Source organism: Chenopodium album, chromosome 26, assembly GCF_948465745.1.
Source record: "Chenopodium album chromosome 26, dcCheAlbu1.1, whole genome shotgun sequence".
NCBI classification, from domain to species: domain Eukaryota; kingdom Viridiplantae; phylum Streptophyta; class Magnoliopsida; order Caryophyllales; family Amaranthaceae; genus Chenopodium; species Chenopodium album.
In genome coordinates, this window is record NC_137859.1 from 1,907,672 (window position 1) to 1,971,220 (window position 63,549).

At 35.2% G+C, this 63,549-nt stretch overlaps 7 protein-coding genes and 2 pseudogenes across 9 annotated transcripts; 4 read left to right on the top strand and 5 right to left on the bottom strand.

Moving 5' to 3' along the window:
- Positions 1–2,225: 2,225 nt before the first annotated feature.
- On the bottom strand, positions 2,226–6,547 carry LOC145618286 (methyl-CpG-binding domain-containing protein 7-like). Its single transcript, XM_081673060.1, has 7 exons — positions 6,070–6,547; positions 4,254–4,400; positions 4,115–4,162; positions 3,857–4,006; positions 3,215–3,334; positions 2,879–3,133; positions 2,226–2,757 (listed from the first exon to the last, which is right to left on the bottom strand). The coding sequence occupies exons 1-7, from the start codon at positions 6,262–6,264 to the stop codon at positions 2,719–2,721; spliced, it is 954 nt and encodes a 317-aa protein (XP_081529186.1). The 5' UTR covers positions 6,265–6,547; the 3' UTR covers positions 2,226–2,718.
- Positions 6,548–13,102: 6,555 nt separating this feature from the next.
- On the top strand, positions 13,103–14,195 carry LOC145618270 (uncharacterized). The gene has a single exon (XM_081673046.1). The coding sequence runs from the start codon at positions 13,190–13,192 to the stop codon at positions 13,937–13,939; it is 750 nt and encodes a 249-aa protein (XP_081529172.1). The 5' UTR covers positions 13,103–13,189; the 3' UTR covers positions 13,940–14,195.
- A 5,949-nt stretch (positions 14,196–20,144) lies between these two features.
- Positions 20,145–22,853, top strand: LOC145616138 (uncharacterized). The gene is made up of 4 exons (XM_081670837.1): positions 20,145–20,211; positions 20,299–21,180; positions 21,296–22,684; positions 22,816–22,853. The coding sequence occupies exons 1-4, from the start codon at positions 20,145–20,147 to the stop codon at positions 22,851–22,853; spliced, it is 2,376 nt and encodes a 791-aa protein (XP_081526963.1).
- Positions 21,895–25,591, top strand: LOC145618113 (uncharacterized). The gene is made up of 10 exons (XM_081672903.1): positions 21,895–23,024; positions 23,128–23,280; positions 23,664–23,925; positions 24,011–24,110; positions 24,211–24,338; positions 24,413–24,491; positions 24,569–24,680; positions 24,762–24,940; positions 25,012–25,132; positions 25,240–25,591. The coding sequence occupies exons 1-8, from the start codon at positions 22,962–22,964 to the stop codon at positions 24,912–24,914; spliced, it is 1,050 nt and encodes a 349-aa protein (XP_081529029.1). The 5' UTR covers positions 21,895–22,961; the 3' UTR covers positions 24,915–24,940; positions 25,012–25,132; positions 25,240–25,591.
- A 1,162-nt stretch (positions 25,592–26,753) lies between these two features.
- LOC145617862 (pentatricopeptide repeat-containing protein At5g66520 pseudogene) lies at positions 26,754–29,547 on the bottom strand (annotated as a pseudogene).
- A 1,622-nt stretch (positions 29,548–31,169) lies between these two features.
- Positions 31,170–34,695, bottom strand: LOC145618226 (ras-related protein RAB1BV). Its single transcript, XM_081672998.1, has 9 exons — positions 34,541–34,695; positions 34,215–34,333; positions 33,070–33,142; positions 32,867–32,967; positions 32,232–32,297; positions 31,907–32,004; positions 31,716–31,778; positions 31,534–31,626; positions 31,170–31,443 (listed from the first exon to the last, which is right to left on the bottom strand). The coding sequence occupies exons 2-9, from the start codon at positions 34,285–34,287 to the stop codon at positions 31,363–31,365; spliced, it is 648 nt and encodes a 215-aa protein (XP_081529124.1). The 5' UTR covers positions 34,288–34,333; positions 34,541–34,695; the 3' UTR covers positions 31,170–31,362.
- Positions 34,696–38,257: 3,562 nt separating this feature from the next.
- On the bottom strand, positions 38,258–42,248 carry LOC145618225 (U11/U12 small nuclear ribonucleoprotein 31 kDa protein pseudogene; annotated as a pseudogene). Its single transcript, XR_014107876.1, has 5 exons — positions 41,987–42,248; positions 41,768–41,893; positions 39,218–40,013; positions 38,990–39,128; positions 38,258–38,848 (listed from the first exon to the last, which is right to left on the bottom strand). The product of XR_014107876.1 is annotated as a U11/U12 small nuclear ribonucleoprotein 31 kDa protein pseudogene (transcript).
- Positions 42,249–45,746: 3,498 nt separating this feature from the next.
- Positions 45,747–47,796, bottom strand: LOC145617715 (small ribosomal subunit protein uS8z/uS8w-like). 2 transcript variants are annotated; one of them, XM_081672458.1, is made up of 5 exons: positions 47,653–47,796; positions 46,678–46,828; positions 46,377–46,537; positions 45,947–46,094; positions 45,747–45,891 (listed from the first exon to the last, which is right to left on the bottom strand). In XM_081672458.1, exons 2-4 carry the CDS (start codon positions 46,808–46,810, stop codon positions 45,996–45,998), a joined length of 393 nt encoding a protein of 130 aa, XP_081528584.1. In that variant the 5' UTR covers positions 46,811–46,828; positions 47,653–47,796; the 3' UTR covers positions 45,747–45,891; positions 45,947–45,995. The 2 variants fall into 2 exon arrangements, with proteins under 2 accessions (XP_081528584.1, XP_081528583.1); XM_081672457.1 differs by having other exon boundaries at positions 45,747–46,094.
- Positions 47,797–51,894: 4,098 nt separating this feature from the next.
- On the top strand, positions 51,895–55,763 carry LOC145617876 (putative histone H2B.1). The gene is made up of 2 exons (XM_081672632.1): positions 51,895–52,407; positions 55,094–55,763. Exons 1-2 carry the CDS (start codon positions 51,969–51,971, stop codon positions 55,525–55,527), a joined length of 873 nt encoding a protein of 290 aa, XP_081528758.1. The 5' UTR covers positions 51,895–51,968; the 3' UTR covers positions 55,528–55,763.
- Positions 55,764–63,549: the final 7,786 nt, after the last annotated feature.

A 63,549-nucleotide genomic window follows, 5' to 3' on the forward strand; every position in this document is an offset into this window, starting at 1 on the left:
TCATGAAAAGAATTCAGTTGGATTGCTCTTATTTTCCTTGGAGTATGTTACTCTTCTTCTTACCTTTGTTGAGCATAAGTTGAGGTATGGCCTACTGAGTCTTGGTTAAAAGTGTGACAGGAGCTGAATTTTCTTTTGATAGATTTTCACTTTGGTAAGATTAAATAGAAAATTGATTGCAGTGAATGCCAGCATGTGGAATTTGCTGAAAATGTACGACATTATTGTGCATATATACTGATGAGGAAATATGAGCTGATCATTCAGAAAAAATACAGGAAAATTTTCCGACAGAAAATTTTGATAGCAATTGAGAAGATATGTAACTACTGACTGTTCATAGGTGTGAAGACTTTTAGGTTTCTAGCTTGCATTGAGCTGTCTGAAATATGTCATAATTGTCCTTGTGCAGATGCAAGATGACACTTGAGTCCTTAGTTAAGGTATTAACAAAGTTATGCAGCATAATATTTTTTTCATATCAATCACCTGTCCTCTTCTGTTTAGTATAGCTGATTGTTTTAATCGTTTGCCATGCACAGCTGACTGTGAGGATCCTATATTAATTATTATATATGTTCTGAGTATGATCTCCACTCCTATACAGGTCTTCTTCCTCCTTCACAGGGATTGGATAAGTTCGAGTTAGTTTTCAAGATATCAAGGAAGACATTCAACTATATATGCTCACTTGTAAAAGAAGATATGTCTGCTAAACCAGGCCATTTTTCCTTCTCAAATGGCAAGCCTTTATCTCTAAATGACCAAGTAGCAGTTGCTCTCAGAAGACTTAGCTCAGGAGAATCCCTGATATCAGTCGGAGATCTATTTGGTTTGCACCACTCAACAGTCTCCCAAGTTACCTGGCGTTTTGTGGAGTCTATGGAGAAGAGAGGACTTCACCACCTTCAGTGGCCTGCCTCTGATGAAGAAATGACAAATATAAAGGCAAAGTTTGAGAAAATCCGAGGATTCCCAAACTGTTGTGGGGCGATTGATACTACCCATATCACAATGTGTTTGCCTTTGGCAGACCCTGCTAATAAAGTATGGTTTGATCGCGAGAAAAACCATAGCATGCTGCTGCAGGCAATCGTAGATCCTGATATGAGGCTGCGAGACATAGTCACTGGGTGGCCTGGAAAATTGAGTGATTCTATTGTGCTTAAAAGCTCAAATTTCTTCAAACTATGTGAGCAGGGAAAACGGTTAAATGGAAAATCAATACTTATTTCTGAAGAATCAGAAATAAGGGAATACATAGTAGGAGACTCAGGATTTCCCTTGTTACCATGGCTAGTCACCCCTTACAAAGGCAAAGGTCTTTCAGAGACTCAAACAGACTTTAATAAGCGGCATTTCGCAACAAGAATGGTGGCAAGGAGAGCATTGGCTAGATTGAAGGAGATGTGGAAGATTATACATGGAGCTATGTGGAGACCTGACAAGCATAGGTTACCAAGGATCATACTTGTTTGCTGCCTCCTTCACAACATTGTAATTGACTTAGAAGATGAAGTACAGGACGAGATCTCATTGTCACATTGCCATGATGAGAATTATCGACAACAAACATGTGAATCTGCCGACTTGACTGCTTCCGACATGAGAGATAAACTCTCCCTCTACTTGTCTGGAAGCTCGCCGTAGTAACTAAATTTCACCGGAGTTCAATGCTTTGCTCAACAGTACATTGCCAGTTTAGTTACTGAGGGATCATTTTATACTTTTTCTTTCTTCTAACATTCGATTTGAGCTTGTAAATACAAGTAAGATTTTTTGGATACTATATTGTTGCACACTGGCAACTGGACCATTGTATGCCATAACAGAAAAAATCCCAGATGAGATATTTTCGTATTGGCTAATTAATTTTAGCCTTTTCAGACATTTTTTTATGCTCAATTTGATAGGTTTGCCTGAGTCATGTAGTTTTTGCTTCTAATGTCACTTGATTTGCTCGCTCAAAAGAGCAATATGTTTCAGCGTTACTTCGCATTTTTACTACATTATGGCAGTAAGCTGCCCCTTGTTAATCTAGATAAATATCAGCATTACTGTAAATTTTTTCCCTGTTTTAATTCTTTTTGGCTTGTTAATTTCTTATAACGCAATTTAATCTTTCATGTTTACAAGTAAAATCACTACTAATCTATATTCTTCGCTTAACATCAGTATCACATTTAAAAAACACTGAGGAAATTGTTTTGGTACCATTGAAAAAACAAGGCTTTATAAATAGTTTCACAAATCCATAATGCAACAGAAACACTAGCACCCTATGTTACTCGGACTCTTTATTTCACCTCACGTACCCGTGTCGGACCCTCGACACTCGGACATGGGTGGGACACTTGGACACTTCATTTTAGTTCAAAATCATTGAATTTTTTCAAGAAATAGCCGGGTCGGACACTTGGACACGTATCCGTGTCGGACATGGGTACCCGAGTCCAAGTAACATAGCTAGCACCCTTATTTCCGGTACCTATTGGGTAGGGAAAGCTTCCTCGCACACAATCATAAAGCTGCCGTATAGGCAACTACATGAAAGGGAGGTAAACCCAATATTTCTTCAACATTGGCACCTAAGCCGCTAAGGTAAAACATGTCAACAGAGATTTAACTCCTCAACAATTCTAATACTGTACACATCAGTTCAGTTTGAGATGGATCAACGACGGGATAAAATTTACAGCAAGAGAACGGATCTCCACTCTATGCATTTGTTGCCTGAATGCTCCCACCCATCGTCAGCTGCATAATTCAGAAATTTATCCAGTAATTAATAAATGATACTATACACATTTTTGGAATTGGTAATATGACAGACTATTAATGAATTAAAGTCAATAACTAATGACGGAGATAAAAATACCTGTGGGACTCGATGCTTCCATCCATTCATACCAAGCAGGAAAGTTTCTTCCCATTGTTCTTTTATATAATCTGGAAGCATGCATTCTTCTACAAGTGGGCTCCAATTATCACTCCCATCACCGCTATATACCCAATTAATCTTTTCTGGGGGATTTGTAAGATCAATAATTGACGTCCTGAATGTCCTGAACATTGACGTCTTGAACGTCTTAAGTGAAGTGTTCTTCTTCCTTGGAGCTGGACTTCGCGGACCCTGTAAAGATGGTATTGTATCAATAATCAAAATACTGGTAGACACAACAGCAAATAGATAAGAGTCAATTGTACTACTTACAGTTGAATGATTTTTCATAGTTAATGCCTTGCTTTTAGAGCTGTATTTATGTGATGCCAGATATTTCTGAACTTCTGGTACTGATCGAAATCTCAGACCATTTCTTGGCTCAATAAAATACTGCAATATAAAGATGTCAAATCTCCAGTTCACGATTAAAGCTATCATTTCTAATCATCCAAATGAACCAGAATCACAAAATACAGCAGGGCAAGACACATCATGGGAAGATTTTTAAAAGAAACTAAAATGCAAGACTGCAAGTATAAAGGTCAGGCAAGACTCATCAGAAATGAACAGTGCCCCACAATTTCAACAAATAAAAAGCAATACCAATCAAAATCATGTATAATTCCCACCAAAAGACCAAAAAAATGTTTACTATTCTTCAGTCATTCCAATTGTCACCATGAATTGTGGTCTACATTCCCTCTCCCCAATTATAATAAGCCTTACCTTCTGCTTCCATGTTAACACTGCAGAGATAAATTTTGCGTTGCAATCAGCTGTAAATGTTGTAACTTGTCTCTTATCTATCCCTAACTCCCAATAAAAGTAAGTGTGCTTGAAATGCATATAACTAGTATGCATGAGTTATAATTATTTTTACAATATCGTGTCAAAGATGGTTAAAGAAAGTACCCTGTCGCATCTAGTACCACATTTTCGTGGAATTTCCTCCACTATCCAGCCATCAGGAAGAATGGAACATGATTTAGGTTGATAAGTTTCCGGAACAATGTCATCCAATTTTGCCTGCCGTGCCTCCTCTAATTCATCTGGCCTCAAGACCTGGAGCCATTTGCAAAATAATTGAGAATGATAAGACAGCTTTGTTTTGAAAATCGAGAATTATCCTTCTGTTTACTATTGACCAGAAAATGCAAATTCATTATTTACCTTCCCGCCATAGACAATTCTCCTGACGGTAACAGAATGTTGATAAGGCTGAAAAAATATATACAACAGCAACCATAGTTAGCAAGCATAAGAAGTGAAGTACAAATAAACCAATCAATATTTCTCTAGAGTAACTCACCACCAGACTATTGGATGGCTGGTTATTGGATGGCCGGTTATTGGATGGCCTACTCCTGGGAACAACAACATCTTCCTCTCCAGATAAGTACCGCTGGACAGATATCAGAGAACGGAACTTACGTCCAGTTCCAGGCTCATAATAATACTGAAAAAAAGGTAATCATAAATATCCCATTTTGATTAATATAAGAACAGGAACAATAGATAGAATATCTAGTAACAAGCTGAAGGCTGAAGTGGAAATAGAATATACTTCTGAAGATTAGCATAGCAAGAAAGAAAACTTTGTATTATTAATAAAAATAATGCAGTAGACTAGTGAAGAAATCATACGCAGTATACTTTGCCAGCATCTCCAAATGTTATTTCAATTCACCAAGTTTTGAGATACAATTAAATAACCAATTTATCACTCAGTTTGTTCATATCTTCCGTATAGAAATTTTTTATGGTAGCATTATTCAAAAACCATACAATTCCTTGTCGATGCTGGTGACTGGTGAGTGATCATGGAATCTGTAGACAAGTTTGTCTCCAGAAATATGGAATGATTAGTTTAGCAGAAATAAGAAACTGCTCAGAGACCACAAGGAATAGATACAGGCTTGGTTAAGCATGGAATGAAAGTACTATGTAGTTAAAGTCAATTATCAAATAAGAAGATCCTGGGAATAGATATTTGCTACCATGTTTTATGTAAAGATACAAGGAGATTACTTGTTTCAAGAATGAAAGAGCCAAACGTTTCTCTTAGGAAATAGTACTAATCTCAAGTTGTTTGCAATAGGGGCTATTGAGCACAATGTCTGGTGTAAGAGTACACTATACTGATTACTTAATGATCATAGAGACTAATACAACGGATATGCAAAATATTGGTATCAGAACATCAAACTGAATCACATAGGTAATGCACAAAAGCCTGAACTGCCTTTAGCTTAAATACCTCTTGTATTAAATGTAGTTGACAGCTAGTGAGTCCATGTCTTCATATTCATTCCATAGCATGTTAAGAAGTATGTAAAGCAAGGTAAAATGTATTATACAAAGTATGTATTTAACATTTGCTTTACAATAATCAATCAATAATTTCCAAGTCATTTCGCAGAATTGTGATTGAATGGTACTTTGTACATATAGATGCAAGCAAAGAGTAACAAGTCGGTCGGAGCAATGTAGAGATGTGACGTGATTACAACGTGATTGGACCATGTATCACATATTCACATGTACTTAACACAATTAATAATACTTATAAATTGACTGCGTGCGATACATGGTCCAATCACGTTGTAATCACGACTCTACATTGCTTCGACTGACTTGTTACTAAGTGATTGGAACGTGCTATCCACGCAGTCGTATTGATAAAAACCACATACGCGCCTTGCGAGTGGGGCGGGCGCATAAATCCTACGCGCCCGTATTTCACGTGACACAAAAACACCTAAATTGGGTCCAAACCAACAACAACAAATCCTTTAAAAACAGAGGAAATTCTCAATAGACTCTAGAAAGTATTAATTCAACACCATCTTTACCTAAACAATACTATCAAACTCCGCTAAACGCAGATCAAATTAAAAAAAAAAAATCACAAAAAATCAACTTAAAAACAATACTTTACTGCACTTTAATTCTAACAATTAAACAGTACAAAAACCCTAAAACACTACAATTAACCACAAAACTCAATCAAAAAATCAATCATCACTTCTACAACACAATTCAACAAACCAATAACAACAAATTATAGTAGTATAAATAATGAATAAAATTGAGCAAAAATAGTAAAAATAAAGAAGAAAATAGACCTTGTCAGACATCTTAATAGAGGAAGTGGGACCACGAGGGCGGACTTCAACAACCCAGCCATCAGGAAGCTCGAATTCTGGAATGTTCGGGAGAATCGGAACCAATCGCATTTCCGGCCGCTTCCCGGCGCGAACCACCTCTAACGGCTCCGGTTGCGCCGACATTGTCGCCGGAGATTTGGGGGGTGACCTCATATTTCTTCGATCGGCGGCCGTTTGAACTCAGTAGAGAGAGAAAGGGGTGAGGAGAGGAGAGGAGAGGAGAGAGAAAGAGAGGGTTTTACTGTAGTTTAGTAGTACACTGACTCCATCAGAGTAACCATAGTTAATTGGTTTGACCTGAGATCGATAAAGAGCATTTTAGTTAACATACAATAATGTAGTCATCATAATTATCTCATTCTCAAGGCGAAGTTCTGAACTATATGATCTACGAAGTACTTCATTTTTGGGCTTTTTGGTTATTTTAGTTCCGGAATTTGATCTAGTATTGTGAATTTATGATGATTATTAATCATACAAGTTTGTACGGTGTACTTGTTTGGAGTCCACTTCTTTTATCAACCCGTGAGGCCGTGTTGGTGACTTGGAGCCATGGACCATGGTATATTGGTATGGTACTATCGATGTTGAGAACCGAGGTCGTTGGAATTAAACGGAGTAATGTAAAACGGAGATTGTTACTCTCGCGCTTGATCTAGTATGACTATGAGTTATAGGACTTATAGCTTGCTCCTACAACCCAAGGTTGTATGTCGCGTGCGCAAGATCGTGTGTGACTTTCAAGTTTGCGCACGACTTCAAGTGTTGCACGCCCAATGGCAGATCAATTGAGCTTTTACTTGTTTTCTTGTTTCCTCTCCTTCATTATATTTTCTCCCAAATCTTAGAGATCTATGTGGGTATAGAGTTGAAAGGTAGTTGTGTTACCGTTGGGCAACATTCTAGACCAATTGTAAAATACACCTTTACCTACTATCTCCGTTACATATTATTTGCAACAATTAGATATTTTTCCTCTCTACTTTATGTCAAATCGTTGCAAATAATATGTAACGAAGGTAGTATATGATATCTACAATTGAGTATTGTGTTTTGGTACTTAATAACAATTGTTAGTATGATAAATTTAGCTACTTAATAACTCTTATATTTAAATATGCAACATTTCTACTATTCATGTATAATTATATATATATAACCCATTTGGTCTCCGATTGTGTGGGGCTAAATTGATTTTGGCTCGGATTCGGGTTACGGAATCAGCACAAAATTTTACTTTCTCACAAAATTGTGAAGCGACAACGAATCCACTCAAAAAGTTGTATGAGACAACGAATCGATAATGTGCCGAATTGTAATATTTATGTATTTGGATTCTTCGCCCTTCCCCGATTAATTCTTGTTTGATTTTGTTAAATTCGTTTTCATTATCGTTATTTGTCAATTGTAAATGTCGTATGATTTAAATTAATGAAATTTAGTGTCCTTTAGGATTTCTTCAAAATAAATAAATAAATGTATTTCAAACATATGTGTTCGGCAAAAATAAAGTTTTAGTTACCTTTCATATTGCTTGTTATTGATAATTAGCTTATAATGTAAACTACGAGTAGCTTATAGTACTTGATTGTTAGTGGCAATGTGGTATACACAAACTATGAAACTAAACACCAGTGGAACATTCTTTGGCATTTCCCTATGTACTAACTCATGCCTTCCTCTTTACTATTCTAATCAACTTCTAGCAAAATTTGAAATTTAAAAGGAAGATATACTATGTCCTTAATCTAGAAGGTCTAATCATAATGCACGTGTTGGACATGCATTCCATCTTAGATATATTGCTTAGTCTACATTCTACAACTACTGCATACGACGTACAAAGTATACACAGTAGAATAATACGAAGTATAAAACTCTAAAAATCATAAATGAAAATCCAACTAATTCAACTAAATAGAAATGATCTTGTCGGATCGATAACACAAATTTGTCACCAACTCTACCGTCCCAAGTATGCCGTACCGGCCATCAACCACGCACATTGATTTGGCTTTCTAAGGGCCATGCCTACTTAACTATATCCACACTTTTCGTCTTTTTCGGCGAAATCTTATAGTAATTCCTAAGTATATAAAATTATTATCATAAGTTCGTAACAGACACGTGATTCTATAGTGATGCCTTAGATTGTTAGCTACATTCATGAATGGGTATATTCTAACATTATCAAACAATAATGCAATATACTCTGTATTGCCTTAAATCAACTAACACACCAATTAACTAATTAACAAATAAAACTTGTTTTGATAAGAACCCACATAGATGTACTGAACTGCTGACAAGATCGAGGATATGAAATTGGTCAAGAAGAATACATAATAATCAAACAGAAAAATGTTGTTGGTCGCTTAATACATGCACTATGAAGGTCAAGCAAACCCGTCATTAATAGAGATTCTAGATTCTCACCGACGTCATCCCATGCGTAATTATTTATTTATTTATTTTTTTTTTTGGGGGGGGGGGGGGGGGCAATTAAAATTGTACTCCGTATCTATCTAGAGTTGGATATCAGATTAGTGGAATTCTGGAAACTAAAGACATTATTTGCTACGGAGTATAATTAAGTATAACAAAAGAAATTCTTATATATATATATATATATATATATATATATATATATATAATATATATATATATATATATAATACAAAGGAAAACGAAAATGTACTTTTATGAATGACTAGAACTTTGATTCACATCGTTTTCAGAAATAAGAACCTTGAGCTTATAATTATCAGTAAAGACTTTTAGAAGTAAACTATCTAGAAATAGAGTATTGACAAGTAAAAGATGGTCACTATTACCCACATGCATGATTACATGACAACCCCCCCCCCCCCCCCCCATCGACTTTGAACTAATCAAGTTTCATGCCATACAATGAAATATAATTGTACCACCCTGGTTTAGGGTTTTTGTTTATCTAATCTGATTGTCTGATTGAATCAAATTTTAAATTTATAAGTACGACAATCTATAAAGATAAAATACATCAAGTGAGGTCTTGTTAGATTCGTAATAATGTGTATTATATTAATATGCAATTTTCATAATTTTTTATTACAAAATTATATATATATATATATATATATATATTGATAAAAATAGCACATAAAATGATGATTTGATATAAAAATATTTTTCCTAGACCTGAACTTATTTAATTTGAAATAAGTAAAAATAAGTTGAACTAAACAATTACTATAGTCCAATATAATAAATAAAGTATTTGGTGTTTTTATTTTGAAAAAAAAAATATTATGTTTTTTATATAATTTTATAATAGCCTTATCTCAATATGCGAAGAGACATTATATTAAGCAGATTCAAGGGGCATATTCTAACATAAGTAATACGGAGTACATTATGTGTGTTGAAATCCATTGGTGAATAATGTTCCACGTTGGAGAAAGAGCATAGTTTAGTTTCATCTTATAACGTAGATGAGTTACTTCTACTATCACCAATTGGTTTTAGTATATGACTATATGAAATCTCCTTTTTGTGTACCAAACTCTACTCTTCTCATTTAAGTTGTCTATGTCCATTTTATATTATCTCAATTTCAAGGATGATACTATGCATTTTCATTTGAATGTGAAATTAATTTGTCCCATCGAAAAAATTGAAGGGTGAAAAAATTAAATGTGAATGCGGATGCCAAATGAAAGACAAGTTAATGGCTACGACTTGGCGCCGCACCGCGTAGAATCAGTAGATACACTGGTGAGATTCCACTCTAATTTGGTGACGGCTTCAAACGTGGTACCCACGAAACCTCAACATTTACTTCTTTTGCATTTTCTTTTTGCTGACTTGGCTTCAATACAATCCTAGCTTCTCAGCGCGTGAATATTCGACTTTCAACTTTGATTAGGATTTTTAATTTTTAATTTTTATATTCCAATTGTGATAAAGTTATTGAACAACGAAGTTTCTATTCTGCAAATAATATGCCCTACTAGTCTACTACCATACATAGTACTACGTACCATGCACCTCTTAGTTTTATTCTCTTACTCTTTCTACTTTAGGCTATATTTTATTTAGTTTCCTTAAAGTAAAACGAACTACTCATTAACGTGTGCCATTGAAACTTACTTGAGCAGGTAAGCTAATTGAATTATAAGAGGATCTAATTTCATTCTTTGGTATCATAATTCATAAAAGTATACGAATTGAAGTATAATGTACTCAATTTTTATTTAGTTTATTCCATACTTCGTATTAAACTTTAATTTGGTTGTTTTATTTTTCCGTTTTCGAGAAATAATAAGCTTAATTAGATAAGATTTACTAAGTTTAATAATAATAATAATAATAATAATAACTAATAAATTTCAATAAGGGTTAGAATAAAACAAATAAACTCACATATTCCAAGTGAAAATACATCCGTTTTAGGGCCTATTCACATTTACTTAATTTTAATTAATTTCAGTTCAGCTCCAATCATTTTAGCTTCAATCAGTTCAGTTCAGTTCAGCTCCTAATTTCCCTCTCTCATAAAATATTCATTCAGCTCAGCTCAATTCAGTTCAGTTCAGCTCAGTTCAATAAATGTGAACAGACCCTTAGTTATATAGGTTCATATAAATAAATATCTAGCTAATGATCGAGTCAAGACGTTATAAAAACAATATATAAATTCTCTTAACTTTAAAGAGTAACTTTTCAAGACTATCCATAATTGAATAATATAAGACTATCTTACACAAAATTTGGCTTGTTATTTTTAATTACTTGGAGAGCATAAGTGTGAATATAAAGAATTTAATAAGAAAGACAAATATGAAAGTTTCTTGACAATAACTTGCCAGCCAATCCGCAGTTTCTTACAATGATAAAGTTGTTAAGGTATCTAGTTCGGTTTCGTGGGGCTAATGAAATTTCGAGGAAAATCAACATTTTTAGTTCTAATTTGAGAATTTTTGATTAAAGAAAATTAAAAAAGTTTGACTTACTTGCTCTGCAACCTAGAATTGAAACATGTTTTATTTGTACACATATTGCTTTTAGAGAAATGGTAAACTCTGGTCATCTAATACAGTATAATATAATAGTAATACACTAATACAAGTTTGTCATGCTATCATCATAAACAAATTTAATTATACCCTGTAGTTCGTAAGAAATCAATTGGGTATGCACACCAATAAATAATCCTAAGTAAGACTTTTGTAGAATTTAAATTAGTAAAGGGAAAACATAATTTATACAAGCTAAGGCTACAAAAATTGTAAATGTATTGGTACACTAACAAAGGAAAAGAATTATGAAATCAATGCTCAACATATATGATTTGTGTCATCTGAAGTGAATAATGTAAATCCTGTTATACACGTTTTGACATAATCTTATTATTCACTTAGTGTGTACTTAAAGGATGATACTACCAGCAACAACCATTTACATGCATTCTCATGTGTACTATGTTGGGTGTGAATCGCGTGAGATAAATGTGCAAAGAATAATTGCCATACACACGACATGCAACGCTTGTGTGCATAGCTAGTGAGTTTATGAGTGCACGCAGAACAGACAGTTGTCATACACATCACAGTTGTCATACACATCACAATTGCCATAAAACATAATACATGCATCGCCTGAATGTATATACAATACACTGTACTCAAGGATAAAGTGGACACGATTATAACACAATGCAAGCAATAGATCAATCACATACTACCTCCGGTTTCAATTATCTACAACAAAGGAATACTTTATATCTCACAAATAATACCCCTTTGTTGCAGATAATTGAAACCGGAGGTAGTAATAAGAAAGGCCTTTTATGGTTAGATTAATCTATAATCCTTAGTCACATAAATGACACAATAATTAATATGACATCTAGATTAGCGAGGTAATGATGTCATGATATGTCTCATCAACATTGACACAACACACAAATAATAATCTTCATAATTAAGGGGCTAATAATAAAAAAGGAAACACATGAAAGTGACCGAGAGAACGTAGTATACAAATCAAGGGCGGGGGCTAAGGTATGTGGGAGTTGACTAGTGACTACGCGCTTAGCTTCTACGTGGGGCACGTAACTTCGTACGAATATATGTAATGTGAATGTGAATGGATGACGTCATAGTAGGCTACAAACCGAGTAAAATCCAATAGCTTCTGGAATACAGTACTTAATTAAGGAGTAATTAATTTAATATGTGGATAAAAATAAGTAAATATATTTAATTTAAATAAATATAATAAATGAAGTAGTAGTAGTAAGTAAGAAGTACGACTTGATCCCGATTGGACTGCCGCTGATGACTCTTTGTTGTGATTGGTCATCCAATCAACGCCACCTAATATTTGCAATTTGCCGTACAATCACGGATTATCAAATCTCTTATGTAATCACATATCTCACTAATACAAACTAATCAATCTTTTTAAACTGCTTGCTTTAGTTGATCACTTCTAGATCAGCTAGATACATAATACTAGTCCAATTCTATGACCATATTCACCTTCTTCAAATTGAATTGATATTTTTGACTTATAAATCTATCTACTCAATATTTTTATATACTTTGTACATTTTAAATCTATTACATGCTTGTCGCACAGTATTAATATTATCTTATCTACTCCGTATAATTTTCGTCCAATAATAATAAATAAATAGGAGAAAAGCAGTAAAATTAAATTAGCAATCAAATTTAGTGCCGACTAGGAGATTAGTCACATGTTAATCCAAATCCAAAACCTAACAAAAGTCTACTCCAAATCTTCCTATAATATAAACTTAACGCCCAAGTCAAAAAGGGCAAACCCGTAATTTCACAACTCAAACAAAAACACTCTTTCCTTCCTTCAACACTCCACACATATACAAAGTCGGTTAATTCAGCTGGCACCTCACAGCCGCACTATATATACAGCATCCTTACCCACCAATTTACTTCATTACTTTGCTTACTTCTTCACTACTACTCCTATTATATTATCTCATATTCTCTCTCTAAAAATCCTAAACCCTTTTCTGAGTTTTCTCTCTCTAAAAATTCTAACCTAAAACGTGATGAATACGATAACAACAATGGTAAACAGAGGCGGTGCCGGAGAAATTGAGACTTCTGCCATGGCTAACTGTCTCATGCTTCTCTCTGCTCATTCAGCCGCCGTCAACTCCGTTGGAGGAGGTGGAAATTCCGACAACGATGTCGCCGTTGGACGTATGTTCGCTTGTAAGACGTGCGACCGTAAGTTTTCGTCGTTTCAAGCGTTAGGAGGTCACCGTGCTAGTCACAAGAAGATTAAATCGCCGAATTCCGGTGATTTTTCCGATGATATGACGAGTTTTCCGGCGAAACCAAAGGCTCACTCGTGTAAGATTTGCGGTGTTGAGTTTCCTACTGGTCAAGCTCTTGGCGGTCACATGAGACGGCATAGAGAAACCCTAGCTGCCGTCGGCGGTGGTTCTGCGGCGGAGCCGTTGAGTAGTGTGACTACCGAGAGTAGTATTGGAAATAGTGACGGTAATAACGGCGGTGAGAAGAAGAGGAAGATTGTCAATAACGACGTCGTATCGGAGTTTCCAGTGATGATGAAATCAGGTAGTTGTAAGAGAGTTTGCTTGGATTTGGATTTGAATTTATGGAAGAAAAAAGAAAATAATGTTGCTGCTGTTGTTAACAACGATGATTATGAAATTGAAGAAGGTGAGATTGTTGAACAACATGACGGAAAATCTGGTGATTTGAAGAATAACGTTGAAGAAGAAAAAGATTTTCTGAAGCTGGAATTAAGACAGCCGATTAACTGCTGGTGATTGAGTTTGATTATGAATTCTTTGATTAATTAGTGCTTAATTTGTTATTATTTCGATTATTTTCTGGTGTACAGATCATAATATTAGAGCAGTTTTAATTAGGGGAAAATATTATAATATTTAGAGTATAGTAGTATGGTAGAATTTTGATTTTCGATTTCGTTATATGTTTACGTACACAGTACAGTTAGGCAATTATTATTATTATACTTCGTATATTTTAATTCATGGGTTATATACTTATATTCTTTGATTCTATGAGATGTTTATTTTGTCAAAAAATGATAAATTAATTTAGTTACTCGTTGAATGCAATTAATTAGTTGTATACTTTTTTTTTTTTTTTTTTTTTTTTTGAAGTAGATTAGTTGTATACTAGTATAGGCCGGTGTATGAAATTTGCAAGCTAACGACACCTTTGCTTAATTAGACTGATTTTTAGCCTTTTAGGTATTATTGGTTTTGTAATCCAACGCTGGAATATTCATTTTGTACGACTGAATTAACTTAAGCGAGTCAATCGATTAATACTCTATAACATTAAAACCCAAAACTCGTATATGCATGATTCGATCGATTAGTAAAGATACATGATACTCTATAACATTAAAACCCAAAACTCGTATCTGCATGATTCGATCGATTAGTAAAGATACGTGATTACATACTCGATTAAGTTGATATCTGATTTGATATTTGATTCGATCAGTAAGGATACGTGAGTACATATTTAATTGAGTATCTGATTTGATATTTAATTCGATCAGTAAGGATACGTGAGTACATACTCAATTAAGTGAGTATCTGATTTGATATTTGATTCGATCAGTAAGGATACGTGAGTACATACTTGATTACGTGGTATGCTATGTATTCTTCTATTTGCTCGTAATAGATCAATGCATATCATATTATTGGACTTGAAAGAAGTATCTAATGGTTCAAATAAAAGTCCAAATTAAAATATTGAGTATATTTTTTGTTGCTTGTATGTTAATAAAATTGAATATTTGAGTACACATACATGACTAGCTTAGTATTTTTTTTTTAATTTTAAATTCATTATACTATGAAGTACTCCCAATTAGTAGATTTTTTTGGCTATTAGACACGTTTGAAAGATTGTACAAAATCTTAGTATGTTAAAAAATATTGGTCATAAAGTTTTACTGGAGCTAAATGGCAAATTTGATAGAAAAATTTACCAAAATTCTTAAGCTTGTAAATTTTAAATTATCCTGGTCAAACAAATTAGTCCAAAAATAAAATGCCCAACTTCATTAGATTCATACCATCAAGTATCAACTGATCAACATGTCCATGGTTTTAGAATTCTAAATTGGTAGACTTAAGTCCATTTGTCATTCTTCCTGATTCTGAATATTGAATACAAAATGTATTGCACATAACTACATAAATATGTTATTTTTGAATCGGACATAGATATGTTAATTAATTAATTTCTTTTCTTCAATTTTTGGCCAATTTTTTTCTTCTTTAATATTATTATTATAAAGATTAGTTGTTAATATTCTTAATAAGCTGTACATGCATAAGTTTGCAAGGCAGCCCATGTTAAATAATGGCCGGGGGTAATTTTGGGAGATATACTCCGTAATTGCTACGAAAAATACGCTTGTTTAACCAAGTGACAATTTGCAATTCTTAAGTAGATTGTAAGACTTGGAAACGCATGAAACTTGTTAGTCCGACTCGAGTTTGGATTAGTCGAAGTTTAGTAGAATATGGTTACTGGAGTAGAATTAATCAGTAAATTTGCAGCTAATTCCTGAAGTAAATCACTAATGTATACATACAGTAGTGAATAATAATTTGTATTGTAAATAACCATGCAAATCTCTACATACATACTACGAGTATCAATTAGCTTAAAACTAATTAATTGACTGAAGTATGAATTAGGATGGTCGAGGAGAAAAGAGATCATACGGGCGTATGCATGCCCACCTGCTGATTATTATTCTTCTCCCCCTCTCGATTAACCATAACTATACCATTAGAATTATTAGACTCGTTTCGGACCGATTTAGGGGGCTCCTTAGGATTCGAACCAAAGGCGTCATAGAATTCTTCTTTATTGAGTATCTAAGGAGGAAACACATAAAAACATAAATATTAATAACATTGATAGATTCAGGAAAAAAAAAACATATTGGTCTTACATTGTAGGAGAAGAACGAAGAGTTATTGTCACAATTTTGAGGTAAAATCTCAAGTAACCGACGTTGTATTTCACGGAACCTAGCTTGTTCTAGCTCCATCTCTCTTTGTTGTTGCATCTTTTGTCTATCCATAGTAAAATTCATTGAAGAAACTCTATTTAAATGAAATTCAATAGATGGTTCATTTACAAGTTTGGCTCATATATTAAAACCTTTATAGGATATATATGGTAGAGAATATGTAAATATTATATTTCCCTACCTTATAAAAAGTGGGAAGTTGTTCTTATGAACAGTGGTTGGACCTTTATACCCTCAAATTAGTTTATTTACATTATTACCCCCACAATAGTGTACGTACACCTTCTGCCTTCAGCTCTCTCTCTCCTCTCCATGTGTCTGCGAATAAGTGAAGCATTAACTGCTCAATTTCATCTCTGTCCGAATTGCCGAAGAGAAGTGAACTCAGAATTGCAAAATTCATCACTTCAATGGAGAAAGTTCTTAATTTTACAAGAAAAATTCTAAATTCACAATTCTCCATTGAAGTGCTGAATTTTAAAATTCTGAATTTACAGTTCCAATTGAGAAAAAATGATACACGAGATGACATCAAAGGAGCATTTCGTCGTCCATCGGCTGGTGACGACCACGATGAGGAAGGGGGTACGACAGCAGATCTGTCTGTCGAGGGGGCGGCGGCGGAAGATGAAGGCCGGACTTTATGGGAGGTGGGTCACCGGTGCCTCTTTCTCTCTCCTCTCTATATAGTGCAAAAATACAAGGTTTGTGCAAAGTATTATTTCTGAATTAACAATAAGAGAGAGATGGAGGTTGAGACTGAGCTTGAAGAAGGAGAAGCTTGCTCTTACCAAGAGGATGATGATGATACAACCATTGACCCTGATGTTGCCCTTTCCTACTTAGTAAGCTTCTTAGTTTAATTGTTATTGGGTTTTGTTTTTGATTTTATTGATTAATTTTGTGCAAATTTTGTAATTCAATTATGTGATGTTCTTATAATTTAAGCTGTTTTTAGATCAGGAGTCTTTAGTAGCATTGAAATTTTGCTTAATAGAATCTATTTGTTTATAATTGTATAATTCTTTAGGCATTGTTATTGTATTAGTCAGCTATGTGATACTTAGATATTCGAGGTCGAGGTAGGAGCATTTTTTATGGGGTTTTGTTGGTGGGTGAATGGTGTTGAATTTGGTATGTCATGTGGTTAATGAATTAACCATTGTGGTTTAGAGAATTGAGATGCTAAGGAATAGTGAATAGTGTGGTTACGGATGCAGATACTGAATAGTGTGGCTTATCATCAATTGTTAAAAACATTGTCAAGTATCATCAAATGATAGTATCATCAATTGTTAAATACAACATACAGTTTTCTGTTTTCAGTTTGATTTGGATTGCTAAGTGTCTTTATTTTCTGAATATTTAATTAAATGACTATCATTCATTTTGAATTTGGTACCTTGTTTTGCTTTCAGAATTCATGGTCAGAAAGTGGCGTTGGTACCTTTATCAAGCATCGTCGAAAGGGTATGTGCCAGCTTCTTGTGGAAGAGTTAGAGAAGGTAGTTTCTATCAACAATATTGCTTTTCTTATTGCTACGGAGTAATTAGATAATGTGTTAAGGGGTTAAATCATTACAGAGTACTTATCTGAGACACATGGCTTTGGCTTGGGGTTTCTTTTAATTTGATTATTTGGTGCTTTTGTTATTTATTGTGTCAATCAGTTAATTTTCTTTTACTTGTGATTTTATGTTGTGTTCAATGGCAAGTACCTTTCTCTTGTTTTGCAGATGCTTGTTGAAATGGGTGTTGAAAGATTGGTCTTGCCAGCTATAGCTCAGCTCAATGATACTTGGGTTTCATCATTTGGTTTTGCAGAGATGCCAACACTTTTAAGGAGAGAATTGTTGGGGTTGTGCAAAGTATTATTTCTGAATTGTGGCCAACAATTGATTTAGTATTGATTTATACTCACAATTTTAGGTACTCTAAGAATTGCACTTAGCCATGTCAGAACCATCATCATGAGGCAAAACAATAATCCCAGCAGCGCCTTAATCACACAAAGAATGAAACGATTCATCCTCGGATGAATGTTTATCAATGCCATCCATCATATCAGCATTCAAAGAATTCTGATCATCAGATTCGTATCTGCTTGACCCTGTATACTCATGAACTGATATAATCTCTTCAGCCAATGAACTGCTCTCCTTGGACTCAATCTGTATAGTTTCATATTCTGAATGCTTTCTCTCATATGATGTACCACCCTTGCTTCCCACTATCGATTTCTCGAAACAATCAGAACTTCCTCTTATACATGCTTGCGGTTCAGGAACAGATGATAAAGTGTCAATGTAAAACAAATCAGAGTTAAGGTCTTGGGTTACCTTCCTTGCTAAATTTTCAGTTGTTATGCTCTTTGATCTCTCTCTATCCCCTCCTTGGTCGCTACATACCGAAGCCGTTCCAGTAGCAACCTTCTTATGTCGGTACGTCCTCTTACTGAACCATAGTAAAACTCCAAGAGCAAAAACCAATACCACCACTCCTGTAGGAACTACTACTGCAACTGTAACTATCTTTTTAGTTCCATTTCCTTGGTGCTGATCATTGTCTAGCTTGTGTACTGGCAGCATTGGCCGAGGCCGGGCTGACTGGTGATGATGATGACGATGAAGATGATGCAAGCGTGTATGGATAGCCGGCGCTTGTGCAGGGACCGGAGCAGGGGCTGAAGCTTCATCTTCGATTGTAGTCGGTGATGGAGACGGTGCAGGTGAACCATACTCTCTTCGTTTCATTTTGTTGTTAAAGTTTCTTAATCCAAGCAAAGCCCTGAACTTTTCAAGTACTGCACTATGATCCTCTCTAGAAATGGCTCTAATCTTGTAATCACTTCGTTCATCGTAAAATCGTAAACCCTCTGCTTCTTGCCAGGAAGCATTCACCTTTAAAATGCTGCTTCCCATGTTATGATACGTAATAACAATGATGAACACCATTATTGTCATCATTGTAAGGGTGAACATTTTATGATGATGTCTGCTTTCCATTTTCATCTTTTTGGTCTCAAAATAGAAAGCAAAGAAGGAAATGAATCCCAACTTTTCTGCTTAAAAAACCATACTAATTTCTAATTTGTATTACATTTTTTTATTTTTATTTTTCTGATACTGTTGTTGGGTTGGGAGGTGAAGAAGATCTAGCAGAAGAAGGAAGAAAAAAATGGAGGAAAGAGAGAGTCTTAATTGCTACTCCAAGGAACCCCTGAGCCTGGCAGTTGTAGTTGTACTGGGCCTCATCTTTAATGTTTTTCTCTTCATGTTTTAATCCTCTGTCTTTCTCTCTCTGCTTTCCATTATTGTGTGCCTTTTCTTATGCTTGAATTTCCACTCAATATAAACGTGTTCGTCACTGCAGAATTTGTGTTTTGTTTAGTATCTTAGACTTCTGGACAAGAGAGTTACAGTATGTACTATTATTTTCTATCAAAGAAGATAAATTATATCTACAATTTCTCAATTACTATTAATTTTAACTTCTATCTCTAATTGGTAACTCAGTTAAATGGATGAATTTGAAAGGTCTACTCAATTAATAAGTCATTAAATGAGAAATAGAATAAGTCCATGACAACATTATTTACTGCCTACTGAAGAACCAAAAGGTTGTTGATGCAGGATTATGGTACAAAATAACTACGGTGAAAGGTGGAAGAAAGCAAGTAGGGATTCAAGGGAATAATCAAAGGTTAAAAGAAAGCAAGAAAGCAGTTGTACAAATCAGACCTATTTAAAAGCAGCAGGTTCTCGAATTTACTTGTCCAACAACTGAAATTTTCACTTCTGTATGTGATGGGTAAGCACAATGTTTCTTTTACCCCATGAATTTCATTTTTTTAAAAAACCGAGAAACTTCACATTATTTAATTAAGGCTGTTTCATATTGTAGCAGATTTCCCACAATATCCTACAACATCAAACACAAGAATGAGTGCTCGACAACGAATGATTTTAGGGATTCCAAAACCTAAACGGCAAAAGCAATCAAAGACAGGTTAATATCTCTAAATAATAAGCTATGCATTTCTCTGACTTTGTAAAGAGTTGTCTCAACTAAATGTCTATTTTAAACTGCTTATAGCTGGTGCTGCAATAAATATCGGCCAATCGCTGCCTACTAAGCCCATGGAGTTGCCTGCCCCTCATTTTTGCGATAAGTGTCGTGCAAAAAAAATAGCCTTTGAGTCATTGCATTTTTGTTGCTGTGATGGTGAAGTTGAAATTGCTTCTAATGCTTTACCCCCTGAATTAGATAAACTTTATACTTCTAACGACGATGATTCGGATCATTTTCAGACATATTCTCGCCTTTATAATAACCTCTTTGCTTTTAGCTCAATTGGTGGATCAATGGATGGGGATATTCATAAAGGAATATATGCTTTGAAGGTTCATGGCCAAATTTATCATAATATTCCTGACCTCTTGCCTGATAATGAACCACCACAATATTTACAGCTTTACTTCTACGATGCTATGTTTGAGGCAGAAAATAGACATCGCCTTTTTCCAAACTTACGTCCGAGTATAATTTCCTTGATCATGGCTATTATGATTTTGAATCCATATGCCAGGTTTTTCAAGTCTCTTCGGGAGACTGAAGTCACTGAAGAGACTGAAATCAGGCTCAATAAACACCCCGTTCTTGATCAACGTGTTTACAATGCTCCGACATCCGAAGAAGTAGCTGTGATATGGAGTGAAGGTACTTCATCTAGCCAAAGCAACAGCCCACATATCATTGTTCATGGGAAATCAAACAAGAGCCATAGGATATATCATTATTATGGCTGTTACGATCCTCTACAATACCCGCTTCTATTTCCTCGAGGTGACTGTGAGTGGCATCACGGTTTACTAAAAATGTCTCACGGAGGACGGTCCCAGGTGGAAGACCTTTCAAATATTGTCATTTCAGACAATGTTCAAGAGGCAGCTGATTTGGTAACTGAAGAAGGTTCTGGTAAGACAACTAATTGTGACTACTTACACCAAAAACATGTTAATTCATTTATGTCATTCCCGTATTAATCATGTAAATGTAACTACTTTTATTAAAAAAAAAAATGGAATTGCAGCTGCTGCTCGGGGGAAGAAGGGCAAGCTTATTTCTTGCAGGGAGTACTATGCATACAAGTTTCAAATGCGTGCTGGAAATTTCATCCTACGGGCTGGGCGGCTGTTCTTGCAATATATTGTAGACATGTATGTGAAGATAGAGAATACTCGGCTGGATTTCTTTAGACAAAATCAGGCACAAATTAGAGCTGAGCTATATCAGGGTTTAGTAGATACACTTGAAGGCGGTGAAGCAAATGCATCGAATGTAGGTCAGTGTGTTATCCTCCCTCCTTCCTTTTTAGGGGGGCCTCGTGATATGCAACGACGTTATCTCAATGCTATCGCTCTTGTACAGCGTTTTGGGAAACCGGACTTATTCATAACAATGACCTGCAACCCAAATTGGCCAGAAATCAAAGCAGAGCTGGCACACGGGGAAAAAGCACAAAACCGACCCGATCTTGTAGCTCGTGTTTTCAGAGCAAAGCTTATAGCCCTGAAAAAAAAAATAAAAGAAGAACAAGTGTTTGGAGAGGTGGCTGCGTTCATTTATGTAGTTGAGTTCCAAAAACGTGGCTTGCCACATGTTCATATGCTCATTATTTTAAAGCCGGAATTTAAGATAAAGCATCCGGACTCATTTGACAAGTACGTGTCTGCTGAAATTCCTTCCCATGAAAACCCACACTTACGAAAAGTCGTCTTAAACCATATGATACATGGCCCATGTGGGAAGGATAACCCTCAATGCCCATGCATGAAGCATAGAGGAATGGAAGGGAAGTGCAAATACGACTACCCTAAGTCTTTTTCTGATATTACAACAAGCCATGAAAGTGGGTATCCTGAATACAGACGTCGGGACACAGGGGAGTCTATTGTGATTCGAAGGAAAAGGTTGGACAACCGTTGGGTCGTTCCATTTAACCCTTATCTATCTGCCTTATTCGACTGTCACTTGAATGTGGAGGTATGTTCAACAATTCAAGCAGTTAAGTACCTTTACAAATACGTTTATAAAGGACATGATCGGGTATCATATAACATACAAGCTTCATCAGGCCCTGTAAATGAGATTGAGCAATTCCAAGCAGGCCGTTGGGTATCCCCTTGTGAAGCCGCATGGAGAATCTTTGGGTTTGACCTGTTTGAGATGAGCCCACCAGTAGTAACATTGCAAATTCACCTGCCTAATCAGCACAGTGTGAGGTTCTCTCCCAATGAACAACTAGCCTCTGTTGTTTCAGATAGGCGCCGAGCCCGTACTTCATTAACCGAGTTCTTCAGAATGAACAACACTGTCCCAAACATACCAAAATACACATATGCAGAATTTTGTGAGCATTATGTGTGGAATCATGGTACAAAAACATGGTCTAAGCAGGCTAATGTGCGAACTGCAATAGGTCGTCTGACTTTTGTGGCTCCATCCGAAGGGGAAAGATATTTTCTCAGGCTACTACTAATCAATGTAAGGGGACCAAAATCATTTGAAGATTTACGAACAGTCAACGGCCACCTTTGTGCAACATTTCAGGAAGCAGCCTTGAAACTTGGCCTCCTGGCAGAAGATGACGCCGTTGATAAATGTATGGCAGAGGCTGTTACTGCACATATGCCAACAGCTTTGCGTAAATTATTTGCTACAATATTGGTCTTAAACAACAATATATATCTATATATATGTGGATTATTCTCTGTCATTTCCACCAACGCCATCCAAAGTATCCTTCACTTTTTAAAAAGGTCAGTATTGTTCAGTAAACAAGTATTATATCACATTGGCCATATCCATATCGTTTCTTAACTTACCCTTTCTGTTTTGCATTGTACATATATATTGCTGCAGAGCTTAACCATGAAGCCAGAACAAACTTCACTCGGGAAACTAACTCCAAGCACCAAAGCTTACAAAGTCAGAGCCAAAGTGATAGAAAAATCTCAGCCACAACAATCACCAAACAAGAAGCGCTACCAACGCCTTGTATTTGAGGATACCGAGGTATGTTCACTTTCTTACTAGGCACTTAAAACAGTAATATAAAATTTACAACCACTTGTAATTCTACTATCGGCCATAAAACCAAAAACATCAGGAAAATACAGATCTCATTCACATATTTAATCAACAACCAAATTACCAAAAAAAAAAAAAAGGAAAGAAACAGCTTCAACACCTATAAATCACTAACATATTCAACAGGACATTTATTAAATTAGTTTATACAAAATGTCATGATTGTCGAGCAAACAAAACTATGAGTTCAACACTATAATTTACATTGCCATGCAGTAGAGACACTTAAAGAAGCAGGGTCACTTTAGATATGATCAGGTCGATTGGATTTTTAAGGCACATATATTCACTTGAACTGTGCTATGTAGGGTAACCATCTTGGAGGTACTCTTTTTGGTGATGAAATAGACACTTTCAAGGACGTCCTGCAACTAGGGAAAGAATATGAGATCGCAAATGCTCCACTGAAACCAATTGATCCAAAATACCAAAAAAGAGAAGATGAGTGCCAGATGACATTCGGCGGACAAACGATCATCGAACCACTAGACCCAACTGCAGGTCCAGTTCTGCCAAATTATGTCTCCATCAACTCAATTCCAAAAACAAGCTTCAAAAATGAACGCTTTGGTAAGTACAGTGCTAACCAAAATCAATTATATTTGTAACAACACTTTATGTAGCAGTCACTAACCGTATGTAACATGTCACACAGATTTGCTTGCTGTTGTCCTTTACATAGAAGAGGTCAGGAAAGTACCAACATCAGGAGGAAATATGATGGATGTACGTGAAATCATAGTCACTGACCAAAGGTACGAAAACAATGACAATAATACCCTATTATAACAATGTAATCCACCATTTATACAAAACTACAAAAGTATCCATGACTCTATATGCCATGATAAACAGCACTGAACAGCCGCTGACCATCTCAATGTGGGGAGGCCTTGCTGTTATTGACACTGAGAAGCTTGCAGGTTGGGTGCTAAGCCCAATAGTTGCAGCCTTCACTCACTTACGGCCAACCACATATAAAGGTAGCCTATCATTTCTTCTCATATTGTTAAAATACCTTAACACCCAGCCTAATTCAAAACCTTAAAACATGTAGGGTTCTCCCTTGCAAGCTCAATGTCAACTACTATCATCTCAGATCCTACGGGGGAGGAAGCACATGCTCTTCGAACATGGTAAGCAATGAAAAACACGAAATACTTACAATATCTAATGCTAATCAATTGTACTAAATTTGTTCAAAACATCCTAGGATGAAAGAAAAACAAGAAATGCTTCTTGACCAGGCAACAAAAATACTACACATCAGAACACCATCAAGAACTACAGCAGCGAAAACTATCAATGAAATTGAGCAAAAAAATGTAAGCACAACAACCCACACCCCGCTACATAACAAATACCTACCTATTAACAGAAAACTGATGCATTTTCATAAATCGCAGGCTGCAAACACAATGCAAGAAGAACACCATTGGATACAAGCCACTATCCCTGATGCTCAGTTGGAAAATCTGCTTGCTTACCTAGGATGTAACAACTGTGGAAAGCGCTGCCAAGAAGCAAAGGACGCAACTTTCAAATGCCTAAACTGCTAAAAAAAAAACAGTACTGCCGCAGTCAGGTAAGAATCACTTCAAATCAACAAATGCAACAACTATAATAACCAAAATACTAATGTCCCTTTCCACGCAGAGTAAATTTCACAATCGATGTGAGTGACGCCACTGGGACACTAAGACTCACTGCTTTTGCTGAAGACTGTGAAAAGCTCATTGGTCTCCCTACTTCAGAGATATATGAGAAGAAAATGGCGGTAAGAACGGAAAAAAAAGGGTGAAAGGCCATATAATTCACATAAAAACTCAACAAAAACAATCCTTCAAATCCCGCTTTCTGATTTTTTTGTGCATTATTGGGCAGGGAAATTGGCCAGAATTTGAAGATATAGCTAACAACCTAAAGGTCAGGACCATCAAATTCCAAATAGCACCAACAACTTCTCTAACTAGAATCGGGGTGCTCAAATGGGCTATCAAAGACGTTGAGATTTGACGACATATGAAAGTGCTGCAACAAAAAAAAGAAGTAGTCGTTTGTCCTAAAACGACACCTTATACTTAGCTACATATTTGCAATAATTTAGTACTACCATATAAGAACACTTTCTGCATATCAATATATCTATCTAAGTACTCCGTACTACTAGGATTAATATTAAATTATGTGCCATGTAAGAACTTTTTTATTAAAATCAAATAATAAATGGCAAGTTTAAAGATCATTGAACAACTCCAATTGATAGTCACAGCACCAAATCATTGCAATTACAAATTACACTTACTGTACATTACAACCTAATAGCACCACTCCAATATGATAGCCACGTAAATCACAATTCCCTTTACAAAACAACTACCATAAACTCATAAACAAAACACAATCTAAACAAAAAAGGCAAACCGCTCCGCGCGCATCGCGCGCGTTGGCTCCCCTAGTATGTTAAAATTGGTTACTACTCACTAAATAAATTTTATCTTCCACTTTTCTTCCAATTAAGATATAATTTCTACAATATATTTAATTAACATATTCATCATATTGTTATCAATTGGATTAACTTTAAGAAAGTTCATGCATATCTCATAATTATACAGATCTTAGAGCTTACCAAAATATCACTTAGATCCAAAAAAAACATCAGGCAAGGAGATACTCTAAAATTTGGTAAGTAGAATCAATTTACATTTTTACTGAATCCACACTTCTTACTGGTCACAATGTCATGTGATGGTGATTGATAAGACTCGAACACGACTGAATTGACACCTCATACAAAGTCACAAGTCAGTCAACTCAATTATACAAGTAAAAAAAATGGCAAGTTGAGAGAATTGTGTAAGGAATTTTTGCGAACAATTGTTAGAATTTCACAATGTTTGTTAATTACTGGAAAAAAAAAAAAACTTTTAAACTAGGTGGATACATAATAAATTTTGTACAATTACCAATAATTTACCATGGTATAAGCTATGGATTTCAATTATACTTCAACTTTTTTTTGGATAAATTAATTTCACAAATCTCCTATTACTTTTATCGCTTACTAAAATTTTACAATAAATCATAGCAAGTTATAGTAACTTGCAACGTCAAATTGGATTGACGATTCACTGATTCGGTTACAAATCGGGTTGGATGATTGGATCAAGACATCAAGTTGAGAATGGGCTGGGTTGTAATTGGGTTGGGTAGAAATAAGTTGGGCTGGAAGTGGGTTTAGTCGGGTTAAAGTGATTTTTTTTTTTTTTTTTTTTTTTTTTTTTTTTGACACATGGTTAAAGTGAATTCGAGTTCATATTGTTCACTACTTCACTCATATTGCGGAGTACTAAATGTATACATCAGTGTCCTATTGGTTCTACATGATCTTATACGAAAACAGTACGTATTTAAAAGAAGTATGTACATTAATGATCTACATGAACCTATACAGCATTTGTATTAGAGCAGTGTACATATATGATATATCCAAACTAAAGAATTCCCAAATAAATATACTAGTAGTATCATATTATCATGCTAATCAGTTGTGAATACAGGCATAATAAAAATTATTCCTGTTATGATGGTCCTGACACCTGAGACATTCTTGACCAGCATTATCACATATCTGAAGCTTAATCTGCTAGCCCTCTCTGTGTTCCGAATTTTGACATTAATCACAACCGCTAGATATTTTAGATGTCCACAATGAATTCTTAAGACCACCTTATGTTCCCAATCCTCCAATCTACGCACGTATCAATCATATAGACCTCTACACAAGTGATAAATCTCCTAATACAGATGGTAAACTCAAGAAAAAAAGGCCACTGCAAAAACTTCCTTTTCTGATGAGGTAGTTTACCTGCCTGACTGAAAGAAGTAGGATTCTTTGGTGAGTAGAGGCTTTCCTTGCCCACTGAACAGTCGTTCTATATACAAAGTACTTAGCCTACCGAATAGCTGTGATTGAATTTGCAGTGAGGGAACCATTAGAGAATCACAGGACAAGGCAAATCTTACCAATACCAATAGAGTACATACATGAGCTAAGCAAAATCCATTTGCATCTATAAGACTATAAAAGCCGACCCCACTTATGGGATGGAGGAGAAAGATTTATGTTGATGACTACACGGAACAACCAAATTTGGTTCATGTAGCCAACCCCATTTATGGGATTAAGGCTTTGATTGATTGATTGATCTATAAGACTATAAAAGCCACATCTTACCAGAATTCATTGCAAGAACATTCACCATTCTTGAAATGATGAAAACGATTCCTATCCCTCACAATAATTTCACGATCAAAAGCCTTGGAAATGAGTTTACTTGCTTGGTGACAATCTCTACAAACTCTCAAGTTCTTCGTGATGCGAATGGTTTGTCCTGGTTTAGTCTTCAAGAGCCCAAATGCAATGGCAAGCTTTTCACTATGATGATTCAAAGGATTCTCTTTTTTCTCCTCGTCAATATCTTGCAACACACCATCCGTGTCAGGCACATACCCTAGGCTTCTTATTCTCTCAAGCACTTCATCAAGTTTGGAGTATATCTCCCTGCTTTCAGGGTGAGCCCTTCCCCCTGCAATAAATTCACTGACCACGCCTTCCATTTCAATCACTGAAAAACCTGGAGCCTTTTTCACCCCCCTATCGTTCATTAATCTCCTGATCTTAGCAACATCATCCCATTTGCCTGCAGTTGCATAGAGGTTGGCTAATAGAACATATCGACCACTGTTATCAGGATCTAGTTCAATCAATCTCTTCCCAAATTTCTCTCCTAGCTCGAAGTTTCCATGTATCTTACAAGCTCCAACAAGGGCACCCAAAACACCAGCATCAGCTTCCATGGGCATCTCTTCTTCAATAAGCTTTCTGGCCTCTTCCAACAATCCTGCTCTACCAAATAAATCAACCATACAACCATAGTGCTCCATTCTTGGTTCGAGTCCATGAACTTCAGTCATATGCTTGAAGTAATGACGTCCTGTTTCAACCAACCCCGAATGAGCACAAGCACTAAGAACGTTCAAGAAAGTGATGTTATCAGGAGCAACTGTTTCCCTCTCCATAGCCTTGAAAATCTCTATAGCTACTTCTCCTCTTCCATGCATTGCAAAACCACCAATCATACAGTTCCATGTAGAAATCCCCTTTGAAGGCAGCTCATTGAAAACTTCAAAAGCCTTTTCCAAGCACCCACACTTGCAGTACATGTCGATAATTGTCGTTGCAAGTTTTGTATCCATCTTTATTTCATTCTTCTTGATATATCCATGAATCCACTCTCCTTGCTCTAGAGCTCCCAACTTTGTACAAGCAGACAACATACTAGCTATTACATACCTATCCAGCTCTACATTTTCGGTCCTCATTTCATTGAACAAAGCAAACGCCTCGTGGAAACGAATATGCTGCACATATGCAGCTATCATTGCATTCCAAGTAGCTGAATTTCTATCAGGCATTGACCTAAACACATCATAAGCATCATTTACAAGACCCAATTGTGAGTACCCACTAATCAAGGTAGTCCAAGAGACAACATCTCTTCGTGGCATCTTATCAAAAACCCGACGAGCTTCCTCCAATAACCCAAAACTCACATACATGTAAAGCAAATTGTTCTGTGAAAACCCATCATTCAAAAACCCAAATTTGATAACATGGGCATGAATTTGCTTGCCTTCTAAAACCCAATTATCAATGCAACAAGCTCTAACAAGAGAAGGGAAAGTGAAATTGTTAGGCAAAACAGAGTCCTGCAACATTCGCAAGTACAAAATCAAGCATTCCCTAGCCAAATAGCATTGCAAATAACCCCTGATTAAGGTATTGTAAATAAAAGCATCTGGTTGAGGCATTTTATCAAACAGTTGGTGGGCATAAACCAAATCACCAGATTTCGACAATGCACAAAACTTGATAGCTCTACCCATTACATCGTTGTCGGATGAAAGGCCAAGACGGATGATTTGGGAGTGAAGTTGCTTGAGTTCTGCCATGGATGAGCATTTATCCAAGCGTTTAACTGGGTTTGGGTTAGTGAGTGGAGCAGAAGCAGCAACAAGTGCTGAAGAAATGGCAACAGATATCATCTCTTGATTTATTTTTACTAGAGTACATCCGTGCTAAAGCACGGAATATATTAATAGCATGTGTCAATGTTATTAGGGGAGTTATTGAATTTGTTTAGTGGAAGTTATGGAATAGAAAGTTATAATGAAAAATGATGGGTTAAAAAACACAAAAAAAAAAACACAAAAAAAAAAAAAGAAAAAAAAAAGAAAAAAAAAAGAGAGAGAGAGAGAAATTAACAGAAATCGAGGATTTAGAGTTTGGAGTGTTGTGGTTAAAAGTTGAAAAAGTGTCTCTTAAATTATACAAAGTATATTAGATTTATGCATTAAAATTAAAACTGGGCAAATTTATTTAATGTACTTGCAAGAGTAACAAGTAACAACATAGCGAAAGTTTGATAACATAATCAAACAATACAAGAGTATTCTAAAACCAAAAACGCATGAAAATAACACAAGAGTATAAATTAAAGTGAAGACAAATGATGGGACGTCATATATACGGAGAAACGAAGTAATCCTTAATACTTTGTCAGTTTAATTTAGTGGTCACATTTTGACTTTTGCGTAATTCTCATAAGTTATTTGGATTAATTTGATGTTATATATATTGATTAATGCGTCCAAATAAAATGTTTCAATTAATATAAAACGGAAAAGGTATAAGTAAATATGTCGGGTTGACTCATACTAAGATGTTGGATCGATGAGAGGTCTTCTTCATAGTCCATACCTTTCAAAAGGGGGAAAAATATAGCTCGAGTTGTTAGTTTAGCTTTAGGTTGATATCACATGGTTGGTTACTTGGTTATAAGTTTTGGGATATCACATGATCGGGTAGCTTTATGACTTGGTAGTGGATAATTTACACCTTCATTGTTCATATGCTTTTTGGGTAAGGTATACAAACCAAACAACAAATCAATTTGGGGAGAGAAAGAGAATTGCTTAGGAGTGTTGCTTTAGTGGGTGCAAAAAATAAATGGGCAACTTTAGTTTGGGTCAATGGGTTAGTTGATGTTATCAAACAGAGATGGCATTCCCCATGTGTGGTACGGAGTATTGAAGATTTAAAGCTCCAACATGATAACTCAACCTCTTTCATTAATGCGTCTAAAGGAGTCGAAAATTGTCCAAAAATGTAGGCCTAAGGTCATTTACACAACATCAGACCAATTTTAGAGATTTCAAGATCTGGCCTTGTTAATTACCAAGATTATAGTAGATGCAAATCATGCAACCCGAGGTCATATAATGTTTTTGAAACCATATAAACTTCCCAAAATGGCTTTAAGTTGGGCTTTTCCAACCACCAAAATGGCATAATTGGGGTAGAGTCCATTTATAGCATTTTCAACTATATTTTTTACAAAAAAAAAAAAACTATGTTTTTTACTTTTTCTCCTGCATCAACAATCCTTCCAACCTGTGTTGGCAATTGCTTCATTGCTTGGTTAATTAGTCCCTAAATCAGTTTCAACTTCGAATATAGAAAACCTTCTGTAGAAACATTTTCCCCAACTCAAAAACAGTAACATGATTAACAAAGCTAGTCTTACAGAGAAAAAAAAAAAAAAAAAAAAAAAAAAAAAAAGGTAAGAATGACAAAGTAATTTGCAAAGCTATCATTGAATAGAGGCTTTGTATCAATGTATGGCTAAAACAGGATTTAATTAGACAAGCAAAAGAAAAAAGAAAAGGGGATAAAAAAAAAAAAAAAGTGTCACAGCCTCACAGGAACAGCTATACTAGTTGATTAAAAACTATCTTTCGCACACTAAAACAGGTTTAAGGAAAGAATGATGGTAACAAATATTACAAGCATCCATCACATTGTCATAACAATCAGATTCATCTGTTTTGCACACATAATTCCACTGAACATGTTGCCTTGTCCAATCAACTGCCAGAACCTTAAGAACCGCAGCAGGCTGATTTAGCAGCTGCTTGGCTGCCTGATTGGTCAGCTGGTTTAATCGTAATTGACGGTTGAGCCTACAATTGACATTGCATACATACATAAAGCAACCAGCAATGAAACCTAAGAAAAAAAAATGAAAATTTCTGTAAGATGCAGAATCCTACCTCTTGCCTTGTATCAGAATCTGCAAGCCTTTGCTTAATGTCTCTCGCTATGGAAAAGAAAACTTCCTCCACATTTAAATTCGTCTTTGCACTCTGCAAGGATTATAATACTCGTTTAAAAAACCAACTAATTATACCAGGATACCAAGCTATGTAAAGCATATCCCAAGTCATTTACTCACAGTTTCGAAGAATTTAATCCCATACTCATCAGCTAAAGCCTGTCCCTTGGCTGTCGGCACAGCCTGAAGAAATGTAAAAGGAAATATAACTGACACAGAGAAACCTGAAAGGCTTGTTTTGTAGGCCAAGCAGTCTTAACTAATACGCAAATCTAGCAAGTTGAACTCCAAAAGCCTAATAAATTCCTTACCCTTTTACTCTCATCCATGTCAGCCTTGTTCCCTACCAGAATCTTGTTCACATTGTCAGAAGCATGCTGCTCAATGTTACGTATCCAGTTTCTAATATCTGAAAAAAGAAGCAGCTTAATTTCAAAGGGAAATAGTTCATCTCTAGTCAAATAAAAAAACATTGACTTGGCCAATAATAACACCGGCTAGTAACATGGACAGATTTCTCAGGCCACAGATAATCAACAACATAAGAGAAGGCCTTACAGAATCCAATGATCACAGAGAACCAAGGACTATTGCTTAAATAAAAAAATAAAAAAGAAAAAAAGGAGAGAATATTACTGTTAAATGACGACTCGTCAGTTACATCATAAACCAACAGAATACCCATGGCTCCACGATAATAAGCTGAAATTGGCAAACACAAAGGTCTAGTCACTGGTAAACACAAGTATTTTTTTGATATACAAATGTACTACTACTATATCAGAATACATATAGATTCACATGCACGCACAGATGACCAATACAACAAATCCTAATAAATTTTATACAAACTTATAGAGCATGTTTGGTACGGGTTTTTTTTGTTTTTGCTTGGAAACAGATTCAATTAAACCATTACCACTTCCAAAATGTTTGGTTAGAAGGTTTGAGTAACAATAACCATTACCTAGGGGTAATGAAATCCACCTATTTGTTACCTCTCTAAAACCTAAGATAACAATTACCCTCCCCAAACAAAAAACAAAAAGAAAGTTAAATTAAGTGATTCCTTTCCATGATTTAACCAAGCAAATAAAAAGGTAAGGGTTAAATGGTTCCTTTCCCCCATTTATTTGATTCCTTACCATTTCGTTTCCAATATTCACACCAAACGCCCCCATAGTTGTAATCAAGAAATATGCTAAAATACTATCATTCTAGCAATTTACTTACAAACATATATCTAACCACATGCAAAACTGATCAATTACCCGTTGTGATAGTCCTGAACCGCTCCTGACCAGCAGTATCCCATATCTGAAGTTTGATTCGCTTGCCATCAAGCTCTATGGTCCGAATCTTGAAATCAATACTGCACAAAGAAATGCACATTATAGAAAGCTGAAGAGTCCGTAGAAATTCTTATCTGTCAAATCAGAAATCATTAACCCCATGAACCTAAGTAATAAAATACCCAATGGTTGTGATAAAACTTGTTGTGAAGGAACCGTCAGAGAACCGCAGGAGGAGGCAACTCTTACCCACACCTGCATATTTAATTGCCATGGTGAAAACATATCCATGATACAAAAATAAAAAAAAAGTATAAAATTTATTACATATTTGACAGCATTTCAAAAGTTATAAAGCAGAATAACTAAGCAAGGAATATAACTTTTAAGCATTTCACTATAAATGATGTCAAGAAGAGAAAATTAATCATTTCAAAGCCATGCCAATAAGACTATCATATGATTCAGAACTCTTAATATAATTACTATACCCTAATAGATATCTAATGCACATCGTCGCACAATAAAGGCCGCAGAGATAAAGGCATCATGCCATTTCTACTAGTGTTGTCAGAAATGTGAAACCTTATGGCTCAAGGTGTCAAGAACTTAGAGTTCTCACTTTTAACATGCTACACAAGGTTAACCATGCAGATATAACAAATCACGGCAGAGGTTTAGAATAGCTGCTAACAGCGTGAACCCTGCTTAAAAGACAGTCTATTTCCTCTTTCTCTTCTATATCTCACAATCAAATGGAGCCAGTGAAACAAAGCACCAGATGTACACATATTGCTCATTCGAGGTTCCTTTCATACATGGAGCAATGAGCATAATTTTTAGAATTCACCATAATTCCTTATAACAACAGTTTGCATATAGCAAACAATGATAGAAAGGTATTTCCATAACAAACAAAACGTGTATCCTTTCTGAACTTATACAGTGAACACGATAAACATATAGATGATTTTCTCAAACAAAAAAACACGAAACAAATGATAAGTCATCTACAAATTGAACTCAGACCATATGATTTTCTCAATTTATTCATCTTCTAATTGAAATTTCTCCTATTTCAACTACAATCATCCTCAAATGATCATTCATTCCACAATCATCAAAAAACATGCAAATATCTACTATAACATAGCAACATAATTTGGCACTCATTTTCACACATTTTTTTCACAATCGCATACCAGATCCATCCAAACACACACAATGCCACAAATATCACGAATCAATCAATTCAATTACAAACTAAGAAACAGTCAAAGATCTACAAAAAAAAACCGCATTTTCAATCAAACAATAAATACATTACCACTGTCGCCGATTAAAAGAAGTTTGATGAGATAATCATAATCAGCGCGAGCTCTCGCAGGTGGAGCAGCCATTAATTAAACACCTCCAGAAACCCTAGAAAAACTTTCAATCAAATTCCTGCAATTGAAATCCAAAACGCAACAAATTCAAATTAAAAAGTAAAAATCAAAATCGAATCGAAAAAATTAAATTAAATCGACAGAAACAACAAAAAGTAGAAGAAATTTAACTAGATCAGAGAGAAAATGTGAGAGATAAAGCATGGATCGGACATGAAAATGTGGTTAATTGAAGAGAGAAGTTATTTTAGAGAGAGAAAATTACCAAAAAAAAAGGACTTAAATGAATTAACAGTTGAAAAAATGAGCTTAAAAATTTCTGAAGATGACCAAAACTTGGCTGATTCTCTCTCTTTAATTCCTGGTTTATCGAAATCGGCGATTTGGTTCGGAGAGAAAAAGAGAGGAGAGAGAAAAGAAGGAAGTTCAGATGAACCGGCCCTCTTTTATTATTAGGAAAGTTTATTTTTTTGGTGCTCCTCAATTGGATCAATGAATGGAGCATTGCTAACCGATTAGGTGGCAATTCGGGTAATTGTGTCTTTTTTTTTTTTTATTCAAATTTAGGATGAATTTAAAAAGGGAAATTCTCACTGTGAACTCCAATTACTTAATTTTACAAGTGGTAAACATTCTTAAAATTTATTATCAATGGTAAATCTAAGGGTTCGTTTGGCATTGATGTGGTTTTTGTTTTTTAATTTTTTGTTTTTTTAAAGCATATGATATATGTCCCATAATGAATCAAAAATTATTTAAATTTATTAAAATCATGATAATTTTGAAAACTGACAACAGAAAAGTGGAAACACCTTTTTTCTTCTTTCCTGTTTTTGGTTTTTGGTTTTTGAAAAAACAGAAAACTGAAAACCAAAAATGATGCCAAACAAGCCCTAAATTATTGGTTACCATTGATAAGTGTTATTTTACTAAAAATTCTTAACTATAGTTAGATTTTATTTATTAATTTTATTTTTTGTTTTTTTTTAAAAAAAAAAAACCAAACCCCTCCCCCACCCAACCTAGCCACCACTTCACCAGCAACCCTTCCCCCTTGCCGGCGACAAGGCCACTTTAGATGGATATGTGAGATGCATTATGATTTTAGTCCAACATGCTATAACGAATTTCATATCAAAAGTTCAATATATATATATTCCTTTGATTAATCGTGACATACTTTTTAGTTAGTTACAACATTAGTTAAGTTTGCTAATGTTTTTCTCTCTCTTTTTACCACATGCATTCATTCTCTATCGTAAGAAATCATGCATCGTCTTAATTTGTTTTGTTCTCATCGAAAATTCAAGAAAACTACCTGAAAATATAATTGTTTATGGCTCTATACCATCTACATAGGCACCATTCATATATATCTCACAAGACCAAATGCTTCCACCCAGTCAACCAATTAGTACTCCGTACACGGTGAAGAATGAAGAACCATTCTATGCATGGTGAACGACTAATTGAAAATTGATGCACAAGTTCACAACGTTCGAATATTTTGTGAATTGAATAAACTATTCTTTGTTATTAAGGATACATTATCAAATTATTGACAATGTAAACATAATCATTGCCCTTGAGGCAAAGTATAATAAGAAGATAAGTAAAAGTAGTGAGAAAATTAGAATTGTGATCCTATTAAAAAAATTGTAATATAAATAGAGACACAGACAAATTATATCAAGAAAAATTCGTGTAACAAACTCTTTTCATAATTAATAGATATAGCATTTCTATCAATTACGCACACTCCCTCATTCTTTTACATCTAACTCAATGTTCTCCTAATTTGTAAACACGAAGAGATATTTGAGCTTATTGCTTCAAAAATTAATTAACACTAAATTAAGTAATGATTCTAGCATTAAAACATGGTTCCAAGATTAAATGGTGGCAACTATGATTACTAGAAGCGCAAAATTGGAGGCCTCCATGTGAGAGAATTATAAAAGAGATATGCACATGTACTTCCTGTTCAAGAGGAAACATGTCAAGAACAATTATTGCCTAAACCCCCCCCCCCCCCCCCCCATCAACCCTTACTTTGTCTGGTATTGCATAATTTGCATTTGTGCTCATCTTCCTATCTATGTGATGTTGAAAAGGTTGTCCAGCTTACATATGCAAATCACAAATTTGGTAGAATTGTGATGGTCTTTTCTTGCTTTTTCATTTGTCAATGTGGAAAGCCAGTGTTTTTGACACAATTTAATGTTCTTTTTTTGAAACATGATTGGTTGATAATAGGTTGGAAAGTAACAATAATGTTTTTAATTGCATAGTTTGTTAAGGCAAAAAACAAGTAAATTACAAAATTATTCTTAAACCTAAAAAGTCCTACTTCCTTTCTAACAACATCCCATAGTTTCCACTTTTTCAATCGCTTCGATTGGGTGGCTCTTAAAGATGGCATTGGATTGGGCTGACCAGAACACAATATAGCCCATCACAAAAAATGCAAGACATGGTAGGTTACTATACATACTTGGACATGAGCCACCTTCATCTAATAGACAGACGACAAGGCACATCACAACTTAGTATGGCATAATATAGCACGTTAACTTCTGTAAAATTAAATTTAGACACGCAAGCACAACATGACCTGACATAGTGGTACACGGGCCTAGACTGCGAAAGCCGACCTTTTGAAATTTTGGCACTGTATAAAGTATGTGGGTTGGGCCATGGGGCAGCCTAATTAACCCCAAAGCACATCGGCTCGACATAAAGCACAACACGGAAACACATGGCCATCTTTAGATCTCCTCGTCATTCAAATTCAATATTTTTCGACGTATTCTATATTTGTACACTCCTCTTTTTTCCCAAATTAGGATATGCAAAGAGATTCGATCGGCAAGCACCGGCTGTACATAGTGCTTTAAAATCCAGAGAGAAAAGAGTGAGAATACAACTCATCATACAGTACAAACTCTTAAAGAAGTTGCTATAAATTTACTTCATGTAGCTACTACAATATACAGCTATTGGTATGGCCTCTAATGTTGACGTCTGCCGTATTTAAAAATACTCAAATTCATTCATTCTTCTATGCATTGTCGATTCGGTTGGTGTACATTAAAGTTGTAACATGGACAACATCAATGACAAAGCCTGAAAAGGTCAACATAATGCAATTTATCCTTTTTGATGACAATTGGTAATCTATAATATACATTAAACAAAGTGGTGTTAGTATGAATTAAGATATTCAACATTTATCACTTATTCATGTACTTGTATTGTTTAATTAATAAAGTTGTTTATCTTATTATGATGACTTAGTTAATGGTCACGAGGCTAAAGCTACTTGAATTATTGTAATATGATTGTATGACTGCACCATAAAAGAATAAAAATATCTTACAAAAAAATTGTACTACACTAGCTCTCAAGTAAAGATACAAGGACAAGAAATGAAGAAATCACAAAAGTAGAGCTGAAAATTTGATGACTCGAAATCAAATTACACTCGAAAGTGAATGTATCAATTGTTTGATATTAATGTGGAAATTGGAATCTACCTTAAGTTTTCTCCACTCGAGAAAGGAAAGGAAGGAGGGGGTAATGGTAGTATGGAGCATACAACTATGCATGCATGTATTAAGTGTTTTTTTTTTTTTTTTTTTTTTTTTTTTTTTTTTAATTTCCAATTTTTTACCAACAAGAGTTGGCTCAAGTGGTTAGCAACTTGATGTCGCTTAAGGGAGGTCTCGGGTTCGAGCCTCACCGTATGCAGAAACTCTTATTGGGAGACTCACCCACCATAAGCCAGGTGTGCTACCCGAGTCGGATCCGGATGTAGTCGGAACTAAGCTCCGGTGAACCGAGTGGGCATCCTAAAAAAAAAAAGTATGAAGTGTCTTTTTTCAACTTAGTGCATGTTCCATAGGATATATGATCGGAAAATTTCAGACGTGTTTATGAACGAGTGCCAAGAAACAGTACCACACAATAAACTGTCCGTGTATCAGCACAACCTAGAAGTATTACATGATTAAACTTCTTTACTGTAATTTCAGAATAAGGTAAAACAAATAATGAGGTAACAATGTTACATAACCAGATTTGGGTCCAAACAGCTGCCAGCAAACAGCTGTTAATCAAGCCCTACAATCCAGATATAGTGAGGAGCTTTGGGTCATAACTCCTAGTATTTTTCATCTAATTCCCATTAATACCACATTCATCAGCCTTCATTTCCGCTAGAAGTTGCAGATCACAAAATGTGCCACATTTGAATGCCCCGCATACCACAAATGGGGTAATCATTATAGCATCAAACCATATAAATCCAAACAGGACGAGGAGGAGGGTAAGGCCATTTCTACTTCTTAAAGCATATGCCAGCATACTACAGAAAGGCCAGTCCAAGTGCCAGTGAAAGCTGGGGGGTCACAACTCCAAGACTCAGTCTCATTCACAATAATCTAAACCGGTGTAGACTAACCAACATCAAAACAAGGGCTGATAACACCACAGTTGTTTAATCTTCCATTCAGTTCAATCACAATCTTTCCGGATCTGTGGTCATCGACATACTCAAATTCTCCAATGTAACCTGTAGAAAGCAACAAACAACAGCCAATTTATGATACATACAGCAAAAAAAAGTAAGGACTGACGACCTATTAAATTATTTAAATATAACACCCCCAAAGAAGGCCGAACCAGAAATGACAACTGTATGAAGAGATCATACCATGCTTTTGCATGACAATGAGATACTTGATAATCACTTATGAGGAAGGCCTAATAAGCACCTGCCTTTGGCCTCTGTTCTCAGCACCTCCCAATCAATTGTCATGCTAATAGTGCGACTTGAAGTAGATATGCGACAACTATATCAGGATAATAAATTAGTGTGGATCTTCATTTAATTGAAGGGAAATCTAAAGAAAAGAAGGTGGTTGATCATTTTAACAGTTACCCTAAATACAATATGTTCAATCCTCTTCCCCACTTTCGTCGCTGAAATAGCTAGCTTTCTTCACCTTCTTCCCTTTCGCCAATCTCTGTTGTTCATCATGCCCCATTAACAACCTTTGATCAGCATCACTATCAACCACAGAAGCCCAATTATCCTCCTCAAACGCAACCTCTTCCTCATCCCCTTCTTTCCCCTCCACTTCATCATCCTCCTTCCTTCTCTGCTCTTTCTCTCTCCTCCCCTTCTTAGGAACAGGACGCTCTCTGGGACCCAGCTGATTCTTGGGACACTCATAGCTCAGATGGCCTTCCTCCCCACACTCATAACATCTGGACTTGTCCTTATAAACACGACGACGAATAAATTCAGCTGCACGTCCGTTGTCTGAGGCAATCGAAGCTCTAAGGGTTCAGCTGTTGAGAATTTTTTCATTCATCTGGCGGGCAGCGGAAACAGCGTCATCACGGGAGACGAAGAGGACAAAGGCGACACCACGGCTACGGCGAGTGGCTTGGTCCTTAAGGATGGTGACACGAGCGACTTTTCCAAAGGTGGAGAAGATGGTGAAGAGGTCAGAGTTGGTGAGGTTGTAATCGATGTTGCTAACATAAACAGTTGACTTTGAGGGAGCCAAGCCACCGCTTCCGCTGCTATGCTTGGTGGTGGTCGAGGCGGCAGCAGTAGAATGAGCAGCTGTGGGGGTGGAGTACCGGTAGTAGAAGGTATCGTCTTCATCACTGTCGCCCATTCTCTTTGTTCTTGGAGATTGCAGGTTATTAACAAATTCAGCAAGTACCTACAAATGTTGATGAAATAATTTAACTAAGCATACAGATTAATTATTATCCTTTGGGAATCTCCAACCTCCATCCCCTACTCAGTTCCAACTATATTTATAATTATTTAGGTCATACTATAAGAATTTCATAAGCTTATTGTGATATAACATATAAACATAGTTTAAGAATTCAAAGCTGTAGGATAAAAGACAATTCTAACAATGGAAGCCAGAATTATGATTCACAAGACTTGACTATCTATGAAGAACTCTGGCAAATAAGATTACATCAGCGCCTAATACACAGAGCATGACTTCACAACACACATGACTACACATAAATGAATCATGAGTTATTAGTAATAAACTAATAACAGCAACAAGTTAGTCTTTGCAGGCCAAAATATGAACCAACCTGGAAAGAGACCATCACCAGCTGCTTAACTAGATGTTGTAGCATAGTATCTAAACTGCAAATAAGACACTAACTAAAAAAAATCATCTATTTGCCATGCCAATAAGATTATCATATACTTTGTAGCTCGTATAAAGATTACTATCACCCACTAATAGATATCTAATGCATATCATCGCACAATGGCCTTGTTTGGTAATTGGCTTTTCATTGGCTTTTTTATTGGCTTTTGGCTTTTGGCTTTTTCATTTGGTCAAACATCCAAAATTCGTGTTTGGTAAATGGCTTTTTCACCTAGCTGAAAAGCTGGCTTTTAAGCCAAAATGAAAAAGCTACTTGGAGTAGCTTTTGGCTTTTGGCTTTCTAAGTTACTAATAACATTCAACAGCCAATTTTACCAAACATGTTTACAGACTAATAAAAAGTCAAACAGCCAACAAAAAAGCCAATACAAACAGCCAGTCAAACCAGCCAATCAAACCAGCCGACAGCCAACAGCCAATTGCCAAACAAGGCCAATAAAGGCTGCAGAGATCAAGATACTATGTCAATTTTTACTAGCGTTGCTTTTAAAAAATGTGAACCTTATAGCTCAAGGTGCCAAGAACACAGAGTCCTCACTTTTAACATGCTACACAGAGTAAATCATAGATATACAAATCACAGCAAAGGTTAAGAATATCTGCTAACAGTGTGAAACCAACTTCGAAGACAGTCTATTTTCTCTTTCTCTTCTATATCTCACAATCAAATGGAGCCAATTAAACAACATAGCACCAGAAACATACATATTGGAGGTTGCTTTCATACGTGAAATGCGGGATCCAAATACCAACTGAAGCAGGGAGCAATGAGCAGAATTTTAAGAATTCGCCATAATTTCTTAAATCAACAATTTGCACATAGCAAACAATAATGGAAAGATATTTCCATAGGAAACAAAACATGAATCCTTTACGAACTATACAGTGAACACGATAAACATATAGATGACTAATACTTGTATGAGTTTCTCAAACAAAAAACACGAAACAGATAGTAAGTCATCTTCAAATATGACTAAGGCCATATGATTTTATCAATTTATTCATCTTCTAATTGAAATTTCTCCTATACCAACTACAACTATCCTCAAATTATCATTCATTCCACGATCATCAAAAATCATGCAAAAATTTACTAGTATATGGTAACATAATTTAACACTCTTTTCACACATATTTTTCACAATCGCATACCAGATTCATCAACACACACAATGCCACAAATATCACGAATCAATCAATTAGATTACAAACTGAGAAACGGTCGAATATCGAAAAAAACCGCATTTTCAATCAAACAATAAATACATTACCACTGTCGCCGATTAAAAGGAGTTTGATGAGATAATCATAATCAGCGCGAGCTTTCGCAGGTCGAGCAGCCTAATTAAACATCTCCAGAAACCCTAGAAAAAGCTTCAAACAAATATTTGATTCTCCTGCAATTGAAATCCAAAAAACAACAAATCAAAATCGAATAACTAAAAATTAAATTAAATCGACAAAAACAAGAAAAGTCGAATTAAGTAGACCAGAGAGAAACGTGAGAGATGAAGCATTGATTTGCCATGAAATTGTGGTTAATTAAATTAGAGAAGTTATTCAAGAGAGAGAAATTTAACAGAAGGAAAAAAAAAAAAAAAAAAGAAACTTAGATGAATTAACAGTTGAAAAATGAGCTTTAAATTTTCTGGAGATGACCAAAAGTTGGACGATCCTGGGTTTTCGAATCCGCGACTTCGTTCGGGGCCAAAAAACGGAGAGAAAAAAACAAGAAGTAAGTTCACATGAACGGATTAGGAAAATTATAGCGTTGCCCGTATTTTGTTTTAGGCTCTATTCTCTTCAGATTATTTTCAGTTCAGTTTATTTATTAATTTTCTTCTCTCATAAAATATTCAATTCAGTCAATCAAAACGGCCCTTAGGGCTTGGTTAGTGTGCTATATTTTGATTATCTGATTTGATTGAAATTTATGTCTTTTAATTTGATTTAAACTTAATTTTTTTAATCTAATTTGGTTGTTAGATTTAATGTATAGAAATCGAATCTCATATCTAGAATGAACCAATAATTTTGAATTCCAAAAACATTAAAAGTATATTACAAAAGATTGTCGGGTTTGATGATTGGGTAGACATTAAAAGTATATTATAAAAAATTGTCGGGTTTGCTGATTGGGTAGGTGTTAAGAACTCATTTGAATTATTTACTGTTTTCGCAAGAAAATTATAAATCTTATAGGTATCATCACTATTAGCATGCGTTATTAATCGAGGGTGACATAAAACGTAGGTTACTAGTTGTAATAAAATCATATCAAAATTTGTCTCTAGGATGCTAGACATAGTAATAAGGGCAATTGATAGGCACAATCTTATTGAACATGCCCCAAGTTGCAAAAAGACACTTTATACATGCATGCATAGTTGTATACTCTATACCTCCATTACCCCCTCCTTCCTTTCTCCTTATGAGTGGAGAAAAACTTTAGGTAGATTCCAATTTCCACATAAAATCAAATAATTGACGTGGCATAAATTATGAAATGAAATTATATCATCAAAAAAGAAAGCATAGTAACTTAAAGTTCGAAGAATATGCTTAAGTAGATACCTCTTGCTTTGATCCTTTTACCAAACATTACAATCCTTTTTTTTTTTCATTCATTCATCTCCTTTAAATTCAAGCATAGATTACCATTCTACAATTTCTTAACCCTCTTAAACCCATCCAATTTATCACTCTCATTATGTATCCCTCCAATCTCCATAGCCATGAATATTATCGAATTCGATGGAAGTAGAAGGCCGGCGCAGGAGTTGGAGCAATGGTGAGGATGAATACCGAAAGATCGAAGATTTCGGTTGATGATCATTAAGATCATTGAGACTATGGTTGGGGTTATCAAAGATGGGGCAACTGTCTATCCTTTGGCAAAGTTCTATATTTTTATTTTATTTTTTTCGGTTGAGTTTAGAAAGAGAGAGGTGGTTATGATATTAGGTAATACTCCTAATCATCCTTTGTTAAAGGAGTAAAGAAGAAGTTTAGATTCTTCTTCTTCCCCTTTTGTAACGAAAGAATAATAATTCATATTACTACGAGCTTATGTTTTTCATAGCTTTCCTTGCATTTGTTCATCAACTTTTCTGTGTTTCTTAAACATATGATACTTCAATCAAAACCGACAGTATGAATTAACTTTTTTTTAAAGCGTATAACGAGCTTTAAAAGGTAACGATGTAAACAAAACTTTGATCGTAAGACCTAATGGTATCAGCTAGTGAAACATTCTATGTTTTATCAACGAGTTTTCGAAGGAAAAAAGATTAATCCTAAACAATGGCACATGAGCTCAAGCCATAGGACAAGTTTATAACTACTAACCACACTACCGCCGGAGTCAGGTGGTTGTGATGCGGCATTCAGATTTACAGGTGAAGAGAAAGTAAGTGCTCTTTACCCTTTACAGCTTGTACAACAGTACAAAAATTGCTTATGGTGTACTCATGAACTCCTTTCTTCTTTACAGTAAAAGGCCTTTTTTCAACTTAAAAAATATTAAGAAATTAAGCTTAACACTGACCACTAATGTTGTATGATGGCAGTATAACTATATTGCACGTTTTAGTTGGTGATGTTCTGCAGAAATGGTTGAAAAATAAGCCATTTCTCGATGATGAATTAGACCATGAGCAACTTGAAAAGATTTCCATTATTTTCCATCTCTATCGTCTTCTATAACTTGTAAATGAGGCTCGTACGAACCAATCATTTGATTAATTGATGGCTGAATCGATAAAACAGAGAGCAAAAAGGAAACAAAGAAGGAATCAAGTAGGCACCAGGAGACAGGAGTTTCAATTCCCACTGTCAAGTTCGTACAAGAATGACTGTAGAGAAATTCCAAAGTGCTTATGAACGAGTGAGTGCTAATAAACAGTATCACACAAATAAAATGGCTTGACTCTTAAGTATCTGCACACCATATCCTTACTGTAATTTCTGAATAGGGTAAAAGTATTAATAGGGGGCACAATTACATAACCTTATTCAGTATTCAATTGGGTAACTAAACTATTTCCTCCAAACAGCTGCCAGACAACTGTTAAGCAAGTCCTGCAATCCATCTTCTAGCCTCTTTGTACGAGTAGTATTTTTCATCTAATCCCCATTAATCCCACAATTCCATTTCTGCTGCTACATGTCTAAATCTTCAACATTTCACAGGTCTATACTTCAAAGCAAATTTTTTCAACGACGACTGATTTCAACTTTCAAGCCTAGCACATGTCACATAATCTACCTTAACTCATTTTCGTCCTAAAAAAGACTCGTACTAACAAATCTAGTTAAACCAACACACGGACTCCACCTCCACACTCTATTGCCTAAAATGGGCATTACCAAAAATAGAAAGATTGATAAAGGTATAACTGCCTAGCAAGACTCACTTAAGGGTGTGCCAAGATCATTTCCCGGCAACTTGGCATCAAAAGATGTATGTTGTGCCTCTCTTTAACAGCACTGAAGAGTGAATAAATATCTCAATATCTGCAACACCTAACCTTGTAATACTTCAATAATTGTGATATGGATATAGAGATGTTTTCTGTTCATACATCAGACTCCACTTCTGCTAGAAGTACTTGGGCATCATTATAGCATCAAGCTGTTCAGATCTAAACTAGAGGTTAATGAAGAGGGCAAAGACCTTTCTTTTTCTGAAAACATCTACCAACAGATTACAGAAAGGCCGGTCCAAGTGACAATGAGAGTTGAAGGTAATGAACTCATAGACTCCAAGACTCCTCATTTGCAAGAATCTAGTCAGTGTGATGACCAACATTGAGTCGGACACAGGGTGTTCTAGCTTAACTCAATCTTGTTAGAAGAAATAGTTGATATTCTACCATCAGTATGTTATGTAGCCAGCTCATACGGACTACACTCCCTATCACCTACATAACTACATTGTATTAAAGACTGTTAATACCACATGAGCCAAATATAAGTCACAAGCTACTCTAGAGAACAGAGGGTAACAAACTGCACAAGTAGACACAGGTTACACATACTCAAGATCACATACAGAGCAGGGGTGTTGCTGATGTCCCATCTGCCAATTCCAGAGCTAAAATAGATCCAGCAGTAATGTGAGCCTGCTGGCTACTTTATTAAAACAGATGACGCCCAGAATTTGGAAATGGTTCCTCACTTAGCTTAACAGCACAGGGAGATAATAACAAAATGTTACACTTAATTGAGAAATGCATGAAGTTCATCAACTCGCAAGTAAAATCTTAGTTCTCAATTCTCATTAAATTTGATAGAAAAAGCACACCAGAGTACACACAGGAAAAACTAGATATATTAAAAAGGGGCACTACATTCAAAACATAAAAACAATAGGAGTAGGCAAAAATATTCAAAGTTGTAGTACTGATCCATTTGGGATTAAGGCTTTGATTGATTGATTGATTGATTGATTGTAGTACTGATCCAAAATTTGAAGTCAATCCATGAAACCTCTTCTCATCAGTAAAAGAAGCCAAGCACCTTGCCTCCAACATTCTTTCTTCTAGCCTCTTCGTGGTCCATGATGCCAGCCGAAGTTGTTAGCACAATATATCCGAACTGAAGAAAAATGGGCAAACAATGATTAAGCGCCTCAAAATGACCAAACAATGATTAAGCGCCTCAAAATGACAAGAAAATAACCCAATCAAAAGCCACAACAGCAAATTCAGAGCCTTATTCTAAGGGCATAAACAAAAGGCTAGCACAAACAAATAATAATCAAATGTCAATATGCCACACAAGAACAAAAGAAAGGATTTATTGTTAAACACCTCAGACAATAATAGCTGAAACAATTTAAGCAACTAATGGTAAAGCTTCAACATCTAATGGTCTAACCTGTCTAGAGGGAAGCAACCTTGCTGTCCAGGACTCAATCTCTTTGACTCCAACATCAAAACGAGGGCTGATAACACCGCACTTGTTTAATCTTCCATTCAGTTCAATCACAATCTTTCCGGATCTGTGGTCATCGACATACTCAAATTCTCCGATGTAACCTGTAAAAAGCAACACGCAACAACAGCCAATAAATGATACATGTTACGTAGAGCTAAAAAGTAAGGACTGACAACCTAACTAATGTAATTCCCCTAAAGAAGAACAAACTAGCAATGACAAGTGTATGAAGAGATCATACCGTGCTTTTGCATGACAATGAGAAACTTGATAATCACTTTTGAGGAAGGCCTAATGAGCACCTGCCTCTTGCCTCTCTTCTCAGCATTGTACATAGTTTTGAGAGCATCGTTCAAAACACTGGTCCTCACCATCCTTGCAAGCTTAAATTACTGATACATGGTGTGAAACAATTGAGTTATTTAGAAAATTAGAACCCATTAAAATGCAATTATGAAACACTCAGGAATCAGGAATGAAAAGAAATGCTTATCACTGCCCCAATGCTCACACATCCAGGTATTGTTTACACTCGAGTTAAGTGTCGATAAGTCATTAAAATTAGCCTAATACAATAATCTTCACGAGAACCACAGCCTCCATTAATGTCAATCAGTAGTGAAACCAACATAATCCATTTTATACCTCTAATTCTATCAATTAGACGATTTCAAACCCGACATCAATCTTTATAACAATTATAAACATGTGCAGCTACTGTCATTCATATGCAATTCAGAGGAAAATAAAGACATGAAATCAAACGATATTTTGACAAAACACCACCATTTATAACCCTATAACAGAAAAATCATCAATTTTAAGGAGACAACTATAACATAAATTCAAGTGTTGCCTAAAATAATTAAAATTCAAAGGAATTTCCCAGATCAAAACAATTACAACCCTTTCTACTAAAATCAAACAATCATAGTAACACAAAAAAAACATATAGTATGTAAATACATACATCATCCTCATAAAATCCAAAACAACAGTCAAAAATACAAGCTGACATAGAAAATTGAAATTCCAATCACTTATATGATAATTACGGATAAAAAGAAGCATATTATCTATGATTTGATGAATCAAAACAACCCCAGAAAAATGAATTAACAAACAAATCAAGAGGATCTAAAGAATAATAGCTTGATTAAATTAAAACCAGATTAAATCAGTAGCAGAAGAAGTACGAGGAAGAAGGAGATTATACCTGAACGAAAAAAGAGAGGTTACTGCGCTCTGAGCTCAGAGAGGCAAACACAAGAAGAATTAGGGTTTTGGTAGCTCAAAGTATTGCGCTTTGTTTTTGTTAAGCAGCTTTCACTCTTTACGAATGAGGCGAAGTGTGTGTGAGTGAGTAAAATTGTTGGACCAATGTAATGGGCCGATTTCTTTTCAGTTTTGGTTAATGGGTTGTGCTTTCATAATTTGGTGGACTTAACTTGATATTGGTGTTGGTTTTATATGGATAAAATGGCCTTCTAATAAACATTTTAAGAGGTTTTTTTAAAATAAAAAATAATAAAACAAAAAAATGCTCTTTTGTTCTTGAACTATTGCCTCATTGTAAATTTTAGGTTAAATTTTTAGGGGCCGTTTGGTTCACATAGTGTAATCGGAATGGAATGAACAAAGGGAATGAAAGAGAATGGAATGAAACCCTTTCCATATGGTATGCTGTTTGGTTTACAAAATCACCACCACCAAGTCCACCACCCAACAACCCATCTTCCCACTTCTTTAGCCACTCCACGACCTCCCCCACCCCTTGCCGCCCGTCGTCGATCCTCCCCAACCCCTTCTTCGCCCATCGTCGATCCTCCCCCACCCCTCGCGGCCACGGAAAACTCTGCCCCCACGCATAACCCTAGAAAACGACCTCCCCCACCCTTTGCGGTTCGATTTCTGTGTCTTGCTTGGGAGCTGCTGCGAGTTCTGCCGTTCTGGTGAGGAGCGAGGAAGCCGCGACAAATTCCGGCGAAGATAGAGGAATTCCGGCGAGAAGTGGTGAAGCTGCGGCGAATTTTGGCGAGGAGTGGTGAAGCTGCTGCTAATTTCGGCGACGGTAGGGGGACCTGCTTCGAATTCCGGCGATGGTAAGGGACCTGCTGTGAATTCCAATGACGTGGCTGGCGGTGGGGGTAAATAGTTGCTGGTGTATGTATGGTGGTGTAGTGGTGGCTTAGGAAAGGGAATGGAAAAGTCTAGGGGGGGTGGGGAATCGATTTGGACTGATTTTGGGTAAACTCAGAAATAAAAAAAAAAGGGTAATGGGAATGAAAAAATTGACAAACAAACAACAACAAAGGGAATGAGACATGTTCATTTCCTTTCCCTTTGATTATTAACCCCAACCAAACGACCCCTTAAGATTTTGATCATGACTTTTCATTAATTTACAAAAAAAAAAAACTACAATTTAATAATATTTATGCTATAGACAAATGAAAAGATTTCCATTTGAAAATACCCCTAAGAGAGTAAAAAAAGTAAATGTAACAATTCTAAGAGATGGATGAAGTATGATATTGAGGTAGTATATTCTGATAGGTATTAATAACTAAGGACAATTCACAACTGCTTGAGGTTGACTTAATCAAGACTCCTTCACAATGTAATCACTCCTGCTTTGTTCACCATTATCCACGTCTACTCACCACATCAACACCCTGGTTATCTTTGTTATGAAGTTCGAGTATGGATGTAATAGTTAATAAGAAATAAGTTATTGAAATACGTTTAGATTAATATAATATGCCTATTATATGATTATTGAATATATGGGTTAGTACATGTAAAAGGAATGATATGTAAGTCCCTGTATAAGGTTGAAATGAACCTTTTTAAAGTTATGTGCTCTAAACATAAAGGTATAAAACCTTATAAAGCATAGGTAGCATTTCGTCACACCCTTATTTAAATGATTGATTGGTTTCTATGTTTTGTATAAATCTCGTATAAAGGTTTTATACTTTTCTAAACTTTTACAACTCGCATGTATTGTTAAGTTGAAACAGCTCGAGATTTGAACTACACATTCAAGCAAGTAAGGTCCGTGTGGATAACGTATGTATGGAGTTTATATAATTTTTTTTATCTATAACGTCAACTCAAGATGGATGCTATCAAAATAGGTTAAAAAATAATGATTCAAAAATAAGAATGTGTTTTTTTCCATTTTCATAAACCACTATACACAATATACAAGTTTTCTCTCTTTTAACCGCCCACATTTTCTTTTTATTTCCTCTCAAAAACACCATTATCAATTTTTATAAACTTAAAGATCTAAAAAATTATGCTATTAAAACTATTGAAACATGGATGTTGAACAAGAGAATTTAAGGTGCAAATAAGAATTTGAATAATAACCTTATCCATATTATTTTTCGTATCACAAATAAAAAAAATAAAAAAGGTATTACAAGTGTTTATTTGAGTCGAAAAGCTTTTTTGGTAAATGTTCAAAACTATGAATGTAATGTTCATTTTCTTATGTTCATCAAAAGAATAATGTTTAGTTTCATTTGCCAATAATTTACTACCTAAGAGTAAATAAATTAGATGTTCAAATTTGATACTGTTAAATGTTCACATTTACGAAAAATATGTTCATTTATAAATATGTTCAGTAATTAACTATATATGAGTATTAAATGTGTAACTTTTTTTGTTAAAGTAACAATGTTCATAGTCATAGAATGTATCTTCATTTTATATATGTTCAACTTTTTTCCATTTCCTTTAAAAAAAAATGTTCATTGTTGTTTAATGAAATATAATTTAAATTTTCTTATATCCATTTTATGTTTGAGCGTAGTTCAAGTCTCAAGACTATCAACCCATTTGACAAGACTTTTATGACTATTATAAATGATACTCCGTATAAAGTAGATTAGTAATGTAATTCAAAGTACATTTAATTCATTTATTTGTTTATAATCTCGAGAAAGATTACATATTTACATCATATCTTTTAAAGTTTTCTAGTACTTCATAATATGTTCAATTCACGTACTAAGTATTTGCTTACAATCTCGAGAAAGATTACATTGGTTAGTATGCAGGTGGTTAGTAGACCACTTATAGTGTTGTAGGCTTTTTTTATTGGCTAGTGCATTACATCCTACAATAATATTTTTTTTAAAAAGTATTTCAAAATGGGTATTCATAAAAACCCTAAGCTTAATTTTACTATCTTTGTGAGTAGGTATCAACCTAATGTTCACTACTTATTAGGACTTTAAGTACAGTAATAGTTTGATACCTGAAACAACATCCAATTGAGATTGAAATTGAAATTTTTTAGGGTAGCGTTTGGGTTCAACCATTTCATTTCAATTATGGAATTTGAAATCTTGAATTTCAATTACTTACATACAATTTCAAATTTTCTGTTTGGGAGAAATAAGAATTTCATTTTTTTTTTAGGGCAGAATTTCAAATTTATTTGTCATACACCATCTCCACTTACCAAAACCAACCATTATTGCTCCTCTTACATTTCTTCCCTCTCTGAGTTCTCTCTCCACCTCAGATGTTTATCCAAAATTCCCAAATTATCAACCCAAACTGGTGAAAGTATGGCTCAAATTAACTTCTTCTTCTTCTTGTTTTTTTTTTTTTTTTTTTTTCTGAAACCATGGCTCAAATTAACTTAGATATGTATATCTTTTTACTTTTCCATCTGTAAAGCTAAGATTAGGTTTATGAATTTCAAGACGATACTATCATTAAAAGACTAAATGACAAATTCATGCAACGGAGGTGACAGTGGTGAGATTGCAACGATGGAGGAAGAGGTTCATGAAGGTGAAGGCAATGACTACGAAGGTTGTCGACTTGAAGACAACTGAGGTAGTGTAGAGCGGGTATGAGATATTGTTAGCCACAATTAAAGTGATAAAAGATTGAGTAATTGGTAAATACTTGCAATTGGGGAAAATCAAAAAGAAAATAGAAGAAATTGTTTGAAAGATTTGAAATTCCATCAATTTGAGTCAAATCCAAATGCAAATTCTATTAATTCCCGAATATGATATTTTATATATTTTATATTTGAGACAATTCCATCATTTTAAATGAAATGATAGCTTCTAAACAGGCTACTTAGAGCCTGATCTCATTAGCTTAAGTTCAGTTTAGTTTAAATTTCCTTTTCTTATAAAATATTCAGCTCAGCTTAGTTAAATAATTAGATAAAACCCATAATTAAATTGTTAAATGGTTTAGAAATGGGCCAAATCCAATTCAGCAAGCCAACTGAATCAAGCGGCGCGAAATTACAAAAATCTCCCAAAAGGAAAAAAAGGCGGAAAACGAATAATCACCAAAACGTCACGAATCATCCACGTCATCGATCCGTGTAAACTCCCAACATCCAATAAGAAACAACCTCTTTCCCCTATAAATAAACTTCTCCATTTCCTTGTAATTTTATCCTTCACATCTCATTGTCTTTTATCACCACACTCTCTCTCTCTTATCCCCAAATCACCCCTTTCTCTCTCTAAAAAAATCCCAAAGATGCCTCCCAAAGGAGAAAAGAAACCCGCCGAGAAAAAGCCCGCAGAGGAGAAGAAAGCCGCCGCCGCCGAGAAAGCTCCGGCGGAGAAGAAGCCAAAAGCCGGCAAAAAGCTTCCCAAAGAAGCCGGCGCCGCCGCCGGAGACAAGAAGAAGAAGCGTCACAAGAAGAACGTCGAAACCTACAAGATCTATATCTTCAAGGTTCTCAAGCAAGTTCATCCCGATATCGGAATCTCCAGCAAGGCGATGAGTATCATGAACAGTTTCATCAATGATATCTTCGAGAAGCTTGCTCAGGAATCTGCGAAGCTTGCTCGTTACAACAAGAAGCCGACGATTACCTCTCGGGAGATTCAGACTGCTGTCAGGCTTGTTCTTCCTGGAGAACTCGCTAAGCATGCTGTTTCTGAGGGTACTAAGGCTGTTACTAAGTTTACTAGCTCTTAAATTGATTTAGGGATGAATTTACAGAGTTTGTTTGTGTATTTAGGTTGTTTTAATTAGGGTTTCTAGTTTCTGCAGTTTGGTTGTTTAATTAGGGTTTGCTTTTGTAAAATTGCAGATATATGAAATGATAATGGATCTAAATGTTTTGTTTTTCAATAGTTTTGTTGATTAATTTCTCAGTTTTACATTCTGATGATTGCCTGTTGTGTTTATTTTTATTGTTTGGTTTGATGTGTTGTTTGGATCTGAGTATCAGAGTATGAATTATCATTTGGTTTAAAATACTTATCTGGGAATCTCAGCATTTGACGATGTGTGTTTAATTGCTTCACTGTTGAAATTGAAATTTAGTTAAGTTACTTCAGTACTGTATGTCTGTATTTGACTTGATTGATGAAAATTTAAATGATGCTGCCTAAAAAGAAGAAAAATAAAATTGTAAATGGTGCTTGATTTTAACTGTTCTGATTAATAAATGCCTAATGTAATACTCCCTCCGTCCCAAAAAGAACGACCTATTTGCGGGTATTAAGGAAGTTTGCACAAATATTGTAGCAAATTGGTGGGTGTTTTAATGTAAATGGGTCATTCTTTTTGGGACAAAGTTTTGGCCAAATGGGTCGTTCTTTTTGGTACGGAGGGAGTAGTATCAATATGCTTTTAAATTTAGGATTCTGAACCTCTATTAAGGATTGTTGCGACTAATGACCCGACAAACCTAAACACTCGATAATTCATTATGCCAACTGTATTCTAGAGTTTTGTTCTACTGTATTTTATTTAAAGTGGTTACAATGTTTTGGACTAATACTAGAATACTACGGTGAAGAGAATGATTACAGAAATATTATGCCATGATTGCCATCTTTCTTATCTATAAGTATATGGTACATCAATAGACATTTAACATCATTGACTTGTTCTTCACTATTGAGATTTTAATGATGGAAATAGATTTTATTAACAAATATCATTGCTCTAAAATGAAGGTTTGCAAAGAATTCATTAACCTAATGTCAATGCCAAATGTGAAGTTATAAGTCCTAATCTATACAAATTTTAAGTTTTAAGTTCTGTCTTAAGTCTTAAGTGCTAGGTGCATATATGTATTATTTGCTTGAATCATGCTATATTACTCTTCATTTCAGTCATCTGCATGCTTTATGGACTCCAAGTGATGGATTTGTATACGGTGAGCTTGGTAAAGAAGGTAGCTTGATCATCAATCACAACACGTCTTTGTGAAAAATTAAAGTTAGAATAAAGCGTAACCATATCAAATGAATTGATGTCTCTAACTTTTTTTTTATCATAACTTTTAATCTATAAATAATAATGGAGTGATTTAAATTGGGTTGAGGCCTTTCCAGTGACAGGTCATCTACCAAATTTTGCCAAACAAGAAAATCATGAGCTTTTGAAGCTGAGTTGTTTGTGAAATTGTAACTCCAATAGCCTAATCAGCCTATAATGCTAGGCAAGGCTTGTGTTCCAGGCATTAGGTCGAATTAAAAAAGAATTTCAAGGCCAAGTTCACCACCTGGTAAGGCAAGATTGAGTAGGGTGAAGGCTCGTAGTCTCGCGGTCTCGCGAGAATTTTAGCTCTTGTTTGTAAATATTCAGTGTAAATGTCCTACCAACTAAAAATCATCCGTTGCTCCTCAAATTTCTAAAAACTTTGTAACTTTTTCATTTTTTGTTTTATTTGAAATACTTTGTTTGTAGAACTATTCACATATGCTATGAGTTGTAATTAAGAAAATGATTATAGTTATATGAGATCTTGTTAAATTCATCTTTCTTTATATTTTAATATGTGTAATATCATATTATTATTAATGTCATTTGTTGATAATCAGAAAATTGATTGATTGATTGTTTTTTTTTTTTTTTGGTGAAAGAGAGGGGCAAACCCCTTAAAACAAAACAAACGACACTAAAACTCCAAAACAACTAAAGGAAACTACTGAACCAAAAAGAAAAATCTAACAGAATGCCATAAGGGCACTATTAGAAACCATTATTAGTAGGAATCATACGAGGCAACGCCACTCCTCCCAAGTCCTCCAATAAAACGGCCTGAAGATAGCAATAAACATGAAATAAGAATTGTTCAACTGGTGAAGGCAGGTATATAAATAATTCATTAATAACATTTCGTTGAAACCCATTATTCTTCAAGACTCCCAATTTCTTCCAATAATTTAAGTACTACATCTTGCCATGGAAATATGGGAGATTACAATTTCACACTTTCCATGACAAGTGAAAATGGTAACCCTTACCCATTGCAGCTCAAAAGGTAAATGGTAACCCATTGCAAGTCTTAATCGTACTTTTAAAAGCCCAATCATAGAAAAAGCCCAATCCAGTAAACCACCAAAGCCGGTACTTCCAAATTACCAGGCGCGAAAATGACGAAATCTCCCAAAATAAAAAGGCGGAAAAACCAAAAATTCCAAAACTTTCACTATCCTAAAACCATCCACGTCATCGATCCGTGTATACTCCCATCAACCAATCAGAACCAACTTCTCTCATCTATATAAACACTTCTCCCATTCTTATCACCATCATTATCATCTCATTTCCTTATCTTAGTTTTTTCTCTTTATCATCTTCTTCCCCTAAATTCTCACTTTCTCTCTCTAAAAAAACCTCAAAAATGCCGCCTAAGGGAGAGAAGAAACCCGCCGAGAAGAAGCCGGCAGAGGAGAAGAAGGCCGCCGCTGCCGAGAAAGCTCCGGCGGAGAAGAAGCCAAAAGCCGGCAAAAAACTCCCAAAGGAGGCCGGAGCAGCCGCCGGAGATAAGAAGAAGAAGCGTCACAAGAAGAGCGTCGAAACCTACAAGATCTACATCTTCAAGGTTCTCAAGCAGGTTCACCCTGACATCGGAATTTCCAGCAAGGCGATGAGTATCATGAACAGTTTCATCAATGATATCTTCGAGAAGCTTGCTCAGGAATCTGCTAGGCTTGCTCGTTACAACAAGAAGCCGACGATCACTTCTCGGGAGATTCAGACTGCTGTTAGGCTTGTTCTTCCTGGTGAATTGGCTAAGCATGCTGTTTCTGAGGGGACTAAGGCTGTGACTAAGTTTACCAGCTCTTAAATTAGGATTTGAGGTTGGATTTGTGGAGTTTGTGGTGGTTATGAATGTATTTATTGGTTTGGTGGTTATGAAATTAGGGTTAGGGTTTTAGATTGTCATGTTTTTATGATTATGTCTATTACTATTAGGACTTTAGGTTTTATGATTATGTTTCTGATTATGTATTAGCTTGATGCAGTTATGATATATTAAATGACTATTATTAATATATGGTACTTAATCTTTTGGATTGTTTATTTTTGTTGTTTGCGATTGTTCGTATGATTCATTTTGTCTCCATTTGAATTTTTATTCATAATTTGAATACATTCAATGGCAGTACCTACTTGATTATTATCTCTGTCAAATCGAGTTATTTCAGAAGTATAATTCATGAATTCCAAACTTTGATAACATTTTAATAGGCTTTGGAATTTGAGGCTTCTTTGATTGTGGTGTCTCTGATTCCCTATCCTGCTGAAGGGCCGTGTATGGAGTGCAGGTGCCAATTTAAGTGCATTGAGGTAATTTGGCATTTTGATACTTTGTTCTTAACTGGATATACACTTTGTTTTGACAAACTCCTCGCTGCTTCCTTTGAAACAACTACATATGAAAATCTGTTAGAATCGATGAATTGATTATGTAACTGTTTGTCATTTGAATTTACAGGAGCATTGGAGATTGATTATGAACCTATTTGGTGCTTAAAGTTGTCTAGGATTCTCATGAGCAGGCTGGTCATTGGGGAAGGTACATTGTATAGAATTGCTCCATAGTTTCAGATTATGATCGATTAATTTTTCATGTCTTATTGTTCATCATTGTTTCCCACCTGTTTTTGTTCCTTACTTTAGGTATTAGCTAAGTATGCGTAGGGTAGATAAATCTGCATATTTTGTGATATCAAAGTTGGTTCAGTGAAGCATATAGGTAGAACTGGCTGTTGGTACTTACATATGTTAAAGGCAAGGATAGTTGCTGGCTAATTGGACCTTTTGATGCTTTCTGCTTTTGCATTAGTGTAGAAAATCATAAGTTGGGAAGTGCTTTTAGTTCATTAATCATCAAACAATCTGTTTATTATTGAAGGATGAGGACTTGATGATAGCTTGTAACTTAATAGACTTGGCATGGATTGCTAAGTATATATTAAGAATGCGAGCCAAGCTGACTTGCAAACGCTTTTAATAGCTCTGAATGGATGATATATCCATTTGTAATGTGTATTGCAGGAGCGTTGGATTAAGGTTGAATCTATTTGACGTTCTACCTGTCTGGGATTTCTCCTGGTGGTCACTGGAGAAGGTGTGGTGTCTTGTAAGTTGCAACACTTTTTGGCCTTCACAATTACATATCTTGAGCTATTTATGGTTTGATAATTTTTAGTTTCCATGATGCCTTTTTTTGGTTATTGCTTTGTGTATGAGCTGAGTAAGTGTAGGGTAGGTTAACCTGTGTACTTTGTGATATTCAAGGTTGTTTAGTGAAACAATTAGGTAAAACTGGCTGCTGAACTTAAATGTGTAAAAATGCATGTATAGTTGCTGGTTGATCGTAAGTTTTGATGATTTTTGCTGTGTATTACTGGAGAGTTTATATTTTGGTCAGTGCTTTTTATGTAAACTGTCTAGCAATCTGTTTATGATTGTAGGATGGGAACTGGATGATATTAAGCACCTTAACTGTATTGCCACAGATACTAATGATAGAGTAAGTATACGAGCCAAGTTGATTCAAATTATAGTGTTGTTTGTAGAAAAACAACTCAGAGAAGAGTTTTCCACTGATGGAGTTGTGTTGGTGTAGAGTGGAAACAACCTAGGGTTTTTGAGGGTTGAGTGAGATTTGATGAGAATTTCGAAGATAAATATGGCATCTCTTACTAATTTTAAGGAGCCTCACAAATTATTTTTAACTGGTTACTGAACATAGCAGACTAATGAAGCTAGTTGTTAAAGGTTCATTGCATTAATGTCCCTGTTACTTAGAGGATCAATTAATTTATGTTTGCCACGGTGTAGATATTGGTTTGGTAGTATTGATTTTATCATAATATTAGGGGCTTTGTGATCTTAATGCCAGGTTTACTGTTTTAAACTGGTTTATTGTTTGATCAGTAAAGCGCCGTACGATAATTTCCCTGCAAAGTTTTATTTTTATCAACATCAGTAAGAATGCATACTATCAATAAGATGGCTTCATCCACACTGCCCTGGTGAGTCATGTGGGAGGCAACAGTAGATCCTTTAAAATCATCGGGGTGGTCTTGCTTTCTTTGTTCCATTGGGGATACGCTTTTGTTTTGACAAAAACTGCCAACCGTGCCTGCTTTCGTTTTCAACCTTTTTGAATTAATCATATAACCATTTGTCTATTGGATTTGCAGGGGCATTGGATTGTAAGAATAAGGTTGAAGAAAAAACCTAGTTGACATTCTAAGCTGTCTCTTGCTCTTCACTGGAAAAGGTACGCTGCTTAGCAACTCTCTGTAACTTTCAGGCTATGATTAATTTTCATGTCCTGAATTGCTTATGGTTTGTTCATTATGGTTCTCCACGATGCCATATTTTGTTAGTTCCTCCATGTATGAGACTATGAGTTTGTAAGTGTAGGTTGACGTAAACTGTATATTTTGTGATGTTGAAGTTTGTTTAGTGTAGCAAATAAGTAGTTCTGGCTACTTGTTCTGTATGAGACTATATGCTGTAGATTGCACCCTTAATTGATGTCTGCTTATGTATTACTGGAGAAAATCATATGTTGGGTAGGGCTTTTTAGTTCATTTATTGTGAAGCAACCTTTTTTCTAATTGGAGGATGAGAATTTGATATATTTTTGCAGCTTAATTGAATTGGCATGGCTTACTAAATATGGAGAAGTTATGTGAGCTGTGAGCCAAGCTGAGTCTATTAATGACGGTGTTGTCTGTTGTATAAAGTAAAACAACTTAGTGAAGTGTTCTCATGAGTGGAGATTTGTTTGTATAGAGTGGTAACAACCTAGAGGTTTTGAGGGTTGAGCTGAGAAATAGTGTGAACCTCTTTATAAAGTATAGTATCTCTTAAAAAATAGTTTTGACTCGTTCTTGAATATAGCTGACTTATGAAGTCAGTCGTGAAAGTTCCATGTCACTTATGTCCCTGTTTCTTAGCAAATTGATATCAATCTTATATACTATATAAACTAGATGCAATCTTGGAGATTTCAAGTTTGTTGCTGTAGAGATATTGGTCTGGAATAATATCCCTGCAAAGCTTCATTGTTATCAGCATCCTTATAGCATATAGTTTGGTAGTGCATGTTTAAATTATTTGTATGCTTTCATCCACCCACGACCAAAAAAAAATTTAAAGTGCTTTTGGTGTCTTTTTGCACCTTATGATGCTCTGTAACCACATGTGACAGTTTCCTGAAAATCTCTATTTGAGGCTGGGACCTGTGCTTTATCTAATTTTTTGTTCAAGTGCTTTGTATTCTGTGTGTACACTACAATAGTGCAATGGAAAGATTTCTCATCACTGCTTCACAGTTCCTGTTTCCTTATTGTCCAAATTGGCTGTGCTCTGTGATGTTTTACTGTTTTAGTTGGTTGTACGCAGAGGTACTAATGCGTTTTGGATAGGTAATCACCTTTTCCCCAATTTTTGGCACTTTGGTCTATGCATGACAGGGGAGTGGAAACTGGGATTAGATATCTAGGATCTGGTTCGTTGGTCTTACATGAGACCAATAATTTGTAGTCATTCTACCATTGCATTTAGTAACATCAAACGATTCAGTCAACAGTTAAGTGTTTACTGGGGTCTTACTGTCTTATTATTAGTCAATGACATTATCGAGGATTTGAGAATCTGAAGACTGATGGATTGAGGATATGCTGGAATTTGATTCTGTATGTTTATGATCAATGGCTTCTAGTAGACAGATTATCGTATTTAATCTTCAGCTGACTATGCTTAGAATTTTCATTTATATTTGCGTGTTACGTAGTTACTAGATTCTTTGGTCAGTTTATTATATACTAAAATGAATTGAATGATATTTGATTGCTGCAAATTGGTGGAGGTTAGGTCATTTAGATTTTATTGAAGGAATATCTAAATGAAGAGGAGGTAGCGTATTCCAGCCTTAGAGATATTGTGAACTTTATAACTTGTTAGATGTACTTTGTTACTAGATTCTTTGGTCTGCTTGTTATATACTGGAATTATATCTGACTGCTGCAAATTTGTGGTTTCCACTGGAGTGTTTGGGCCTGTGTGTAGAGCTTCTCTTGCTCTAAACTTCATGGAAGTTTCCCTTCCTACCTCTTTCCTAAGGTTTCCTCTTCTACCTACACAACCTTTTCTTGCCTTAAACTGTCATTTCTCCATTTGTCTAACAAAATTAGAATAAGCTTTAATTTAAAACATATTTATGCTCCTATAATCCTATTGGTATTTCCATATTGTTTTTCTGTTTTTGAAACTTTGTTTACTTGAAAAATATATGAGGCAAACTTTAGATTATATTCAACCATCCAGAAACATTGGGTTAAAGCATTTTTTTTCTTCTATATATATTGTTACTAAGTCTGATATTTATGCTTGGCTCCCCTACAAAAATTTCCTGGATCTTCCAGTATCTGCAAGTGGACTATGATTCTGAATTCTGTCTTTTAAGATTTTTATGTATTCAGGACTCCTATCATTGGACCCTGTCAACTCTGTAGCTGAAGAAACTATATGGTTTTCTGACACCAGTTCTATTGGTGACTCAAAGTGTATTTTTTTATACCTTTTTTTTCCAGGCCTATGTTTACCACAGGTAAGATATTCCATATTTGTTTTAAGTTTTTAAAATCACTGGATTTAGAAATTTTCTTGATATGGCTTTTAAATTTTGTGTATCTATTTTCCTTTTTAAATACTTTCTTTTCCTCATATGTTCCCAGCCTCTGAAATCTTTAACTCTTTATTCATTTTATTCATATATTTATAAGTACTTCTTATGTTTGCAAGGTTCATCAATCAAAGTGAATGAAGTTGATAATACAATTATTTTTATTGGTGTTGCTAGATACGCCTTGGTTCCTCTGCATGGGCTAATAAAGGTATGCTTTATGTTATTGTTATGCAAATTTTTGTTTGTCATATTAATTGTATTCTTGATTGACAACATGGTACATAGATTGTATTAATCATGATTGTAATTCTCTTCTTAATGGGTCACTTCTGGTTTCTATTATGTGAATTGGATCTCAATTGTATTTTAGTGCTAAAGCCTTTGTGTGATTTCACTTGTGGTCATAAATTTGTATTTATGGTTTAAGGTGGTGACCACTAAAACCTTTGCAGCAATTTTTAAAAATATTCATAGGTAAAACTCTAGAAAGTCTCAATAAAAGCAGCAGATCAGGCTATCAGAGAAGGCATCCCTAGAAAATGGTTTTTTCTTTTATGGGGGATGGGTAACTGAAAACATGGTTGCAGATTTTCAAAAACCTTGAAGGCCAGCGGATATGAAGAGAATTTTTATCAGCTGTATTTTGATGGATCCAAGTCCTAGCTATGATTCCTAACGTTCTAAGTCTTAATTATTTGATAATAAGTAATCTCTGCACCAAGTTAAAGGAACTTGACCAGGATGATGCACAGAGATTGGGTCTTTATATTGCTTCGTCCAGAGAGCTGAGTGGCAATGTTTAGAATTTTATCACTTGAGTACTCTGTCTGGATTTTGAGAAGTTGAGAACCAGAGTTGGGCCCTTTGTACTTCTAAATCGTGTACGAATCATAACTAACGTAGGTAGTGAAGCATTAACTCCTATATCTACCGAACAAATCTTGGCATTTCCTAGGTAATAAAATATCACGGGCATTGGAATTTCCTATAACACAATACTTGCTACATCTAACTAATGACTACTCAATATATGATATTATTTCTTAGATAGGGGTGATTTGCTGGTGATTTTTGTGAGCATGAGTTTTGCGGTTTTTTTTTTTTTTTTATTTATCAATCATTATATTTCTATTGGTTCCTTGACATTTTGAGCATCCCGCCTAACTTACCATTGAAAAGAAGTAATTGACAAAATGCTTTTAAGCATTAATTTTGGCACTTGGCGAAGTAAAATGATTTAGGATCCCATTTCATCTATGGCCAATCTCTTCGGTTTTCTTTCATATTAATTTTGTCTTTGAAAGATCTAGTGGTGTGATCTACAGTGTTAGCAATATGTTATCATGGGACTGCTTTTGGATTTGTTATTATTTATGGTTTTGTGACCAATTTGGAATTCAGATAACATGGGAGGTTCTTAATACATCCGTTTCATTTCCCAATAGTCTTGCCAATGTTTCTCATTAAAATACTTCATAGGAGATGGATTTCAGATAACATTGAGAGGTTCCCAATACATCCGTTCCATTTTTCTATAATCATGCCACTGTTTCTGTTATACATGCTTCATGAGAGTTTTGTGACCAATATCGAAAATTGGTTTTCCATTGGCAAAATCAGAAACTGTTTAGGACAAAAGTGTTGGTATTAGAGCTTCTTTGTTAATTTAGTTTCTTGTACTATGGAAATGGATGCCTTGGTCCTTTGGTTAATGGGGGTTGAATATGTTTTTAGGTATAGGGTTGATTGAGAAATATGAAAAATCATCTTATAAAACCTGAAGTTTTGAAGACTTTAAGTGACCAAATGTTACGTCCCCAGTTTTTCCTTTTTTTCCCCTGTGGATCAATCTTTGTCAATTGATCAATATAAGAAGATACCATTTATGACTAGTTTTTTTTTTTTTTTTTTTTTTTTTTTTCCTGAGTAATAAAAAGGTATGTCAATATTCACCGTGCAACTATCCAACATCATTTTGCTTTTTGAAACTTGTATCTGCGCTCTGGCTTATCTCTATTAGAAAATAGATGAAATGCAGTTTCATTGAGGGCTTTGGGGGTTATGAGATTTTTGAGATTTAGAAGCATGAATCTGTTTTGTTGATATCTGAGATAAGCAGTAATATTTGATTCAAATCTTAACCTTTGAATAATTGGATTTACTGATAAGGATGATTGTATGAGTGCCATATTGTTGTTGTCAAAGAAGGCAGGTGTTCACTAGATTGTTGTTTATTACTGGTAAATTGTTAAACTACGATGTTGCCTGCATTTTGTCAGTGGTCTCATTTTCCAGTAAACTTCTGCGTCAGTAAACCAGAAATTGCTAGTTCTTTGATTGTTCACACATCTTTTCTTTTCCAATTTTATTGTTTCTTTTTTTTGTCGAATTTTCTCACATCTTGGCATGCCTACTTATTTTAATATATGTCTGTAGGAATTAGGTGCTATGGAGTGTAAGTGAACTTTATGTCTATGGCTGCAGGTTTATATTCTGTATTCCAATAACATTTGTCTTTTTTAAAAATCTTATCTTTTCGTCATTGAGGATCAAGATACCCTATCTAGCATGAGTCAAAACCTTATATCCAGTTGAGGGGAAACTATAGTGAGGACCTACTGAATCATAAGTCATAACTCAGTCTAATGCAATATTAGGATAAAATCTGGATTTTGAGCGGTGTTAACAACATTTATATTTACTTTTGGGTATTTTCTTCGAAAATCTTCTCTGTTATGCTTCTTTGGATTGTTTACACAGAAGGTTCTGTATCAGGATGCTGCTTTCATAACTGGATGGACGGGTAGTGACAGAAGCATGTCGGTTTCCTCTACATCCTCCTCCAACTTTCTTTTACCTGGACCTAATTTGGAATTTTAGGGTTATCTGATGAATCTTCTGATAAATGAAGAATGTTCATTGATTACATAAGTGGTTATGACTCTTATGAGGTCCATATCTGTTATGTTGTCATGAATGTAACATGCATCTGATGCCAGCTGCACTTTTACTCGTAGGCAATATATTCCTCCTTACTGATCAAAATGATGGTATGAGTTGGTGGATAAATAAATTGTGAAGATCTTCCTGAGATTTTCTCTAATTGGTGGATGGTGTGAATGTGAGTTTTCTTCATGGTAGTTAAGTTAAAGCCAA

Excerpts from the sequence above, each read along its gene's own strand:
- LOC145618286 (XM_081673060.1), bottom strand. The coding sequence starts at position 6,264 with ATGAGGTCACCCCCCAAATCTCCGGCGACAATGTCGGCGCAACCGGAG. Across the intron at positions 3,335-3,856 it reads GTGGTACTAGATGCGACAGG|TATTTTATTGAGCCAAGAAA; the intron begins GTACTTTCTTTA and ends TTTATATTGCAG. Across the intron at positions 2,758-2,878 it reads GGAAGCATCGAGTCCCACAG|CTGACGATGGGTGGGAGCAT; the intron begins GTATTTTTATCT and ends TGAATTATGCAG.
- LOC145618270 (XM_081673046.1), top strand. The coding sequence starts at position 13,190 with ATGAATACGATAACAACAATGGTAAACAGAGGCGGTGCCGGAGAAATT.
- LOC145616138 (XM_081670837.1), top strand. The coding sequence starts at position 20,145 with ATGAGTGCTCGACAACGAATGATTTTAGGGATTCCAAAACCTAAACGG. Across the intron at positions 20,212-20,298 it reads GCAAAAGCAATCAAAGACAG|CTGGTGCTGCAATAAATATC; the intron begins GTTAATATCTCT and ends AACTGCTTATAG. Across the intron at positions 22,685-22,815 it reads TAATGTGCGAACTGCAATAG|GAAGCAGCCTTGAAACTTGG; the intron begins GTCGTCTGACTT and ends GCAACATTTCAG.
- LOC145618113 (XM_081672903.1), top strand. The coding sequence starts at position 22,962 with ATGTGGATTATTCTCTGTCATTTCCACCAACGCCATCCAAAGTATCCT. Across the intron at positions 24,492-24,568 it reads GCACATGCTCTTCGAACATG|GATGAAAGAAAAACAAGAAA; the intron begins GTAAGCAATGAA and ends AAAACATCCTAG. Across the intron at positions 24,681-24,761 it reads ATGAAATTGAGCAAAAAAAT|GCTGCAAACACAATGCAAGA; the intron begins GTAAGCACAACA and ends CATAAATCGCAG.
- LOC145618226 (XM_081672998.1), bottom strand. The coding sequence starts at position 34,287 with ATGGCTGCTCCACCTGCGAGAGCTCGCGCTGATTATGATTATCTCATC. Across the intron at positions 33,143-34,214 it reads TCTTTTAATCGGCGACAGTG|GTGTGGGTAAGAGTTGCCTC; the intron begins GTAATGTATTTA and ends TTAAATATGCAG. Across the intron at positions 32,005-32,231 it reads TGACGAGTCGTCATTTAACA|ATATTAGAAACTGGATACGT; the intron begins GTAATATTCTCT and ends TTCTTTTTTCAG.
- LOC145617715 (XM_081672458.1), bottom strand. The coding sequence starts at position 46,810 with ATGGTGAGGACCAGTGTTTTGAACGATGCTCTCAAAACTATGTACAAT. Across the intron at positions 46,538-46,677 it reads CATTGTCATGCAAAAGCACG|GTTACATCGGAGAATTTGAG; the intron begins GTATGATCTCTT and ends TGCTTTTTACAG. Across the intron at positions 46,095-46,376 it reads GGTTGCTTCCCTCTAGACAG|TTCGGATATATTGTGCTAAC; the intron begins GTTAGACCATTA and ends ATTTTTCTTCAG.
- LOC145617876 (XM_081672632.1), top strand. The coding sequence starts at position 51,969 with ATGCCTCCCAAAGGAGAAAAGAAACCCGCCGAGAAAAAGCCCGCAGAG. Across the intron at positions 52,408-55,093 it reads GGCTGTTACTAAGTTTACTA|GAGAGAAGAAACCCGCCGAG; the intron begins GCTCTTAAATTG and ends TGCCGCCTAAGG.